The sequence below is a fragment of the Meles meles genome, chromosome 16 (genome assembly GCF_922984935.1).
Source record: "Meles meles chromosome 16, mMelMel3.1 paternal haplotype, whole genome shotgun sequence".
Lineage (NCBI taxonomy): Eukaryota > Metazoa > Chordata > Mammalia > Carnivora > Mustelidae > Meles > Meles meles.
In genome coordinates, this window is record NC_060081.1 from 55414861 (window position 1) to 55485735 (window position 70875).

The window sequence follows — 70875 nt, forward strand, 5'->3', positions numbered from 1 at the left end:
TAGAATGTTCCCTTGCCTCTCCCTGGCTTCTGGTGATTGCCCTAGATTCTTGCAGTTCATTGCCTTGTGGCTGCATCGCTCCGATCTCTGCCTCTGTCCTCACATGGTATCTTGCCCTCACATCTCCACACCATCTTCTTATATGGACAACAGGCCTATTGGATTAAGGGCAAACCTACTCCAGTATGACCTCATCTTAACCAATTACCCTTTTCCCCAAATAAGGTCACAGTCTGGGGGGTTAGGATTTCAACATATATTTGGGGGGAACAGAGTTCAACCCAAAATAGGCAAACGCTGCCATGACAAACAGCACAACACAGGAAAGAATGTTATTCTTTCTCATGCTTCCTGTCCAATGGAGATCATCAGGTGAGCTCATCGAAACCTCACAGGGACCAAGATTTCGGCCATTTGGCGCCGCAGCTGTCTTAACACAAGGCTCCTGGTTCTCTGCAATCGGGGAGGGAAGCACAGAGCATCACGCAATGTTTCTTAAATGTTACCTTGCACATTCAGTGGGCAAAACAAGTCACGTGGCCGTGCCTGACTTTAAGGGAGTACTGGAAATCCAGTACTAGAGATGTCCCTACAAACGTCATTAGTCCACACGGTCATATTTCCATTTATGTATTGGTACCATCCAGAAAACCTGGAGGAATGAGTCCACTTGAGATAAGGAGAAGCGGAGGGAGAACCAAGGGGAAATAAGGCGGGTCACAAGTCCCATCTCAGCCCACCAGGATGTGAAAGGGGATCCCCTTGGATATTGAGTCCTATCCTATGATACTGACAAATGTCATCTCATTCTATCTTTGCACTGGCTTTGAGGGATAGATAGCCCAATGTCCCCAGCAATTAGTTGGGCGAAGTGAAGAGCTGACAGAGCTGTATCACCATGGGGTTCGCCTGACAAACCGTTCTCGAACTTCGGTAGTTTCCAACAGCAAACATGTATTATTCCCCCACGTTTCGGTGGGTCAGTTGGACTATTCTTCTCGTCTGGGCGGGGTGGTCTAGGATGGCCTCACCGCCGATCTGGGGTTGGTCCAATGTCAGCTGGGGTGACAGGATGACACGACCACAGGTGTTTCTTCATCGAGCAGAGGAGCAAAGCTTGTTCCTACCCTGGTCCCCGTGTCCCGGGGGAGCGAGAGAGCAAGCCCCAGCGCACAACCCCTCTGGAGCTTCCAGAGCCTCACATGTGAAACTGTTTCATTGGCCAAAGCAAGTCACATGGGCAAACCCCCATTCACTGGGATGGAGAAATAGACTCCGCCTCTTGGTGGGAGGAGCTGGGAAGTCACCTTGCAAAGGCGCGTGCTCACAGGGATGGGAGGCAGCTGTGGTCAGTTTTGCCATCTACGGAGAAAACAAGCCCAGTGTCCAACAACAGGGAATCAGTTCAGAAAATACTGGCAGGGCCCCAGTGGAGATTTTTGCCGCCATTAAACATGCGCATATAGAAGAAACATCTGCAGAGGACAGGAGTTCATAGCATATTGTTAAGTAGGAAAAGCAGGGGCGCCTGGGTGGCTCAGTGGGTTAAAGCCTCTGCCTTGGGCTCAGGTCATGATCCCAGGATCCTGGATGGGGAGGTTGTTCCCCCTCCCTCTCCCGCCTGCCTCTCTGCCTACTTGTGATCTCTGTCAAATAAATAAATAAAATCTTCAAAAAAAAAAAAAAAAAAAGAAGAAGAAGAAGATAGGAAAAGCAGGCCATGAGATATGTGTACCATTTCACAGCCATCAGATTCCACAGAGTAAAGCCTGTGATACCAAAGGACAGCAAAGAACATGGAGCAAAGAAACCCTGGTGCCCCGGAAGGGAACCAGGCGCAGCAGCCGCTGGAAGCACCATTTGGCAATCTATTCGTGGGCACAAGGGCTCGTGGATAAGATAGCCACAGGAGCCTCGTTAGGAGTGAGGGAAGAACTAGATCAACCCCACTGCCCGTCAGCCCGGGGCTGGATAAATCAAGAGTCATGTAATTACACGGTGCAAAGCTGTACAGCAGTGATGAGAAAGTGACCTAGGCTCTCCATCTGTATGTGTCATTTAGGTAGAGCTGGAAAACAGCATGCACACAGAACATTGTTTACATCTTCATAGCAATATATTTGAATTTTGAAAGCACAAAAACAGGATACATTGTTTATGGATACATGTTTAGGGACCTGTGGGTGGGAAGGGAGAGGAAAATGAGACTGGGAAGCAGGATGGGAGAGAGGCCAACCTAATGTGTAATAATATTTTATTTCTTTAAAAACCCCATGCTAGCATATATCTATTTACAGTGATGGGGATATAGGATCAAATCATATGATCCTGTGGATATCTCTGATTTCTTTTTTCAAAAGGTAAATCCAAAAATAAGTAAAATATAATAAAACACCATTTAGAGAATATTCCAGTGTGTGTGTGTGTGTGTGTGTGTGTGTGTGTGTGTGTGTGTGTGTTAGAAAACCCACCCTCCAAATTCATGCATCTATACATAGAGGGAAATGATTGGGAGGGAGGAGGTCATACTCCAAAAATGTGAGCAACGGTCTTTGCCTCCGGCTGGTGACAATTCAAGCTCCGTTTATTTTTCCCTCTTGCTAACATGCATTTTCTGACTTTTCTCTGAAGGACATGCTGTGCTTCTCTAAGAAAAACAAACAAAATATATAGGGGTATGCTGGTTCCCTGGGTCACAGGCTCTTCTGGACCTCCTCGGGGTCCCAGGTTCAAAAATAGATCTGCCCTCCGACCTGGCAGGCTCATTCTTCACATCCTGGAGTGAGTGCCAGACGCGAGCTCAGAGGCGGGCTCAGAGGCGGCCGAGCTCCCCTGGCCTGGGAAAGGATGGGCAGGCTGGTGACCCAGGCTGAGAGGCACAGCCAAGAGTATCCTCCACACTGGACCCCTCAGCTTCTGGGGTGGCAGAGCCCAGACTCTCCCCCTGTTCAGAGGGGAAACTGAGGCCAGGGTGGTTGCCCCCGGAGAGACAAGTGTTGCTAACCACAGAGGCAGCTGTGAGGGAGCCCATCTTGCTAGGTGCAGATAGGCTCAGTGACTTTGGACAAATCCCGGAACACCTCTAGGTCAATTTCTCTGGCAGCCCTGATGGAAATAAGCCACTTCCTACTGCACCTTTCACTATCAGAGGGTCTAAAGGATATTTTCATGCCAAGAGATGCTGGATCTTTCCAATAATAGCAAGGATAACAACACTGACTCTTGAGCACCCACGTGCTAAATTCTTAAATGACATCTTCTCATCCTAGCCTCTTGTGGCCAGCTGTGTTTTCTAACGCAAGCAATCTCTCCCACCCCACATGCTCTTTTGAAACCTTACCTCTCCCCACCTAGAGGGAGTCTCTTCCTGCTCCCCTTGAATTTGAGTGGGCCTTTGTTACTGCCTCTATGAATAGCATGGAGAAGACTGACCCTGAATGACTGGTGAGGCTAAGCCATAAGATCTGGGCCCTGGGAACCCAGCCCCCTAGGCCGCAAGGAAGCCCCCCGTGTAGCTCTTCTTGCAGATGGCCCCAGTTGGGTCACAGATATGTGAATGGATGAGCTTCCAGATGATTCCAGGCCTTCAAGCTGCTCCAGGTGCTGTCTGATGGAGTCGAGTCAAGCCATCCCCAATGAGCCTGGCCAAAACTGTGCATATATGAGTAACATTGCGTTGCCATTGTTGAAAACCATTAAGTGTTGGAGTGCTTTGCTCCCAAGCACTGGTAACTGGAAGTTACTAGACTTATTTACTAGACTGGAAGTTACTAAACAAGGGGCTGTTATCCCTTCTCAGAGATGAGGAAGCAGCGTTTCGCTGACTAAAGGGGTATCAAGGAATCAAGGTTCAGTGCCCAGAGTGAAGGACTCTTAACTGATAGGCCTGGGTCATAGGAGTGACCTCAAAACCCAGCCTTGGGTGCCTTCTGATCCGTGAACTGTGTGGTGGTTCTGGGTTTGGGGTGGCGAAAAGGGGATACAGAGAGCAACGGACAGACAGGCAGTGGTCCTGAGCAGAAAGTCTGAACAAGACATCGTGATTCTTGCTGCACGAGAGCTGCCCCTCAACCTCCTGGGGACACTGACAGGCCAGCCCCAAGGTGGTCGGCAGCCTCTGAGCCTCATGCAGGACTTGCCATGCTGCCATAGCGGCCCCCTGAGATGCCCTGGGTGATGTTCTCTGGGCCGCGCCCAGTGCATACAAGAAGCTTTGCTCCTCCTCCATGCTCCTCCGCTTGCGACCCTCGGTTATCATCCTGGGTGCTGAAATGCGGGGAGCTGAAGAGGAAGGGGGCTGGGAGAAGTGCTGGGTTGTGGAGATGAGGTCCGGGGTGGGAAACTCAGGCTTGTGGCTTCATCTCCTTCTTCAGATCCAAATACTCAAGGAGCCCCAAATCAGCATGTGGTTCTCCAGGAATGATCTCGATCCCCCTGCCTCTGTTCCCAAGAGCAGGAAGATCAGAGCTTCTGAGAAAATAGATTCCAGGGTGCGAATTTGGGCAAGTGGCCTCCCCCTCTGGGTGTGTTTTCTCACAAGCTAAATGGGAGGTAAAGACCCACGGCATCCCTGGTGATGCCCAGGCTCCGCTTGTCAGAGGTGGCAGTGGCAGCAGGGGAGCCAGTTCACCTGGTGAGTGGCCAGGATGGGGAGGCAAGTGGGCGGATGCTTTGCACCCTCAACACCCATCTCCCTTTGGTCATTCTATCCCAGGTTTCCTTGAGAACCACCCTACCCTTCCCTCAATCCCTCTTGGTCCCATGAGGTTGACCCTACTCCAGCGCTCCAGGGCTGGGCAAATGGCCCAGCCTGACCGACCAGAGTACCCCATCCCTCTGGCTACAGTGTTTGGTTCAGGAATGTCCTTGTGACCCGAGCCAGAACTTTCCCAAGAACTTTCAGGAAAGGGGCACTCTGTTTCGGGACGGGTTGCTAAATGGATAGATTGGAACTGTTGCCACCAGTGGTAGAGGGAACGGTGGTGGGAACTTTTAGAGATTTAAGCCAAAAGGAAAACGGGCCCAGAAGATTCCTGGTATCATTTAAGCATCTGGATCCAGCTATGCCTGAAGACAGAAACCCCTACACTCTCCAGTTACATCGGCCAACAAGTTCTCTTTTTGCCTGAGCCATTTGAGCAAAAGCCAAATTCTCCAGGTGGATATAAGTATTTTCTCCATGTTCTGGCGCCATGGTAACAAGAGGCTAGCAGAGGGAGAATAAACTTGGGAAGGGGGGTTGTTTTACATGTTTGGGCAGGACCCAAATAGAAATACCCTGGACAGAAACTTCCTCCTGCTTCCGCCCTAGAAAGGCTTCCTCAGTCTCCACTTTGGGACTACCACTCCAGCTCCCATCCCAGACTGGTGACTATTCATTCAACAAGCACTGGTGAGAATCTACGTATGAGCCTGACCCTAGGACAGACTACAGACACAGAAATGGAAAGATGGTCAACGCCCTGGAAGGGTTTTCAGATTAGAGGGGAACAAAGGTCTGCAAACAAGCCTTTATAATGCAGGATGATGCTTTGGTGGGAGACACAGAGGCAAGGAGCATTGGGATCCCAGAGGTAGAGGGTCTATTCCCACTACAGTGGGGAGGCAATGAAGGAAGGCTCCTCCTTCCTGGAGGAGGTGATGTCCGAAATAAGACCCAAAGGACAAGTAGTAGGAAGCCAAGGAATACCGGTGGAAAGGATTTATCCACATAGAGGTAACTATAAGAGCAAAGTCCCAGAGGCTGGAGAGAGCAGAGAGGGTGCTGGAAAGGAAAACCAGCTCCTCGTCATGAGGTGCAAAGACTTAGGCAAAGACTTAGGGAAAGAGCGATGAGGCTGGAGGCCAGATTCTGCAGGGATCTGTAAACCACTAAAAAGTTTGGCATTTAAAACTGAAGGGTTTCAGCAAAGAGGTCAGGGGTTGGATTTGTGTCTTGGAAAAATCACTCTGGCTGCAGCAGCAGAGACGGATTAACAAGAGTTAGTTCTGAGGCTCTTATTCTCCCCTCGGCAAGAGATGAATCAGCCTGGCCTCGGAGAGTGACAACAGGGAGGAACGATGACATTATTGGGCTGTCATTTATTGAGCCCTTAGTATGTGCCAGGCTCTATGTTAAGCCTTTTACAGCAATCAGCTTTTTCATCCTTTGAACAACCCTATCAGGTCATCACCAGCATCAACCCCGTTCGACAGAAGTGGACACTCAGCTCCAAGCAGATGGAGCATACGTCTGGAAGCGAGAAAGCCAGAACTCCCCCCATGACAGGCCGGCTCTGGTATGTCCAGAATAGCAAAGAGGGGGGCAGGGGGAGAAAGAATTACAGGAGCTTGCTGGAAGAACAGATCTGATTGGGGTTCGGGAAGGGGCAGGATGGGGGTGGGGGAGGCTCCACACTCCCTGGCAGGAGCGGCTACATAATTCGTGGGGCCCAGTGCAGAAAGAAAGTGTGGGGCCCTTTGTTCAGAATTGACTAAGACTCTCCAGACAGTGACTTACACCTGTATGCAGCCCTTGGAAGTGTGGTCTCTGTATGAATGCAAGGGTTGCACACCCTTGAAGCCAGCCCTGCTCCCTGGTTTCCGTCCCAGGTGCCTGGAGAAGGTTGGGCAGTTACTAGTGATGGAAGAACCCAGAAGTTTGCTTAGAGCAGAGTGGGGGAATAGAAAGTGGGGAGTTCTGTTTGAGACCCTGAGGTTTGTATCCGGGAGGATGGCTCTGGGTTTGGCACTCAGAAGTAAGGTCGGGGCCACAATTATGCACAGAGCACCAGGTTACCAAGTTCAGTGCCGAGTTCAACACCAGCACACGTGCTCCCTGACATTGCCGACTGACCCCCAATGATGCCTCTCAGGTTCCTTTTCTGGGTTCTGCCACCAGCCTGTCCCTGCCACCACCTGGGTTCCTGCTGCTCCTTCTGGGACTGGCTGGTTCCCATTTCCCTGAGGGCAGGGAGGTTTTTTGCAAACCCTCTGCCTCTGGGCTAGATTTTGCCCCCAACTCCCTTGGACCTGGCCTTAAGGACCCATATTTGAAGATCCTCACCAGCCTGAGAGTTTATAAACTATCCCTAGAGCTCACCTCTGAGAGATCTCCTGGAGGCCTGTGTAGAGTCTGTTTGACATTCTCTTTGACTGAGGAGGAGGAATCTGCAGGCCAAAGACTTCAGCCATCTGCCCAAGGCCACTGTCATGTCTGTGGTCAGCCAGTCTTGCTCTTTTGGTGCCACCCCCACCCCCTGCTCCACAGCAGCCCAACTGGGAGAGCCTGGCTCAAGCACTGCATTCACTCACTCACTCATTCATCCATTCATCCACTCATTCATTCATTCATTCACTCGGTCACTCAATCATTCACAGACTCATTCATTCATTCATTCACTCGGTCACTCATTCATTCACAGACTCATTCATTCATTCATTCACTCACTCATTCATTCATTCACTCATTCACTCATTCATTCACAGACTCATTCATTCATTCATCCATTCATTCATTCATTCATTCACTCACTCATTCATTCACTGGCAGATATTGAGAACATACTACATATCAAATGCTGGGGCCAAATAGAGAAAACTGAGTAATTACACAAGTAATTCATCTCTTTATTGTAACAGGGTTACAATAAAGGGTGGGACTATGAGAGGGGATTCTGATCTACAACAGGAACAGGGCTCAAGGCCCAGGCTGAGCATGCGTCAGTTCCCTTGCCTGTAGCATTTTCCAGAGATGGCTACGTCAATGTACCTCCCGTCCTGTGTGCTCTTCTTGGGACAATGACCTCCATCAAAAGGTGTGGTCCGTGTTCCCAGCCTTGAACTGGGCAGACCCTGATGAACAGACAGAGGCAGAAGTTCCAAGCTTAGGTCATGAAGTACTATGTCACTTCCACCTGGCTCTCTGGGGACAAGCACCTTTGTAGCCCTCAGAAACCTTGTAAAAGCTGAAGCTGGCATGCTGGAGACACCATCTGAGGAGACCATGAGGGAGCTAGGGCAGGGGGTGGAAGGCTGAGGTGCTGACAGGTGATGGAAGAAGACTTCACGATGACTGTCACTCAGCCACCATCCAACTGCAACCTCTTGATGGCCCAGCTGAGCTACTTCTAAATTCCTGACCCACAGAAATCCTGAGAGATAAGAAATGGTTATTTTTGTTTTAAGCCACCAAGTGTTGGGGTAACTGGTTGACAGCCACAGTAACAGGAACACTTCTGAAAGGTGGGGATGGGCAGACAGCAGTGCTGTCCAGAGCAAGCAGCATGTGCAAAGGCCCTGAGGTGAGAAAGAGGTGCTGAAATGAAGGTGCAGAGGCTGCCAGGGTCATCATCTTTCAAGCTTTCCAGAATTCCTCTTTTGGTCCTACCCACATTTCTCCCGTGAACAGGTAATCCCATTTCCTCTTCTGTACAGAGAGCCATTCACATAATAATGGGACCTTGGGAAGAAAATTACATTCATTCTTTAGGTCAGTAAGATTAAATGCATGGCCTGGGTGTGTGTGGGTGGGGGAGAAGGGGAGAGCTCCAATGTTCCCAGAGGTGGTATACATGCTCCCTGCTGTGCACAGAGGAGGGGACTGGGGCTGAGGGTGGGCGGGGAGCAGGTAGAGGCCAGGATCCTGCGCTGCCCGGAGGGATAAGTGGGAGGAAGTGAGATGGACTCCAGACCCACCTGGCACCAGAGCTTGCCTTCCTGCCCCAGCTCCAGGTCAAGCGTCTCCAGGCTCTGTGACTTTGGGCAAATCACCCTCCTGCTCTGGGTTTGGGTTTCTCCTCTGTTAATGGGGATGATAATGACACCAGCCTTCTTGGGCTCATACCGTGTGGCTTAACCGTTACAATCCTCATGACAGTCGCCTTACTCTGGGCTCATCTGTGCCAGGCACCAGGACAGATACCTGACTTGCGTAAGCACGCTTCTTCCTCACAAGGTCAGGGATGGTATGACCCCATTTACAGTCGAGACAATTGAGGCAGAGGTGGGCCAGCAGGGTCCTGAGCACACAGGAAGTTCAGCGAATGCCGGTGGCTGATAACCAGCTGTCTTTCCTTTTCCTGCCAAAGGCCCACACACCTGGTTTAAAGTTCTCAATTGGCCGGATGAGCCCCCTGGTTCCTGTTGCCCCCAAGCAGGCTGCCCCATTCAAAACTCCATAGGATTTGGGAAAACAAAGGGAAAAAAAACAATACCAAACAGCTGGATGCGTGCCACCCCCCCCTTCCAGCTCTGGGAAAAGCAGCAGCAGAAGAAGGAAGGCAGCACACCCAGGAGAGGAGCCAGCACTCCTGGGCACCTCCTCCCCAGTGACCGTGTCCCCCCAGAATAAGTCCTGCCCTCGTGGGGTTTACATTCCCCAAGACCTCGGGGAACAGATGCACAGTAACTATGACGCTGATCACAGCTGTACAGAGTATTTATTTGGTGCTCACCCGCTGCCATCCCTGCTCCAACTCACTTAATTTTCACTCTGTGAAGTGGGTGGTATTATTTTCCTCAGTTTGCCAAGAGGAAACAGTGGCACAGAGAGGTTAAGTGACTTGCCCAAGTCACACAGCTGGCATCGCCAGGATTTAGACCAGTAAACAGGTAAGCGAGTTAATCAAACATTCCTCAGTTTCCAGGCAGAGGACTCACATACATTCATCCTGTAAGAGACAGGAGTTACCCTGCTGACAAAGTAGAATATGGGGCACAGAGAAATTCAGCTGCCTACCCAAGGGCCAGAGGCTGGGGAGAAGGATTTAGAGGCAGCCCCCTCTGGCTCCAGGACTGGCAGAGACACTTCTTCACCCCAAGCTATTCTCCTTGCAATCCATTTCCCCACTCTGGCCAAAGGCAGTTCTAGAACAATCTGCCCCAGGACAGGACAGCCTCTCATTAGTGTCACAGCCACTGAACCAGAGCCACCCCAGGGCACGACATCTCCCCAGGCCCCAAGGGAGAAGGGAGGGCCGGAGCCAGCTCCCAGCTAGAGCGCCCACTTCCCTGGCCTAGAAAGGATCTTCTCGGACTCTAGGAACGGTTTGGACTCACTACCTCCTCCCCAGCCTCACCCCTCTGCCCCCCCTTGCTCTCTCTGGGGTCACTTCGCTTGTGTTCCAAGCGCTAACATGGAATCAGAGGGGGGAAGGTAGGGGGGGAGCGGGAAGGGGAAGGGGAGCTGAAACTTGAGATCCCGGCCTTGGTGGGGGGAGTTTGGAGAGAGACAGAGAGAGAGAGAGAGAGAGAGAGACAGAGACAGAGACAGGAAGAGAGGGTTCAGTTGGGCTTGGTTTTCTGAAACAGGCAGCTTTGGGGGTTTGGTGCCTGTGAGTGTGTGTGTGAGTGTGTGTGTGTGTGTGTGTGTGTGTGTGTGTGTGTGTTGTTTTCTTTCTCTCAGGGAGGCCAAGCCTCCACTGGATAATAAAAGAACTCAGGGGCCAGGCCAAGCCGGGGGAGCAGGGCCGGTGTGGGGACAGGGCAGACGTGGGCAGGAGCGAGGAGGAAGGCAGGCAGAGGGGGAAGATTCGAGGTGAGGGGGTGTCTGCGGGCGGGAGCACGGGCGGTGGGAGGAAGCTGAGCAGCTGTGGTATTTGGAGCAAGTATAAATAGCCGCCTGGACAGAGATCTGCCAAGCAGGGGTTTGCCGCTGTGGGGCTCTGGGGGCAGGCCTGTCCGCCCGCGGCTGGCCACGGCAGCACATCCCCGGAGCAGAGCCGGGCGGGGGGCAGGCGGAGTGCCGGGGGGGCTCTGAGCCTGCAGACCTCGCCCTCGCCGTTTCTCCGGATGCTCTCCCGGCTGGCCATGCTGCTGGGCGGCCTCCTCCTCGTCGTGGCCACCGTGACCGTGGCCCAGCGGAGGGGGCAGGAGGCGGCTGGGCGCCGCCGGGCACACCGCGTCCAGCACGGCCAGTGCAGTTACACCTTCGTGCTGCCCGAGCCGGAGCCCTGCCCGCCGGAGCCGGAGCCCTTTGGGGGCTCCAACAGCCTCCAGAGGGACTCGCCAGCTGCTGCCCTGAACCTAGGGGATTGGCCTGCGCAGCGAGTGCGACAGCTAGAGAAGGTGCTGGAGAACAACACTCAGTGGCTGCAGAAGGTAAGGGCTGGGCCTGCAGGGGCGCGGTGCGGGGAGGCACAGGGATCTGTCCGGTGGATAGGTGGGGAGTCCTCCCCAGAAGCCTTCCCCAGTGCAAAGGCCAGGCTGATCGAACCCGTGTCTCCGATTTGTACAGACTGGACAAAGGGGAAACAGAGAGGGACAGGGATGGCCCAGATGCCACACAGCAAAACGAGGCAGGCTCAAAGTTGGAAAACTGGCTCCCTCACAGCCATTCATTCCCTTATCTGAGCAAAATCCACTGAGCTCTGATCCGGGGCCTGACCCATCCTAGGTACCAGGGATATAACCGTACACAGAACAATACAACCCTTGCTGGCCTGGTGGGGGCCATAAAGAGATGAGCAATAAATATATGCTAAGTCAGATGGTGAAGCAAGGTGAAGGCGGGAAGAGGGCAAGCAGTGACTGGGTGGCTATTTGAAGTCAGATAATCTAAGAGGACTTCTCAGAGGAGGTGACGTTTAAACCCAGAGAACAAGTAAGGTAATGCAGCAGCCCATGCGGATACCTGCTGGGAAGGCGTTCGCTACAAGAGGCCTGCAAGTGCAAAGGCTCTGAGGTGGGAATGCAGTCAGGGTGCCTGGGGAAACGCCGGGACAGGCAGGGTGCCTGGGGAACCGCAGGGACCACGGTGGAGCAAAGGAGGGAAGAGAGGGGTGCTCGAGCTGATCTGAGAGGTGAAGGGAGGCAGGCCATGTCATGCCTTGGGGGGACCACTGGGAGGACTCTGGCTCTTGCTCTGAACATCACAGGAGCCAGTGCAGACCTTGGAACAGGGGAGACACAGCTGATTTGTTCTGAACAAAATACCCTGCAGGGAGCAGGGTGCATTCTGGGAGCCCGAGGAGGGGGCTGCTCAGCTGCCAGGCGAGGGGAGATGGAGGCCTGGATGGAGTGGGACGGGGCTGGGGATATCCTGCTTTATTCTGCAGGGTGGCCACTCAGCCCTGTTGATGAGGAGCTGAGGACACCCCCGGCTGCTCTGGCCCAAGGCCAGGACCCCTCCAGAGTCTTCTGTCCTCATTCCTTCAGCAAACAGTGAGCCCCCGCTGTGTGCCAGGCCTGCAACAAGGCACTGAGCACAGAGATGAACAAAGCCGATGTGGCCGCATACAGGCCTGGGGGCAGGAGGGGTGTCCTGTGGGTTCCCAGACGGGGTTACCAGGAAGCCCTAAGTAGGAGCAACCAAGGGAGAGAGTGAGACCCAGGCCGTAGGTGCAGAGGACAGTCTGAGCAGCAACACACACGATGGAGGGTAGTAGCCCAACTCCTAGAGGCTTCGGGTGTATTAAACAGCACAGAGCAACTGACAGGGAGCGTCTCCAAGGAGCAGTGCCTTCTCACCCCTTGCTTTCCAAACTGTTCAGATCATGCACCCAATCAGCAAACAGGGTCCATGCACATTTATTTAATATTTTTTGCACATGTACCCATATTAATGCAAGTACAGGGAATAAAATGAAAAGGAACCCTCCATTTTCAAAAAGGTGACCTACGAAATCATCATGTCAGTTGAAGTTCTGAGGGTTTCCTCTGTTTTCCAAAGAATTGCCTTGAGCACACCTGGATTTATCTGTCCCCAAGGTGGGGAGACTGCCCTACGTGAGACTAACCAATCGGCTTTCCACACATTTGCATATCACTTACAGCGCGCACACTTAACCGTCTGTCTTACTCCTGCCCTGATCTCAGCATCTCCCCATAGGCCCTTGCCTACCTGGCTCCCACCCCCCTGCCCTGCCACACTGCCAGCCTGCCCCTATCCCACCCCAAGGTCCCCTCGAGAAGGTTCTTGCCCTCCCAAGCTGGAGTGGGGGCTCCATGCAGCCTTGAAGTCTGTGTGTTTCCTGGTCCGTGAGGATCATTCCAAACCTTGCCTCCTCCTCAAGCCTCCATCTTTACTGTCTCCCATCCTCTCACCAGACCAACGACCCCCTGCTTCAGTGAAAAATGGGGACAAAGGGAGAGCCACCCTTCAGCTGCCTCTCCCACACCTGCAGGTTCACCCACGCATCCACTAGTCCCCAAGAGTTTTCTTCGGCTCAGAAGGAAAAGGTTCCTTCAGGGGCCAAGGCTGCTGTTCCTTCCTAGGATACAGATCCCATCCCCAACCCCTACAGCCCCTGAACTTCCCCAAGCCGACTATCCCCTCCTGTGCTCCCTCTCTGCTGATTCTTCCCTTCAGGGTTTGAGCCCATCTAAGTATCTCCCATTAAAAAAAAAAAAAAAAGAAAGAAAAAGAAAAAGAAAAGAATGAAAAAAAAAGAAGTAGAGGTAGAAGAAGAAGGAGTAGAGGAAACAAGCCTCCTCTCCAGGCCACACCCTCTCGGACTTCTGGCCTGGCTCTCAGAAATCCACACAACCCGCCTCCATTTCCTCACCTCCCACGTACTCCTTCCCCCAAAAGTCACCTCCCACATGCCACCTCCCACATCCCAAGGCCACGACTCAGTCTTCATCATACTTGATCTCATGACAAATTTAATGTTGCTGGCCAGTACTATCCTTCCAGAAACGGTCTCCATCAGCAAGTCCTCAGCCACAAAACACACCTCCCCTGACCTACCTCCCAACCGCTTTCCCTCCCTCTGCAGCCGCCTTGGGCTCCCTATTTCCACCCTGGCCCCCACAGTCCATTCCCTTAGCAGACAGAGGGATCCTAAGTTAGATCCTGTCCGTCCTCTGCATAAAACCCTCCTGGGGCTCCCATCTCTTTGGAATAAAAGCAAAAATTCTTAGTCCCTAGAACACCCCTTCTCCCAGATGCTCACAAGGCTCACCCAGCCCCCTTCGGGTCTCTGCTTAAATGTCACCCCCATAGGGTGGCTCTCCCTGTCCGCTCCATTTAAAACAGCTACCCTCCCTCCATTTCTGACTTTGGTTTTCTCTCTTTGCACGTCCCACTACCCATTCTTAAAGCACTTTTGTGGGTCTCTGTGCTCCAGGAGAGCAAGGATCATAGCTGCTTTGTTCATGAGTGAGTGCCCAGAGCCTGGCACAGCGCCTGGCAGAGCAGGTGCCCCTTACATGTCTGCGGAGTGAACGAGCGCACGGATGCGTGAACATCCCTGAGTCCCTCCAGTCGCTCCGGGCCTCCTCCTCCCCCACCCCCCGAAATGCTAGTGTTGCCCAGGACTCTGTCCCCGCTCTTCCTTTCCTCTCACACTTCATGACACCATCCCCAGGGCTGCCCCCAGCGCTCCTGTGGCAGTCTCCCACCTGCCCCCTGATGACACCAAATCGGCATCTGACAGTCTCCTGAGCCCCAAATCCATGACCCGTGACCCCGCAGGCGTCTCCCTGAGGTCAGGGTGCCTCAACCCCGAAGCTGCCTGGCTCTCAGCTCTTCCCTCCCTGCCTACCTGTCTCTCTTAAGGCCTTCTGCAGCCCTGGGCTGTCCTCCGTGCCCACCTGTCCCGAGACAGCAGGTCCCACCTGCCTTGTGGCCTTAGCCTCTCTCCTTGTGGTTCATCGTCCTGTCTCCCCAGCTGCCACCCCACGCAGGCCTTGTCATCTCCCCACTGGCTTCTCTACTCCAACATCACCCACTCATCCCTCTTTGATTCCCCTGGGTGCCCAGTCCTCAGGCAACATGGACTGAGCCAAAGGATGAATTTAGACCAGAGGCTCTCAGGTCGGGTCCCCCCAGGCCACCTCTTCTGCCTGAAGTGCAATGTCCTCTCCAGATGTCCATGGGGCAGAGAATGCCAGTGTTGGAGTCAGGCCGACCTGAGTTCACATCCTGGTCTGACACTTGCCACGTGGTTGTGGATGAGTAAGTCTCAGTTGCCCCATCTGCAAAATGGAGCAAATGGCAACATGCTGGGGGATGGCCGGGAGGACCACTGAGATGGCTCCCACGCCACCCTCAGCCTGCTGCCCTGGGCAGAGCGTGTGCTCCGTGAAGACCCAGCCAGATGGGGAGGATCAATGGGCTCTTACTTCATTCAGCCGCATCACTAGTTTGAGCCCGGCACTGCTGGGTGAGGGCGGCTCAGCCCGGGACAAGTCAGTCCAAGGTTCCCCAGCACAGTCACCTGGGGGCTGGCAATGTTGCTCATCCCTGCTGGTGTCCTCTAGGGCTTCCCGGTCCCGCCTGATCTCTGCTGGGGTCCAAGCAGGTGTTTGCTCTTGGTTGAATGCCCCTTTCATGCCCTTTGGGCTGGGCCTATCTCAGAGTCTTTGAAACCCCAAGGCCTCTTCTTGGTTTCTGCGGTAACATCCCAAAGGAGAAAAAAAAATGAGATTCAGAATATGCTGATGGAGAAGCGTCATCATCACCACCATCACCATTAGGGATTACTGGGAATGAGCTGAGAGATCTGGCCTCCCCAGATCGAGCTCTTGGCAAGATTCCAATCATCAGGGTGCCTGGGTGGCTCAGTGGGTTAAGCCTCTGCCTTCGGCTCAGGTCATGATCTCAGGGTCCTGAGATCGAGTCCTGCATCGGGCTCTCTGCTTAGCGGGGAGCCTGCTTCCTCCTCTCCCTCTCTCTCTCTGCCTGCCTCTCTGCCTACTTGTGATCTCTGTCTGTCAAATAAATAAATAAAATCTTAAAAAAAAAATTCCAGTCATCAGGGTAGACGTAGAAGAGACCCTCCCTGCTGCCAGCCACCCGTGGGCAGCACCTGCTCGGCCTATGCCCCGGACTCCAGCCCCTGTCCCCTGCCCCACCCCACCCCCCACCCGCCCAGTACATAGGTGAGGAAACAGGGGAAGGGGACTTTCAGGAGTCACCTGCAGTGACAGCAAGCCTGGAATCTCACTCCAAACTCCAGGTCCTTTCTCCTGAGTCTGGAGGGTGCCAGGGAGGTGGGTGAGGCAAGATCCGAAAGATGGTGGGGGGTATTCCCTAGTGCCTCAGAATTCCCGAATCCCTGACACTCACTCCCTTGTCCAAGCATGGAGCCGGCCTGCTGGCTGGTGTCCTCCTGCCTGTGCTCGGGATGGGGTTGGGGGGCTACTCCCTCTCCCTCTCCGCTTTCCTCCGTCCCCTCCCCTTCTTCCTTCTACTTCCTTCTACTCTTCTCCTCCTCCTCCGCCCTCCCCCTGGACCGCCTCTGCCCTAATGACTCACGTCTGGAGTCTTCTCTCGGTGGTCTGGGTCGGTTGCGCATCAGCTCCTGGCCCTGCTCCACCTTCTCATCTGGGTGGAAAGCTGCAGCCAGGAATGTTGAGGGGGTGAGCAGACAGAGCCAGAGGGGGTGGGGGTGGGCAGGCTTCCCCAGCAGACTGTGCAGCACGGTGGGGCCTCCTGGGTCCACTGCCTGGGCAACCTTGCGCTGGCCCTGCATTCAGTGCCTCGCCCGTGTGATAAGAGAGTTTGACATGGGCCAAAGAGAAGCAGAACTGGAAAAGCATCTGCCTGCAACAGGTGCTCAGGGAAGGGTCCCTCCTGTTACTGTCATTCCCTGAGTTGACCCAAGTCTCTGTCAGAAAGTGCACTACTCTGCCTTCTCCCGTTGCAGGATCCATTCTACAGATGAGGAGGGTGGGGCAACCCAGGCCAGACACAAGGGCAGCCCAACTTCCTCTGAGCTGCTGGAGTCCCAGGGGCAGGGCAGATGTCAGACCCTAAAACCATGGGGCCTTCTGCTCTCTCTGCGGTCCCAGTGACAGTGGGCCCTCTCTGCTCAGCTCTTCACGTATCTCTGCCTCTCCCTTTTTATCTCTGTGTCTCTTTGCCTCTCGTGGGTCTCTCTCCTGGGACCTTCACCTTGGCCCTGACATTGCCTCTATCTCTGCGTGTGTCTCTGCTACTGGTCTCTCCCTGTCTCTCAGACCCTCCTTCCTTCCCCCATGGATGGGCCAGCCCTCCCATCTCTACCTTCCTGGGTGTCCACAGGCTCTGTCCACCCCAGAACACCCAGGACCCACAAGCCAATGACCAGTGCCCACCCCTCAGCCAGGGTGCTCATCTGGGGCCTCTTTCTCTTCCCTCTCTGCACACCAAAGCCAAGTGGGGAGGGAAGAGGGGCTGGATAACAGCCTCCCAACCTGGCACTGCCCCCAGCCTCTGCTACTCACTCCAGATCCCTGACGCCAAACCTCAGAAGAGCTCCAGACCTCAGCTCGGCGCTTGCAAGGCCCTGCCCGGCTGGATGTGGGTCAAAAGCACATCCAACAGAGCGCAGCGTGGGTTCCTGGCCCAGCCCAAGACCCTCCCAAACTGGCCCGGGACTCCCAGCTGCCCCAGCCTCCCCAGGCTGCCCGTAAATTCTTGGCATTTTCGGCCTTCGGTTATCCAAACAAGAAATGAATCTCAGTTGCCGAACAGAATGTCTTGGGGTTTGGTTTCCTAACCTCACCGCTGGCTGCTTTCTAAGCAGTTTGGGGCTGGGGGGCGGGGAGAGAGAACAGCATCTGCTTCTTGGAGAAATGGGGTTATTTTTCCAAGAAGGGAACCTAGAAATGGCTGGCACAGATGCCCGTGGCCTAGGGATGACCGAGGGCACCACAGGGGCAGCGGCCCCCCAAGCAGCTTCCCCCAGCGAGGGATAGGTTTATTTGTTCAAGCTCCTGGGCCAGGCCATCCCATGGGGGCAGGGCCTTGCATTTCTGGCTCTCTCCTCTGGGGCTCAACAGCTCAGCTGGGCTGGGACGCACCCGGACCCTCTTCCCCATTGTCAACTAGGGCAGGAAATGTGAGAAAACAGACCCCAGGTCAGCCCCCTACGTCTGCACCTCTGGCCTTGGAGCGTTTGCTTAACCTCAGAGTCAGCTCTGAAATGTCTGGAATGGACCCAGAGCCGGGGGTGGGGATAGGGGTGGTCATGTCCCAGTGGGGTCACTGGCCAGCTGTGGGACCCTGGGGAAGCCACCAGCATCACTTGGTCCCTGTAAAGTGGAAATCAAAACACTCACTGCCTCCTGGAGAGCGCACAGGACAAATGAAAGAGAACAGAATTCAAGCCCAGGGTTCACTGAGCATTTACCGTGCGCCACACACCGTCCTACGTGCCTCATGATAATTCCTGCATTGGAGTTTCACAGTGAGCCTCTGAAACAAGACTGTTTGCCCCTTCGCAGATGAGGAAACTGAGGCACCCAGAGGTTCAGGGGCTTGCCCCAGGTCACATGGCCCGAAAGGGGGAGGTCAGATCTAACCCGTGGGCTGTCTGCTGCCTAAACTCACACTCTGGGCCCTAAGACCAGTTTCCTGGCTAATAAATCGGACGGTCCGTTGCGGCCTGGTCCCCGGATACCCAGCTGGGGCCTGCAGAATGGAGAGAACCCTGGCCACCCGAGAGAAACTCACCGATGCTAGATTTTTCCCTTCCCCATGAGCCCCTTAACCACCGAGGGCTTCTGGAAGGTTCTGTGCCAGAGAAGATTTGGTAAGCATCTCAGCAAGCCTCAGCAGCTCTTGAAAGCCAAGGGGACCCAGAACACCGTGGTATCCCCCATCCTTGACCGGAGCCCAGACTAAATCCCACAGAGGCAGACTGTGTGTGGACCTTGGAGCCTCCTCCCCTTCCACCGACGCAGTTTGAACCCCAGCTGCTCCACTGCTTGTTGGCTGTGTGTTCTCAATCACTTTGCCCCTTCTGTGCTTCAGTTTCCTGACCTGTGAATTGGGGGAGCTAATAGAAGCCACTTTGCAGGGTATCGTGATGACATGAGTTAACACACGTGCAGGGCCGGGTAGGACACAGAGGGAAAAAAATCACCTGTCATCCCAATTCCCTGGTCACCTCCCAGTTAATTCCCTTTCAGTGTATTCTCTACTTGTTAAAAGTCCATGGAAAGGGGCGCCTGGGTGGCTCAGTGGGTTAGAGCCTCTGCCTTTGGCTCAGGTTGTGATCCCAGGGTCCTGGGATAGAGCCCCGCATCGGGCTCTCTGCTCAGCAGGGAGCCTGTTTCCTCCTCTCTCTCTCTGCCTGCCTCTCTGCCTACTTGTGATCTCTGTCAAATAAATAAAACTAATCTTTAAAAAAAAAAAGTCCACGGAAATGTTTTAGAAGTACGAAAGGATAGAAAAATCAGATAAAACTCTCGTTCCCACAACCCAACTTAAGAAGCAAAAGCTTCCCGATGCCTCTCAGTTCCTGCCCCTGTCCCTCTTCCTTCCTGATCAGAGAGAGCCACTGTGAATTCAGTGTCAATCACCTCTTACCCCATGGCTTGCCCTCCCTAACCAATGTATAATATTTGTTTCCTCTATAAACAGTGTCGCACGATCTAGATCTTTCTACAACTCACTTTTGTCCACTCAACCTCACAGCTGTGAGATGTGTAACTCTGCAAATGTAGGAAAGATCTGAGCTTCAGTCTCTCCAGCTGTAAACTGGGAGCGGTGGTACGCTCCTGTCTGGGTTTACCACGAGGCCCAGATGCCTAGCGCATGCCAAGGTCCGGGCACGAACCTGATGCAGCTTCAGCTGTCAGGGAAGTTTCTCCTCCTTTCCGGGGTGTGTGATGGCCACAGACTTCCTCTGTGCCAGGCACTGCCTGCCTATCATGTGACATAAACATCAATCCATTAACATCACAACATCCTCAACGCTGAGGATGGTTACGATCCCCTTTGATTTTTTTTTTATATTTTTTATTTAAAAAAACAATTTTTTTTTTTTTATTTGACAGAGAGAGACACAGCGAGAGAGGGAACACAAGCAGGGGGATTGGGAAAAGGAGAGCAAGCTTCCTGCTGAGCAGGGAACCCGACTTGGGGCTTGATCTTAGGACCCTGGGATCATGACCTGAGCCAAAGGCAGACGCTTAATGACTGAGCCACCCAGGCACCCACGATCCACTTTAATTAAGGGGACACTGAGGCCCAGGGAGTTCACATAGCTAGGAAGGGAAAGAGGTGGATTTGAACCCAAGCAGGGACTGGGTCCAGACCTCACACGCAAACACCATGTGGATGGCCTCTCTAGGCCTCCCATCTTACAGATGGGGACACTGCCCCTGGGCATGGCGAGTGACTCAACTATCCTCACCCCAAGGTCAGTGGCAGGGGTTAGATCACAACTCAGGGCTCCTGACACCCAGCTGAGGGCACCTTGTCCCTCCTTCCCTGTAGCAACATGACACACTGCATGTCACGAACCTCATGAAAACTTAATGCGTCCTTACAGTTACTAAGTTCTGGGCTTGTGTGCAGGCATGCACGCACACAGGTGAGAATGTTCTTTCTCCATCCACTCAACTGCCCCTTCCACGGAGGTTTATTAAGAGCTTGCATTGTTAGGCACTGTGCCAGGGATGCAGACCCCGCAGTAAGCAAGGGAGACTCAATCCCTCCCCTCTGGGGGCAGCAGGAGAGACACCAACCTAGTAATTTCTCGTGTGTAATGATCAACCATGATACACGCTGTGAGGAAGACCTCACCTGTTCTAGGAGTAGATAATGGGGGACCCGACCTTGATGGAGGAAGGGCTCAAGGAGGAAGGACAGGGCTGAGCTCTAAAAGGAAGAGAAAGGAAAAGCATTCCAGGCACAGGGAATAGCCAGTGCAAAGGCCTTAGGGTGGAATGAACAAGTGATTTGGAGGAAATGAAAAGCATTCCTTGTGGCTAAAGCATAGAGAGCCAGGAGACATGTGGTCAAGCTGAGACTGGAGTGCTCATCAGGGGCCAGACCATACCTCCCTGGGCCCGATCCTGCTTTCAGGGATCTTGGGTGCTGGGCACTTTTCTGCCCTGTGCCTAGTGAGGGTTGCTCTGCAAAGTTGCTTTGTATGGGCTATGGACTTCTGGACCTGCTCCTCCCTTTCTTGCCTAACCCTGATCCCTCCTCCATCACCCTTTTTTCAGGGTCAGCCTCAGACACCAAAGATGCAAGACGGGTGAGTGGTAAGAGCTCAGCCACTGGATTCAGATCTGAACCTACCAGCTGTGGGTACTGCTCGGTCTCTCCAGGCCTCTGCTTATTCCTTTGTCGAGTGCGGAGCAATCCCTCTTTTCCTCCAGGCTGCTGGGAATCAGATAAGAACAGTCACACACCAGAATTTTGCTGCAGGAAAGCCTGGGGCCACATGGCAAGGCACCCCAGCAAGGCCTCCCTCTTTCTAGAACCTGTTTGTCTCAATTCCCCAAGGTAGAGCTGGGTTGGGAGGCAGGTGGGGCGGGGGGTGCTGTCAAATGATCACTTTAGTCAAGGAGACTTTGCAGAAGTATGGCCTGGTCGATCTGCTCCCAGACAGCCTGGGTTTGCCCATGACAAGCTGCCTGACCTTGGCCAAGTTGCTTAACCATGCTAGGGCTCATCCGTAAAATGGGCTGATAACAGAGAGAGTGGGAACAAAGATCTAATAAGCACAGTGGCTAGAAAAGTGCCCAGCACGTACTATGTGCTGAGCACACATTTGCCAAGCAAAATGGACACACTACCCCGTCCTATGTAGAGGCTGGCCCCCAGGTAGCAGCGAGGTGAGCAATTAGGAGAAATGTGCTTCTTTACTTTCTTCCCATTAAATTCTCAATCTCTGCACAAGGGAAAATAAGAAGGACTCATCTAATGAGTCCCCTTTTAGACAAACCTTCCAAGATCGAGGTTAAGGCCCAGACAACTACGAAAGGAGAGTGGAGTGTAGGGAGGCCAATGGCCCCGGCAGCCTGTTCCCATATTCTGAGAAGCACCCCAGCTTCAGACAGCAAATGTAGGCCTAGCTTCCCCTCCCCCTGCTCTCCCTTCCCCACTCCCCTTCTCTTCTCCCTGTGGCTTCTTTGACTTGAACCGACACTGGGCAGCCCAAAGACACACACACACACACACACCGAGACACACAGACACACACCTCATATGACGTGAGGCTCCGAGAGCGGGACAGCTACGAATATTCGACAGATATTGGTAAACCCCTCCATGTGCCAGGCTCTGCACTAGGCCCCGGGCTACACCAGTGAACAAGATGAAAGAAACCCGGCCCCTGCTGGGTGCAGATTCCAGCACTGCCTGCCTTTATTCCAAGGGCCCCTCTGCCAAGTGGAAACAATGAGCCTCATTTTCTGACAAGGACACTGAGGCCCGGAGAAGCTCCATCACTGGCACGGAAAGGAAATGGCAAAACTGAGACTGGACCAGTGCCCGACTCGGTACTCCGGGTCCCCGCTAGACTCAGGGCTGTAGCACGAAGTTTGAAGAAGGCCGGCCTGTGCCGGGAATCGTGAGCCGGGCTGAACAGCGCCTCCCTCCACAACAGCCCTCTGGTCCCTGACATACTCCACCTCTGGCCCCCTGCCCACTTGCTCTGCACTCTCTGAGCCCTGGCCCAGAAGAAGAGCAAGGGAGGGGAAAGCAGCCAGGAGGGCTGGTCCTGGCGGCTCAGAACCACAGGGTCAGGGCCTGTGTGGGCCCGGAGGGGAAAGGGAGGGGGGCTGGACAAAGGCAGAAGAAGAAGGGCCAACCCTTGGCCATCAGGCTCAGAGCCATGAAGTCAGCCTTGTTGCAAAAATGAGGAAACTGAGTCATAGGGACAATGGGGCAGGGGTGTGACGCACCCAGCCTGGTAGGGGCAGCACCTAGGAACAAGAGGGTCCGGACACTGGCAACCACAGCAAACGTAGCGCGTTCCTTCACTACTGTGGCACAACACATTCCCCTCAAACATGTCGCAACTTAAAAGAACCACACACAGTTACCATCCCTCGGTCTCTGAGAGTCTGGAATTCAGGCACAGCTTGACAAGGTAGCTCTGACACGGGTTTTCTTCACGGCTCTGTACTCATGCCAGCCGGGGCTGGAGTCCTCTGGAGGCACCCCTGGGGCTGGAGGACCAGGCTCCGGGTGGCCCACTCCCAGGGCTTGTAGGTGGGTGCCGGCCCACGGCATGGGGGTGGGAAGGCTCCACTCTTGCAGACAGGCTGCTGGCGGGTCCTCAGGACAAGGCAGCCAGTATCCCCCCAAACCAGAAGCCCAAGAGGGCGCAAAGCAGAAAGCCTCACTCGGACATTTCTATAAGGTGCCATGGTCGTCGTGGCCAGTCCTGGCCCAGTGAGGGACGCACAGCGCCTGGCACACATACCAGGAGGTGGGACTCTTGGAGCCCGGAGTCTTGGAGTCTGGCTGCCTCCAGGTGCCCCTGAGCGGTGAAGGTTGTGCTCTCCACAGCTGCAGGCCGGCGTTCTGAGTCGTCTCTGCCGCTCAGAGGCTGTGTGACATGGGCGATGGGCTCATCTTCTCGAGCTTCTTTTCCTCACCTGTAAAATGGGGATGATGAGAGAGCCAAGGACAAGAGGGGCTCTATGTGTCGGGCCTTCGAGGCCAGGCCCACACACACCTAGTGCTTTGGAGACCTGACGGCCTTCCGCGGTGCCTGGCTGCAGGGCAGAGCCCGGCCCACCCCTCAAGCGGGAACAAGGCCTGCTCCGGTCTCTGTGCTCTCCCCAGCATCCATGCACCGGTCCCGGCACATCTGAGCAAATCTGTTGAACAGATGAATGAGTGTCACATCATTTCTAGAACGTGTCTCCTGAAGGCAACCCCGGCTGGCTCCCTGCCTTGCTGTGGACCTCCCCGAGCTCCAGCTGTTGAGGAGCCCCCAGCAGCCGCGCCAGCGTTTCTGCCCCTGTCCGTCCGCCTCTCTCCAGGTGTCTCCAGACTGCTTTCCAGCAGCCAGTTATTCTGTGGAAATCTGCCACTCCTGACATAACACCGACTATTCGTCCTTTCAACAAATATTTACTAAGTGCCTCTCGGGGGCCTGGGACCGGTTGAGCCCAGAGGATGTGGCCGTGACCATGGCAGCCCTATGTGCCTGGGACTGATATTCCTGGGGAGAAAATGGACAGCTAGGAGATCCCGGCCGTGATTTCAGATGTGTGGAGTGTCGTGAAGAAACCAGGTGGCTGCAGTGAGAGGAGGAGGGAGAGGGGGCTCCGTGTTTACCTTTGATGGGGTAGCCAGGGAACACGTCTCGGGAGTGGTGACATTTGGGGGGAGAGCCGAGAGTCAGAAGGAGCCTGACACGGTGCTCCTGAGCTGGGGGCTGTGGATGTGTGTCCGGAGGACTCTGTTGGGCAACACTCCAGCTCCTGTGGCCCCTGCTGCAACCCCAGGGCCCCTCCTCCTCCGATACGAGTGTGGAAACGACAGACAGGACCTCTGCCAAGGACCGTTTGTTCACATCACAAGCATCCATGCCCTTGAACTTGGCGGTTCTGCGTCAAAGGCTTCATGCCTGACACAGTGATGCAGGAGAGCTAGGTGACCTGTGGGCAAGGATGCTCCCAGAAGCCCTGGTGTGGTGGCAAAAGCCTGGAGATGACCGCAGCTGTCAGGGACTGGTTGCACAAATAGCGGTGGCCGCGGACAGAGGGCCGTGAAGCTGTTAAAGCCATGAGGCAGGGCTGTCTGGATGGCTCTGGATGCAGGCTCCACACCGTGTTCTCAGAGAGAAGTGGCAGGTGCAGAGGAGGGTGCAGAAGATTTACGAGCCCGAAGTGCAGGAGATTTGAGCGCGCTCGCTGGGGGCACCGGCATGGACATGGAGTCTCCCTGGAAGTGAGCCCCCGCACGTCCTTCAGCGGCCTGTGGGAGGGGAAGCAGGGCAGGGCTGCGAGAGGCGTTAGCCTTCCACGTCCTTTGAGTTCTTGGGTTTCTGACAATGTGCTCATTTCACCCATTCCCGCCCCCAAAAAAGAAAAAAATTAAAATGATAAAAATACACATATAAATTGAAATACACACACACACACACACACAGATATCAAAGTTCCGTTCTTCCAGATTTTCATGGGTCTGGCTACCTTGGGCTGTTAGTCTCTGTGTGCAGCCTCCTATAAAGTACTTTCCTGATCAGGGCTTCGGTTTCCCCATATGGGAAATAGAGCTGGCTGTGTGGTCCCTGCAAGTCTTTCAAATTCCCATATCCCTCCTGCCTAGGCTCGGATCCCCGGTTGGTGGTGGGGGTGTGGGATGTGCTGCTTTCCTCTTTATCATCAGGCCAGACTCTCATCTCCCCCACCCTGTACCTTGGGCCTGGGTTCAGCCTGGCTGGCTTGACCCTAATTCCCCCCACCCTCACCTCCAATGCAGCCCAGTTCGGATCCTGCTCTTCGGCAGTTTTGCCCGTTTCCAAAGCACAGACATTTTCTTTTTTCCTCCTGGAAAGGAATTTGCAAAGAAGCATGGTTTCCTTTATTAACGTGGGACACCCCTCCTCCCCCCACCGCCGGCAGGCTTTTGAGCAGAAGGTGCTGTGACCTGGCTTAGGTGTGCTGTGCTCTCTCTGGCTGCTGGGTGGGGCATAGACTGGAGGCTGGGGGGCACGAACAGCAGTTTGGGGCGGCGAGGCTGGGAAGCCGCATAGGAGGTGATGGAGGCCTGGTGCAGGTAGAGGTGGTGGGGCTGGGGAAAGTGGTCAGTTTCTGCACATGATTGCAGAGTAGGGACCACAGATCGGATGTGGGCTTGGGGGAGGAGGAGTGAAGACGGGCTCAAAGAGTTTGGGCCTGAGCCATGGGAAGGATGGCATTTGCTCAGAGATGAAATCATTTGACCAAAGTCACGTAGCTCAGAGCGGGGGGAGCTGAGATGAAAAACTGTGCTCCCTACTGCCTCCCTAAAGTTTCACGGGGGTTGTTTTGGGGCGAATCCCTGGCCTTTCTGTACCGTAACAGACACCCCAGCTCTTGGAAGCTCCTGGTTCTCTTTTGATCTGATTCAGGCATAAGCCTGAGCAGGGGACCGAGAAACTCGGGCGACATGCAGAAGCCAACATCAGGGCTCGCCTGGCTCACTTGTCCTTTGTGTTCCCTGGCAGGAGGTCTACACCCCACTCCTGCACCAGGTGAGGGGACACGGCTTCCACCTGCTTAACTCCTGTCCCAAACCTCCTGTGCCCACTGGACCTGACCTCCTGGCTTTCAGAATCAGCAGATCTGGGTATGACTCTAGGATCTGCTAGCTTGACAGGTGACCTCAGGGAAGTGAGCCTTCATTTGTTCATCCATAAAATGGGGTCAATAGCAGAGGCCCCACGCAGGGGGACAAGAGGCAATTTCTAAGTTGCCCAAGCACAACCAGTAATGATGGGGTTCCATAATGAGTTACTGGGACAACTATCATCCCCCAAGGGCCCCCAAATCCTGTCCCCACTATCACTCCTGGCAAAGTCCCACCAGCAAAGGACAGAAGGACCAGAGGCTGAGACATATGTTCTCCATAAGGACAGAGGCCCCAGCCTTCCTGGGGTGCTGCAGGTGGAGGGGTGCCAAGCCCCCATAATGACAACAACAGTAACAGCTAAAGTCACTGTGCACCCGGCATGCGCCAGGCACGGGTTTGCTGAACACCCCCTCCCCCCAGTCTCATGTGATAGGTAGGCCCCACTACGGTGTCCATTTTACAGCTGGGGAAACTGAGACTCTGAGAGACCACACAGCCAGAAGGCCTCAAAGCTAGATATAAACAAAGGCTTTCTCCAGGCCTGTGGAAAAGAAGTCCAGTTAATGGAAGTTGAAGGTTCCAGAGTCTCCTAAGAGGAGATGCAGGGAGCATTTGCTATGGGCCAGACACCCTTGGGTTCTTTGTCCAGGGGTCTCATTTAGCCTTCACGCTAATCCCAAAAGGGGGTTACTTGGTTCCCCCGTTTCCCATCTGACAGATAAGGAAGTCGAGACCCAGAGGGAAGACACTCCTCTCAGTTCCTATCGCCAGTGTGTGGAGCAGTTAGGATTCACACCAGAGCCTAGAGTTCTGATGCTAGAAGCTTCACCAGCCTCTGGAGGGGTTGCTACGAGGCCTCGTTCTCCTCCTGTGTCCTTCCCACCCCAGGGGGCCAGTCCCACACCCTCCTAGGAGATCCCGCCGGCAGTGACTCAGAGCTAGACACCGTACAGAGATGGCCTTGACTTCCAAAGTGTCCCACAAAGGTTGTGAGGGACCCCAGCCACCCATTCCAGAGCAGCTCTGGCCAGTGGGGGTCATGATGGTGGTCTCTCCCCTACTGGCTTCCGGGCACAAAGGCCAGAAGGGACAAGCCATGAGGCAGCTCGGGCAGGGACTTAATTTAATTTTAATTTTTAAATTTTTTTTTAAGTGCGATTCCGTCCTTACCCATTTTTCTGTTTCCCAGCGGCTGCCCCACAGAGCCACTTTCTTTCAAAGGCAATTCTTCCAGGAGGGGAGGTGTCCAATCCATTCATTCATTCAACTAAACGAGCATCCATGGAGTTACCAATTGCCAGACACCCCCTGAGGCTCCAGAAGCCAAGGGGGGGCCCAGCTCCACCCGCACTCTGGGGAACCAGTGAGGACATGTGCGTTCACCTTTCCCATGCCCTGGGCCTCTCTGGAATCTGGAAAAGCTCTGGACCCTCTCTCTGAAGCAGATTTTTTCAAATGTAAAATTAAATGCATAGATTGACAGAGGAAACACATTGCCTTGAGAGACAGGTATCCCAATACTTTTTAAACAGATTTGCAATACCGACCCCTATGGCTCCTGTGTTAATTCAGTAAATAACAAAATCTGACAATCTAGTACTTTCCATCATTTTGCGGTCATGATGCGTGTAAACGGGATGTCCTGTATGTCCGCAGTCACTGTGGTAAGACACGGGGATGTCTGGGATGTCTCCCGGTGACAAAGTCATGGGCATTGGTACCACCACAGTAGCAATCTGTGGTCCATAGTCCTCACCATGGGTAGAGCTAGGTTCAGTTAGAGATTAGCGGGCCCACTGTGGGGAATGTTCTGCATCTTGCTCATTTCACTCAAGAGTATAACTGGGACCTCTTTTTGGACCATCCTCCGGTGAAGGTCAGACTCCTTCTTTTTAACAGCTGGCTGGTCATCCATGACACAGCCATACTGGAATTTGTCCTGTGCTGGTTATATAACCACACCGCCAGGCCCTTTAGGTAGGTCGTGTCAGGAATCCTCCTCCTCCCCACAACCCAGAGATAGAGCCATGATTACCCTCATTCTAGAGAAGAGGCCGGGCCAGGTAGAGACACCTGCCCAAGGTCAAGCCATCTCTAAGTTGAGAGCTTTGATTCGAACCCAGAGTCATCAGATACAAAGAACTAACTACTCTTTCCTCATTGGATTTTATCTGTCATCAACAAAACGCTTTCCCCAAATAGGAACCTTGGGTATAGTTTTCCAAGGAAGAGACAGGCAGGGCAGGTCACCGTCATTGACCTTCTTTCTGATTCTCAAACGCGCGAGACGCACTCACACCTCAGGGTTTGTGCCTTTGCCTTTCCTTCTGTCTAGAACTCCCTTCCTCCTGAATCTGGCAAGTGGGCAAACCCCTCAGCTCTGGTGAGGGGTTTCCTGCCATTCCGGCCAAGCTCTACCCTGACCTCACTCACTGCCCTGTCTCATCTCCTTCAGCGCACTGGTCACTATTGGAATTTAACCGATGACTTAGGGACCGTGGGCTGGAATCAGAATTTTGTTGCCAATTTTGTTCATTCCTGATTTCCTAGTCCCTAGCACAGGGCCGAGCACACAATAGGTGCTCAAGAAATTCCTGAGTGAATACATAAATAGCACTCAGAGGGATTCGTTTGAAAAACTGTATTTAGTGTTGTAATACGTACTTTCATATGGGACATTTTCTAGAATCTTGTTTCAGTGGGTTTGTTTTTTACCAAGTTGTAGTCACAAGGTGAGGCACACCCGTCTAACATATGGTTTCATGAGTATGACGAATGTATACAGACATGCAACCACAACCACAATCATGACACAGAACACTGCCAACACCTCAGAAATTTCTATGACCTTTTGCAGTCAATTCCCAACCCCAGACTCCCGTTCCTGGCAACACCATGGATTCCATCTTTTCCAGAAGTCACATCAGTGGAGTCCTACAGTATGTAGGCTTTTGAGTCTGGCTTACTTCACTCTGTGTAGTTCATCCTTTTTGTTTGCGCACATCGCTAGCTCCCTGGATGGAGTCAAGGATGGTTACTTATCCGTAGACGGTTGCTTCTCCATTCTCTAGTTGTAGACTTTTTTTGTACAAATGACGTGGGAGAAAAGCAGGCTTGAGGGGATGCCCATCTGTGATCTGTCCAGAATACCTTCCTTCCTTACCCAGCCCCTGGAGTCTAAACTCCTTTCCTTTCCTTCAAGGCCGTTTTCAGCTGCCCCCTACCCAACAAGGAGCAAGGGCTCCTGTCCCCGTGTCATAGATCAATAAAGTGAGGCTCAGAGAATTGTAGTCCTCAATTACTAGAGGCCCACAGTTGGAATGTCATAGAGCCAAACTAAAACCCATGGCGAAGGGGGAGGGTTGGTAGCCCCAAGGCCAGAGATCAGCCTCTTTGTAGGCTGGAGAGATGGAGGACAGAGACCTGTCATCATCACAGGTCAAGGCCCCTGTCCTCCATCTCAACCCTGAGAATCTGCCAGCATGACGGTGACAGGAAAGAGGCAGGTCCAATTCTAAGGTTGGGGGTGGGGGTGGGGAGGGGACTTTGGCCGATCTCATCCTGGGCTGGCTCCTTCATTAGGACCCTTCCCCCATCCTTCCAGCCTGTGCCTGAATCCTGGACCAGACCCAATCCCCAACACACAGGCCAGCATTACTCGCCAGAGCTCAGCATGGCCAAAATGGGCCCATCTGGCCCAAATTACCCATCCGAGGACCCATGCTGGTGGGTGGGTGTGGCAAATTGGGTGATGGGCCCCAGCTGCGGGTGGCCTGGGTCCCACCCAGCCACTCACAGCCACAGGACAAGTGGGGGACCAATGAGGGTACTTAGGGAACTCCTGTCATTTGAGATGACCCCTAAGCTACCCCGAGTCCCCAACCTGGCTCTGCAGACCTGAAAAAAAAACCCTGGGCAAGGAGTTGGGGAACCTAGCCCACAAGGCAGTGACCTTGGGCAAGTCTTCTGGGCCTCAGTTTGTCCATCTGCAAATGAGAGGCTTGGGGGAGATGCGTGAGAGTCTCATCTCCCGAACACACTTGCTATTTGTCTGCTTAGGGCCTGGGAGTCTGCATTTTTAAGCCAGGCTCCAGGATGTCTGTGACTCCTGGGGTGAGCGAGAGCAGCCTCCTTATAGCTCTGCCTCCCCTATCCCCCCTGTGCACATTAGCAATCCCAGGGAGCTAACAGAGGCATGGTAGCAAGCACACCTGAAGCCAACCCCGGGGGACAGCAGTAGCCTGGCCCAGGGCCCAGGGAAGAGAGCAGATTCAACACTGGCATTGGGATCGTAGTGGTCGGAACTCCCCAGGAGATGGAGCGCAGCAGATGAGAAAAAGAAAAGCATTAAGGATAAGGTCTCGGTTTGGGGCCAGTTGCCGAGATGGGATAAATAAGGGGAGTGAGGGAGAGTCGGTGGGGATGCAGAGACAGGGCAGTGGGAGCTGATGAACCAAGGGGTCCACGTTGGATATTTTTGCCTGAGATGCTTGTTGGAAGCCCACGTGAGGATGTCAGGTTGGCGGCATGTGGAGGGGAGAAGGGTGGTGGGAGGCAGAGTGGCACCATCAGCACTTGACAGTCGTAGGACCAACAGGAGCACCTGCAGTGCGGGCCTGATGCATTTGGGGCCCCGAACACTTTGACATCTGGTCCTGGGTGAAGCTGGTAGATTAGTTTTCAGAGCAACGCTTTTAAATGCGTAAAATAAAAACCCAAGACCACCCAGCGATGTTGTCACTGTCATCAAAACAGCAAATAGCAAGTCTGTGCTCTCGTGGGAAAGTTGTCCAGGGGTGGGTTTGAGAAGGTCCATCGTTCTCAGGTCACGATGAGTAAAACCAGTATTTAAGATGCTGTAACAGGGGCGCCTGGGTGGCTCTGTCGGTTAAGCATCTGCCTTCAGCTCTGGTCATGATCTCAGAGGGAGTCCTGCATTGGGCTCCCTGCTTAGCGGAGAGCCTGCTTCTTTCTCTCCCTCTGGCCTCCCCTGCCACCGCTCATGCTCGCTCACTCTCTCTCTCAAATAAATAAATAAAAGATTTTTTTTTAAAGGTTCTATGCACTTTGCACTTGCACTATGGTGTGGAAATATTGGTGATTTCTATTGGTAATGAAGTTGCAGGATCCGCTAATAGTGCTATGTGTGGCCTACACTCATAATGGAAGGCAATGCCAAACTTTCCTTACAGGTTAGCAAACAAAAGAGTTTTATCTCACCCAAGGTCATGGACACCCTAAATTCTCTCTGAAGACCCTGTGGTCCCCACTAAGGACCTCTGACCTAGGGAGAGAATGTACAGAGAGACAAGGGCACAGAACTGGGCCAAGAGCCCCCTGATATGTAGGATCCTGGTAAAGGAGGAAGCAGAAAGGGGGTGACCATGGGTAGGAGGACAAATAGAGAAGGAGCATCTGGGAAGTGCTTCCAGAACTCGGGAGTGGCCATCTGCCCTGAGTGCTGCTGAGGGGACGAGTAAGAGGACATGGAAGGGTCCCTGGGCCTCCCTTGTTCAGGAGAAGACAATGAGGCAAGTTAAGGAGAGTAGGGGCTCCCAGGGCTGGGGAGGTGGGCTGGACATAGGATTCAACAGTATGGGATATATATATATATATATATTACATACATATATATATATATATTAATTGATTTGAGAGAGTGAGCAGGGAAAGGGAAAGAAGCAGACTTCCTGCTGAGTGCAGAGCCTGATGCAGGGGTTGGGGTGTCTCACTACCCAAGACCACACCCTGAGCTGAAACCAAAAGTCAGGTCAGATGCTCAGCCCACTGAGCCACCCAAGCGCTCCAGTATGGGTTATACTTTTTTTCTTGAATGGGGTAAATACACGGACCTCATTATATGGTTCCTTATGCTTCTTTGTATGCGTGCTCTACACCAAATAATACTGTTAATGTTTTTAGAGGCAAAGGTGGGGATACAGGTGAGAAACTGGAGGCAACTTGAAGAAGTTTTGCTCTTGAGGGGACCAAGGAAATTGCAGCACAGCTGGAGGGACTGTGGGGTCAAGAATTTGTTCTTAGATGGGAGTGGCTGGGACAGCGGGGCGGGGAGCTGATGATGCAGGGGAGGACTGAAGGGGCCCACATGACAAAGCCTTGAGACGCTCCAATGGGCCAGTCTCCCTAGTCCTCGGTCCCTTTTGTGACTGCCTCCCTGGGAGTTCTCACCCTTGAGTGAGCATCAGATTCACCTGCAAGGCTGGGCACCACCCCAGAATTTCTGTTTCAGGAGGTCTACTGCGGGAGGTAGAAATCCGCATTTTTAACAAGCTCCCGGGACACTGCGGCAGGGTATGCACTTCGAGAACCACTGCTGTAGTCAATGTGGCACGACCCACATGCACCCCATCCAGGATCTGACATTGCACTACAAGGGAATGCCCTCCTTCAAAAGCAGGGGTGGGAGGAAGGGACAGGAACAGACTGTTAAGACAGAAGAAGGGAGGGGTGCCCAGGTAGCGCAATCCATTAAACTCTGACTACCGGTTTCAGCTCAGATCGTGATGTCAGGGTCCTGAGATGGAACCCCACTTTAAGCCCCATGTCAGGCTCTGCAGTGAGCACAGAATCTCTTGAGATGCTCTCTCCCTCTGCCTCTGCCCCACCGGCTCGTGTTCTCTCTCTCTCTAAAATAAATAAATCTTTTAAAAAGGAAGGAAAAAAAAAAAGGATGGCAAAGGGGAGAAGAGACCAAGGAGGAAACAGCCAGAGCCTATCCCATCGCCCCCCCCCCCCCCCGCCAAGGTCACCACCTCTCCCTGGGGAGCGCCGGTCTTCCCAGGGACCCTGGGAGTTGCCTTGTCTGTCAGATCTCCTGGAAGACTGAGCAAGAGGGCAAGGGAAGGAGCCAGGGCTGGGCGGGGTGGGGGGGGGGGAGTGCGGGAAGGGGGGTTGTGATGGCTGGAGGCCAGTGTATTTGCAGAATGGAGAGGGAGTGGAGGAGGGGCACCAGCTCTCTGCCTGTGGGCGCAGATCCCTGAGAACACTCTGTTCACCTTTGCAACTTGATCCTGGTCTCATGCCAGACAAGTTTCAACTGCCTTGGGAAAGAGAGCAGCCCTGTCAAAGATATGAATGTTAGCTCGTGGGATCCCAGAACATCCGAGCTGAGAGAACCCTTGGAGTCCAGTTCAGTCTGTTTGGCAGATGGAGGGGGTCGGAAAATAGAAAGTCCAGCTGGGTGGACAGACCAACAAACTCTTGTAATGGACGTGACACTGGGGGCTATTCTCTGACCCTTGCTGCTCCCTCTTTTCCATCGACTCATTGAACACGTATGTATTGAGTATCCACTGAGCACTAAGCATTGTGCTAGATACAGAGATAAAGGGGTAAGACCCAGTCTCTGTCTTCATGGAATTGACATTCCAATGGTAAAATGGACAGTAAACATGTAATATAAACTCAAGGAGTGAAAAGTGGTAGGAAGAGACCTGAAATGACATGAGGGAGTGAGCCATTTAGATGGAGGTGGAAAGGAGGGAGTTTCCAGGCAGAGGGAAGAGCATGTGCAAAGGCCCTGAGGTAGGTGTCTGCTTGCTGTGTTGGAGGGATATGGCAGATGCCAGTGCATCTGGAGCAGAGTGTGGGAGAGGACTGGGAGAAGAAATCAGAGTGGGAGCAGAAGGCTAGGTCATGGAGGGAAGAGTTTGGCTTTTCCTCTAAGATAGGAATCCTGGGAGGGTTTCTTTCTAGCAGAAGAGGAATTTGATTTGATTTAAGTTTAACAAGTTCCTTCTGGCTGCTGAGTAAAGGATGGATTGTACATGGGACAAGGATGGAGGCAGAGAAGCCAGGGAGGAAGCTACTGGAATAGTCCAGGTGAGAGGTAATGTTGGCCTGGCCTGACAGGAAGGCCTGTGCTCGTTGCTCTATGTCCTTCATGAAGACACAGGAAGGGACAGGAGCCTTCCTCCAGCTTCTACAAATGACCCCAGCCCATGATCTCCCCACAGCTAGAAAGGTACATCCAGATGAACTTGAGGTCAGAGCTGGCCCAGGTCCAACAACACATGGTCCAGAACCAGACGGCCACCATGCTGGAGCTAGGCACCAGCCTCTTGAACCAGACCACCGCCCAGACCCGCAAGCTGACCGACGTGGAGGCTCAGGTACAGAGGCCAAGTCTGTGGCATTGAGGGGTGGGGGGAAGGGCTGTGGCCAGCCTGGCTAACTTACAGCCTGGACCATCTGGCCTTGACCTCTGTCCCTGGATAAAGTCTAGGCCTCCTCTGGGCCTGTCGCACCCTGGGGCCCTTCCCCGATGACCCCCATCACAAACCACTCTGACCACCAGGCAGTGCCCCTGGGGGCGGGCCCTGGGCTTGGGTCTTCTGCCTCTGTGACTCCAGTGACTCAGCGTCTGTGCTAGGCACTGGCGTGAGAGGGGGTAGAAGCACTCAGGAGGCTCTGAGAGCTCCAGGGAAAGACAGATCATGAAGAATTCATTCAACCTCATGGGGCCAGCAGCTCTGAGATGGGAGGTAGCAGGAGTGACAGAAGGGGAGGGAGGGAACAAATGTATAAAGAGAAAGGCAAGTAAAGGAATGGATGAAAAGACTGAATGACAAATAGGTACATGTCTGTTGAAACCCTACTGTGTGCCAGGCACAGTGGGAGGTGCCTGGTTCTAGTTCAGAGCAGTAAATGAAACAGGCATGCATCCCTACCCTCAAGCATCTTCCTTTCTAATGACCCCCAGGAGAATGAACATGATAAACCCCCTGTATATGGGAGAGGGTGAGAGTCTCAGGAGAAACCGGCATGGACAGAAGGGAAGGAGTGTGTGCTAGGAGTGGTAAAGGGAGGGCCTGCAAGTTTAGGCAGGGAGGCCAGGAAGGCACTGCCGAGGAGGCAGGATCAGAGCCAGGCTCACCAGGAGGGCCTTCCCGGAACAGGGAGAACAGCATGTGCAAATGTCCAGCAGCAGGACCGTGCTAGCAAGCTCCAGGAACATCGAGGAGGTCAGTGTAGCTGGAGCAACCAGGGGGAGAGGGTGGGCAAGGGTTCACAGAGCCACTGGGGCAGAGGACATCGCAGGATGTTGCAGGCCATGGCGAGGACTGGGACTTTTCCACTGTGTGCTGTGGGAGCCACAGGAAGATTCTGAGCAGACGGGTCACATTTTAAAACGATCCCTGGGGCTGCTCAGCAGAGGAAGGAGTGTAGGGGACAAGGGCGGGGACAGGGAGCCCTTGAGGAGGGTGGCACAGGACACAGGGCAAGAGATGACAGAGGCCAAGAGCAGGGTATGGGCCATGGGAGGGGAGTGGAAGCTGGATCTGACAAGATCAGATGGGGCAGGAGGGGGGTGGTCAAGGGGGACTCCTCCTGGGGCCCGAGCAGCAGGAAAAATGAAACTGCTGTCAAGAAACAGACCATAAACTCAGCAAGGGCCTGTGAGTGAGTGAAGAAAGGAAGGGATAAATGAATGAACGACTATAGGATCTAACTGCTGGGAGGAGGGAAATAGATCAGCACCTTGCTGGAATGGCAGAGCCCCCAGAGAGGGGGGCGGCTGCCAATCGGGGCTCCTGCAGGGTCTGTGTCGTCGCCCCCTTCCCCTTCCTGTTTGCTGGGACAGGTCCTGAACCAGACATCCCGAATGGAGATCCAGCTACTGGAGACCTCACTGTCCACCAACAAGCTGGAGAAACAGCTACTCTTGCAGGGCCATGAGCTCCACAGGCTGCATGGCCGCAACAGGTGGGCGCTAGTGCCCTGGCACCAGGCCAGGCCTAGGGGCAAGGGCCAGCCTGGGACCCAAGTCGGCTGGGACTTGGGATGGGGTGGGGGGGCACCAGAGCCAGGGCTGGGCTGAGGCCGGGGCCAGGGTTGGAAACTGGACTGGAGGTTAGTGCCTAGGCCCAGGGCTGGGGTCAGAGTTGGGGGCCCGGGTTAGGACTGAAGTGAAGGACCATTTACAGGGGGGTCTCAGGGTGAAGCCAGAGCTGGGGTAAGGACTGAAACCAGGGCTAGAGTCCAGACTCAAGCTGGGAGTGAAGGCGGGCCCTGGGGCAGGGCTGGGGGCCCCCTGGGTGGAGACAGAAGACAGACATTTCCCCCAGGGGTTTAGGACACCCTGATTCTTTCTCCATTCTTTCTTTTTTTTTCCTCCTTTCCTTCGTTGTTCATTTATTTTATAAATTTTTAACAATTTTATTGAGCTACAGTTTATATGCTGTGCAATTCACCCTGTAAATTTTTACTTGATTTACTTGCTTGTAAATAAGTAAATCTGATCTTTTCCACTGGTTGCCTTTCCCAGAAGCAACCACATTGCCGGCCTCTCGCCTACACAGGCAGAGAAGAGAGTCTCAGCATTTGTAAGCAAATACACTTGAGGGGAACACCCTGCAAATTACAAAGAATAAAAAAGTGATGGGGTACAGATAAGGCAGAGAAATGGACTCCTGAGGCTGATTTCATCTTGGTTTCGAGCCGAGTGGAGAAAAACTGTCAAGGTCAAGGTGTTAGGGGAGGCAAAACCCACGCTCTGAAGCAGCCACCAGCCGTGTGCAAGGGCAGATTTCATTGTCGCTCACGTGCTGGGTCAAGATAAGGCCATCAGGCCCGCCCAGCTCCCCTGCAGCTAATGATAGTTTGTCCACTTCCTTATTCTTGTGCCCCCACCCCGAGGTGGAAGAGAACAGGGACTGGGACAGTCTGAATTGTCACCAGGTGCCTGGAACTCACAGAAGACAGACAATGTCATCAATAAGCAATTGGCCCATGGAGAGAGCTAAAATTCTAGAGCCCGAGTGTGCCCCCAACTTTTTCTCTTCCTGCCGCAGAATTCAGGGCTCAGGGGAAATTCCTTGTGCCCTGGCTAGACTCGTTGTTCTTGTCTGGAGAATGGGTCAGCATAACCTCATAAATAGGAGGATGTCTCCCTCCCATCCTATCCCTCGGCCACACACCTGCCCACAGCAGAGGTAACCCCTCTTCCTAGTGTCTTGTCCTCTTCCATTCATTCAACCAACAATCACTTTTTTGAGCTCTTACCGCATGTGAGACATTGTTCTAGACAAAGTGAACACATAGACAAAAATCCCTGCCCCACAGCAGACATTCTCCAAGCTGACATTTGAGGGTTTCCTATGAATATATAAACAAATACGTGCGCATAGTCCTTTTGTTGCCCTTCTTGAACCCAAATGGAGCGTACCACTCTGCACCTCTTTTTTCCAAGTATCCTGAAAACTGTTCCATAATTGCCGACACACTTGTCCATTCTTCTCTCCAATTGTATCATGTTGCCCCCTATGGCTGCGCCCATGCTTATATCCCCAGGCCCCAATTTGGGGGATTAAGGTTGTTTCCTGTCTCTTACTCCTGTTCAACACCAAGCCCCTAATTATGTCCCCATATCTGCTCACACACACGCAGGAACAAACCAAGATAAAATGCCAAAAGTGGAATTGTTAAGTCAAAAGCTTTTTTTTTTTTTGCTTTTTCTAAAACTTTTTTAAAAAACTCATGACAAATATGCTCCATGTTTACTATATCACCAGACCATAAGGACCTATAAAACGAAAGGGAAAGTGGGTTCCCTCCAGCTGCCTCCATCCTCCTCCCTCTCCATCGCTCTCCTCCAGAACCACCTCATCAGGAGGAACGGCCCTTAATGAATTGTCCTTCACTTTCTCTATGTGCTCAGGCACCGCTGTGTCCTTCCACATGTCTTTCCATGCCTTTTCCTATCAGTTCCCCGGTTTCCTCTCCATTTCCATGTAGACCTTTTTTCTTTCTCTTGTTTTGTCTTCCCGCACGTGGGACTGCGCTAGAGGCACTGATGTGCGGGCGCAGTTCCCTCCGCGTCCTGGGCGTCTTTCCAGTTCCGTGCAGATGCGCTCTGCCTCCTTCCTCTTCGCGGCTCCAGAACATTTCCAGGGACACGGAAAGCAAACAGACTCAGCCAGCTCTGGCTGTTGGACATCTAGGCTGTTTCGTTTTTCTCTAGTATAACTAATCCCCCAAGGGGCACTCTCGCGCCTGCTCCCTGGAGCTTATCTCCTGAGAGCGGACTGCTGGCTCCAAGGGCAGGCATACTGGGAATCTGGTAACCACTGCCCAGATTACTGGCATGTCCCCCCACCCGCACCTCTTTCTTCTGTGGACCCCAATCTATCTTCTTCCAGGGCGGGGTCTGTCTTTCCTCCCCTCCTCACTCTCTGCCACCGGTGCACTTCTTCCCCCGCCATCCCCTCCGCTGCGTAACCCGGGGCACGCTCTGCCTCTCTGGGCCTCCGTGCGGATCTGTTCCGCGGAGTGCCCCCCCAAGCCCCAGAGGCAAGCGCGCGAATGTGGCCGTGTGTGGGGGCCTGCGGGATGACCCGCGTGCACCCCCGCCCCGCAGCGCGCTGGAGACGCGGGTGCAGGCCCTGGAGACGCAGCAGCAGGCGGAGCTGGCTTCCCTCCGTGGCGAGAAGGAGCGGCTGCGGCGTCTGCTGGGCCGCCAGAGCGGCGCCCTCGCGGGCCTGGAGCGCAGCCTGCGCGCCGCCAGCGGCAACTCCAGTCTCCTACAGCGGCAGCAGCGCCAGCTGCTGGAGTCGGTGCAGCGCCTGGTGCGCGTCGTGGCCCAGGGCCCGGGTGAGCGAGCGGGGCGCCTGCGCGGTGTGGGAGGAGGGCAGGAGAGGAGAGGGAGACCCTGCTTACCCTGCCGGCTCGCTTGCGAGGTGGAGATAGGGGGCGCCCAGAAGCCACTGTGGGGCGGGGAAAGGCCTGGCCCCTCTCCCAGCACCTGTGAAACAGAAATAACAACCAGTAATGATAGTGGTGAGGATGAGAGTGCCAGGAGGAACCAATCCAGACTCTACCTCTTAACCCCGTGAGTGACCTTGGGCAGGCCCCCGTCCCTCTCTTGGCCTCAGTTTCCCCATCTGTTTAAAGGCAGTGAAACTAATAAGGATACCACCAGCCCAGACTGACAAGTTTGGGTTCCAGGATCCACAAGCTCCATCCTCGCTTGCTCAGACTTGCCCCACCCCTCCCCTGTCCTCAGTTTCCCTCTCTATAGAATGGAGAGGTTAGACTCACTGTTCCCCCAAAGACTTCTGTCACCCTATTGCCCTTGTCCCTAAGCCCAGGAGAGCCAAACAGAAGTGAGGAAGTGACTCTGGCCCTAGCTTCTGAGAAGGGAGAACAATGCCTGGTCCCCCCTCCCCAACCCCCCAACACACACACCACCACCAACTCTCATTGACTCCTTCTGATGGGGCCCATTTAGGGTGGCCAAGGCATTGCTGGCTTCAGCTTCACTCAGTCAGCAAAGCCCTTACTGAGCACCCACTGTGTGCCAGGCCCAATGCTGGGTGCTGATGCAGCAGTGACCAACCTAGTCTTGCAAAAATACCCACCTGTCCATCTCTGGGTCTCTAAGTGAAGAAGCAGGAAATGAATCTTTTTCCGTACCTAGTGTGTGCCACTATGTGCTACCTGTGTGTTTGAAATTTCCAAGCCACTGGAGGCCTAAAAGGGTGTGCTGAGGAGAGAGAGCATGAATTGAGGATAGCCAAAAGCCCCATGAGGGTTTTGCATCAAGTGAGACTATATTTTGGGAAGCCTAATTGGAACTGGGCAGTGGAGAATGACTGGGTGAGGAAAGACATAGGAAGAGGTTTCTAGGATTGCCATAGCAAAGGCTGGGAAGCCTTTAAGGCACAAGGAATCAAGCAATAGTGATGGATTCCAGGTATGATGGCTGGCAGGGATTTGGGGCCAGAGGATGGCACCAGGGGCCTGTCTAAGTCGGGCAGAGCCTGCTGGGTTAAGGGATTTGAGGTCCCAAGGAAGCCACAGGCAGGAGAAGTGGATACCTTCCAAACCATGCAATATGGAGTGACCCGAACTCATCACAGGCTTGTGCGTAGCCCTGGTAGGGAAGCCACCTAAATGAGTCCCATGTGTGGGGTATTGTAGCTCAGTCCCCAATGCAGGCCCCAGCCCAAGACCTCTCCCCAAGGCCTCTCCCTACAGGCTCACCGCTAGCCCAGTCTCCAGCTGTGACCCAGTGTCTGCTCGCCAGTCTGGAGAGCAGGTTGCTTTGGGCACCTCGCCTCAGGCACACTTTGCCCAAATACCCTGTCCCCCTGCCCCACTGTCACCACAGAAGGGCATTGTCGATTTGTGCCTCCAGCCCAAGGCTCTAAGGACTCTTTCGTATGACCTAGAGAGAGGGGAGGCTTTGCCTGTGCCCCCAGCTGTGTGCCCTTGAGTCAGTGACCTTACTCTTGGGCCTTGGCTTCCTGGTCTATGAAAGGGGGAAGGATCTCCTTGGAGTTCAGACCCCAGTTACCTCTCCTGGAAGTCCTGGAAGACTCTAGAAGACTGATCCGTGGCCTTCCTGCGTTGAGTCTCATCCCCTCCAGTCCCTGTTCCACACTTGAGCCAGAGCGCTCCTCCTTGGCACAGCCCAGGCTCCTCATCCTGGCTCACAAGGCTGACTGGGCCCCTTGCTGAAACTCAGCCTCATCTCTCCTTCTTTGGTGACCATGCCTGTGCCAAGTTTGCCCTGCTCCTGTCAAGTTCATCGGACAGCCAGAGTTCTCTCTGGCCTCAGCTCTGCTCTCATGGGTGGTGGATCTTTTCCTTCCTTGGCCTCCACCACTTCCCATCACTGCACACACCAGGACTGTTCCCAACTTAGAGCCCTTGAACTTGCTGTTCCCTCTGCTTGGAACATTATCCCTTTCTCCTAAGTCACTCCTGTCTTATATCCACATCCCAGCTCATGGTCACCTCCCCTAGGAAATTTTCCCAGGTCTGATACCTCTCCCTGTCCCTGGCACCTCCCAACCCAGAAGCCGGCGGGAAGTAGTGCCCACCTGGCCCCTTCCCTCTCTCCTTAGCTTACCTCCAATTGCTTCTGCTTTGTCCCATTGCAGCCTCTGTGAGGGCCGCTGAGCACATGTTCCAGGACTGTGCAGAGATCCAGCGCTTTGGGGCCAATGCCAGCGGCATCTACACCATCCATGTGGCCAATATGACGGAGCCCAGGAAGGTTAGGGGACTCCCTGGGGGCTGAGACTATCCGAGGGTGTTGAGTCAAGGGCGTCCCTGGCAGGCCATCCCCCATCAGCTTCAGGTTTTCTACAACATCTGACATGTCAGAGAAGGTGGGCTAACCCTACCTTCTGGAGCCCCCATCCAATCAGAAGTCAGAATGTGGGGGTAGAGAAGTTCCCAGAGATGCTTTCAGTGGGAAGGGCAGAAAATAGTCCTGTGTTGCTTAAAGTAGTATTAGATGATTCAGTAAATCAACCCTGAAAATCCAGAAGCTTCTTTCTTTCTTCCTCTCTTTCTTTCTTTCAGGTTTTATTTATTTGTCAGAGAGAGAGAGAGAGCACAAGCAGGGGGAGCAGCAGGCAAAGGGAGAAGCAGGCTTCCCCCTGAGCAGGGATCCCAATGCGGGACTCCACCCCAGGACCTAGGATCAAGACCTGAGCCAAAGGCAGACACCTAACCAACTACACCACCCAGGCATCTCAAAAGAAATTTATTTCTAATTTACATATAGTCCAATAGAATGCAGGTGTGGGGGCTCTGCTCCACGTGGGAAATTAGGAACCAGGACCAACAGAGACCCCAGTGAATGTTTCCAAATTTGCCCTGGGCTTTGAGCTCCAGTTACCAGGTGGATGAGGGGTCAAGGGAAAGGGAGGCTATCAGGAGAGAGGGTTTGGGGACCAGGCCCAGAAATGAAAGACTATGGGGAACAACTAACCAGTCTTTGCTCTTCCTAATTCTGTTTGAGTTCCTTTGAATTCCATATCAGTTTGTCTCCAGACTGTCTTTAACACTTCACGCACACCTGTTCAACTCTTCTTTTGACATAGAGATCAAGCCCTTGATTTCTAGCTAGAATTTCAGTTTTGTTTAATTTATTTTTATAATTATCTGAATAAAAACAAGGGTTACTAGTTCTCAATTTATGGTACTGTAAGATTTCCTTTTAAAATACAGTTAATCTAAGTATTTAAGTTTTGTTTTCTTTTAAGGGACATGACTTTTTAAGTAAATATTCTACATGAAACTAAGTAATTTCAGCTATCGTAGAATTCTGGGAGACCCAAGTTCTGGGCTCACTCCTCAGCTTTTCTTCTTTTTCTTTTTTTTTTTTTAAGATTTTATTTATTTATTTGACAGAGAGAGAGATCACAAGTAGGCAGAGAGGCAGGCAGAAAGAGAGGAGGAAGCAGACTCCCCACTGAGCAGATTGCCCAATGTGGGGCTCCATCCCAGGACCCTGAGACCATGACCTGAGCTGAAGGCAGAGGCTTAACCCACTGAGCCCCTCAGCTTTTCTTGTCTTGCTTGCCTTGAGCAAGTCCCTTCTCCTCTCTGGACCTCAATTTCCCTTCTTGCACCTTCTGCTACTTCCACACCAGAAGCCACTGTCTTCTCTCCCTGAGCTGGCCTCTACCTTGTCAGAGCTGCTCCCTCCCCTAGAGGGGCCATTCCCCTTGTCTGCCTGTCAGGCACATGCCAAGGCCCTGTTCTAATGCTACCTCCTCTGAGAAGACTTCCAGGGTTGCCCAGTGACTCCTTAGAAGCTCTCCTTATAGCTGCCCAAATGTTCATAATCCATAGTCTGCCTACCCTATCATGGCCTCCTCCAGGCCAAGCCAGCCCTGAGGGTTGATTTGTCTCTCACTGATCACCTAACTTATACTGAACTGGCTGGAAAAGGAATATGTGAACAAAGATTAGGCTGAAAGAGGAGATTATGATATGACAGATGGTGAGCCCTTTGAGAGAAAGACTTTTTCTGTCTTATCCATACTGGCAACCCTCCTTTTCCTGAATAGAGGTTGGTATGTAGCAGTGCTCAGAAAACATTTATCTGCTGAACGTAAGAGCAATTCCTGAATCTGCACTGTGGGCCAAGCGCTCTACACCTCTTGGCATTTAATCCTTACAACAACCTCACAATAACAAGGGAAAAGCCTCCACTTACTGAGTGCCCAGTATGCCAGGCTCTGTTCTTTAGATGGCTCAGCTTACATAGTTCTCCCATCAAGCCCATTTGCAGATGAGAAACCGAGGCATAAAGAGGTTAAGGTCTTAACACTTGCATTTTATGAATGAGGAAAGGAAGGCTCTGAGGGGGGCATCACTTGCCCACGACTTTAGAAAAATGATGACGATAAGTGGGAAATGTGAACCTGGATATTTATGATGTCCTCAAGCACCAGGCTCACTTGTTGTTCTGTGAGAATGTCAGCCAAATCGAAATCGGGCTGGCCCAGACCTGTCTCTGACACTCCCAGGGGCTTCCGAATCCCTCCCCGAGCACTACCCAACTCCTTCCAGGTGTTCTGTGACATGGAGGCCAATGGAGGAGGGTGGACTCTCATCCAGCGCCGGGAGAACGGCAGCGTGAATTTCCAGCGGAACTGGAGAGATTACAAACAGGTAACACTACCGCCCTGGGAAGGGGCTTCTCCACCCTGAAGCCTGGTGGAGGTGGATCCGAGGCAGGACACTGGTTTACCCTCAGCCCTTCCCAGGAAAAACAAACAAACAAACAAACAAACTCATCTAAGACCAACTACCCTCAAACAGATTTTCCCAGTACACATTCGCTGTCAGGGACTCCGTCATCGAAAATCAAACCTTCTTTTTGCAAGTTCTAAGACAGACCCTAAGAATAAAAGTTTAACTTTATTTCTTTATTTGTGGAAAGATCATATATACATGTTGCTTAAAATTTTTTTTTAAGAATACAAAAAAATGGAACAGAAGAAAATAATCTCCCCTACCCACCCCTGGCTGCATTGCTTAAGTCAACGTCCTTGTCTTCGCACACACTAATATCATCACATCTGCAAGAGAGATTCTTAACATGGAATTGTTGGCTCAAAAAGACCCCATGCATTTTACAAGATGAGACATAGTGCTAGATTGTCTTCCAATTTTTTAATTAAATTTTGAATAAAGGACCTTTGGCAAGCTGACTTAAAAGCTCTTAAAGTTTCCGCAAGCAAAAGAAATAGAAAAGGATACGTGGAACTGCAACAGTATCATTAGTTGTGTCTGCTTACTGTTCATTGATAAATACTTAAAAAAGAAATACCAAATTAAGATAGGAGTGTTCTTGAGCCAGTTGGGTTTTAAAGAATTATTGAAATGACAAAAAGGAATGGGTACTCAGACGCAGAAACACACAAGGGCCGGTATTATTGATCTTTAGGCTGATCAGCAGCGCTGCGTGGCTAAAATGGGGAGTGGGGCTTAGGTGTGTCCCTGTCCTTGGTGCTGAATTGTGGCTCTGCCCAGGGCATTAGTTTCTCCTCGCCCAGGAATACTGGTAACTTCTAACATGCTTAGCTTTGCATTTCTATGTTGCTGAAATTTTGCAGCAGCTGCCATGTCACTGAACAAAGTTTTCTCTACAATGTATGCAGCTGATTAAAATCTTTATTTTTTTGCTGCTAAAGGCACAGATCTTAGGCATAAGATATTTAGTGGATTTTTACATACGTATTCACCCATGTGACCACCATTCAAATTAGGTATACAACACTCCTGGCACCACGGAAGCCCTCCCTGTGCTCCCCTCTGCCTCCGCGTGTCCCGGTCAAGAAGCTATTCTGACTCCTATCACCACAGATTCATTTTGTTTGTTCTCAAACTCCGTAGAAATGTGATTTCAATTATTTTGAACAGAAATTTACATTTACAAAAATTTTAGTCTTTTTGCTCCAGGAGGTGGGGAACTCCCATCCCTAGGCCTGCCCACACTGTACTTTATGGACTTGATCATCAGGCAAAGTTGTTTTGGATTAAGTGGCCCTAGAGCCTGGCCCAGCCCAGCTCCTTAGCCAGCGGGGCAGCCTCCCATCACAGCATGAAACCCACCACTACCCTTCTCTCTCCACAGGGCTTCGGTGACCTGGCGGGGGAGCACTGGCTGGGCAATGAGGTGGTGCACCAGCTCACCAGCAGGGCGGCCTACTCTCTGCGTGTGGAGCTGCAAGACTGGGAGGGCAACGAGGCCTATGCCCAGTATGAGCATTTCCAGCTGGGCAGTGAGGGGCAGCTGTACAGGTGGGCTCAGGGCCCAGGCTGGTGGGCGGGCCAGGGTCCCGGGCTAGTGGCTATAGAGTCTGCATCACGGGTCAGTCCCCGGGCGTCTCCTGTTCCTACCATCTGTCCCCCATTTGGGCACACGTCACGGGTTCTGGAGGCGGCTGGTTAACACTCAACACGTCCTAGCCACTGGGCGGGGTGGAGAGCATGTCGCTGACGTTGCCGGCCTAGGAGCAGGAAAGGGCCTTCTAAGGTCAGTCACCCCGAGTCAGCCGTATTACTGAGGCCCAGAGCAGGGAGTCCAGGCTGTCCATGCTGTGGGGTGAGCTGGAAAGGTCCCTGGGCAGGGAATCAGGGGACCTGAGCTCATTCTGGCTCTGTTTCAGCTCACTTTGTGAACTTGGGCAAGTCAACGTTCTGGCTTCTCTGTACCTCTGCTTATTAACTGCAGGATGGGCTTAAATAGAAGTATAATATAAAATCTGTTGGCTTGGTTCTTAGCTCTGTTTAGGAAAAGAAAAGAGCATTTATTGAACACCTACTATGTTCCCAAAGCATATTATTCCATTTAGTCTTCCTACAACACTCTGAGGTAAGCATTGCTATACCTGCTCTAAGGATGTGGGAGCAGGCACAGAGCTTAAGTCCCCTACCCAAAGTTACAAGTTAGGTAGAGCTTGGACTTGAACTCAGATCTCACTGCTACCAAAACTCGGGGTGTTTCCACTACGTGATGTTGCCTCTCTGAGAAACTCAAGGTTCTCTTTGAACAGGACAGGATTGAAATCATAGACTCACGCTCACGGGTCTGCAAAGGACCTCACGGTGTCATCTGGGTCTTCCCATGATGCTAGAATCTCCTCCACAGCTGTAGTTCAGCCAGCCAGGAATCCCTCCACTGATAGGTCACTTCCTCCAAAGGAATCTCTGGAGGCTCTCTGTCCTCCTACACTTTATGTCTAATTCCAGCTTGGGGAGATTTTCAATCAGTGCCCTGCCCTTCTCTGGTCTTTTTAAATGCTCCTGGATCCTCCAGCTGCATTGTCCTGACATCCTCTTTATGGGGACCCACCCCAATCTGATAATAGTCCTCCTTAAACTGCAAGCTTCAGAGCTGAATGGACCATGCCCTGGGTTCGGTCTAGGCAGGGCAAAGCTGGATGCCCCTCTCCTCACGGTGACCAGTGAGTCACCACAACACCCTGCTGACTCCCCTTTAAGCCACCAAAGCCAAGGCTTAAGTCCTGACTCCCTGAGCGACCGTAGTGACCTCCCTGAGCAACCAAAAAGGACTACCTCCACTTTCTCATCTGTAAAATGGGTTCTCTGCATACTCCTGCCTCATTCAACATGTTATGAAGCTCAAAGGAGGTACTGCCCATAGAGCATTAACACAGTGCCCGGCACTTAGTAAGTGCTCAGCAAACAATGTAATTGCTGTCCCCGAGGCAGGATTAACACACTCAGCAGGCCTGCTCTGTGTGGGTTCACTGCTGTTCTTATCCCAGTGCATGGTTCACAGTCCAGTGTGTCCTGTGTGTCTGGGGGTGAGCAGGTCCACAGGCAGTTCCACACTCCCAGGAAGACAGTAGCTGCCTATGGGGATAGTGCAGGGGCACAGAGATGCTCATGCAAACAGGGAGGACTCCCTGGAGGAGGTAAGGCCTATAAATGGTAGGTATCGTCCAGACAAAGAGAGACTAGGAAGGGCATCCCAGGCAGAGGGGATAAGTTACGTCCAGCTGGTGACAGATACCCCAAACCTGAGCAAGTCTGTATCAAGATCATAAAGAAGAATCCCCACTCATTCAGAAAAAGCTTGGGAGCCGGGGCGGGGGGCGGGGGGGTAGAGATCCTAGAAGACACAGACCTGGAAACTGCCAGAGAAGAGCCAAGGAGATGGTGACAGAACAGAGGCCGGCCTCCGTGCCCCACCATAGAGTCAACTGGCCAGTGAGATGGGGAGCATCCCCGCAGGGAAGCCGAGTCAGCCCTTGGGTGTCAGGGGCAGGAGGGGTGCCTCTAGGTATCAGACACAATAATGGGGGCCTTCTGGAGCCGACTGAGGCACACGCATTAGCCCGCAAGAGGAAGTGGCCCACGGAGCGGGGGAGAAGAGGCATGGACAGGCACGCACACACACAGATACCAGGTGTGTGCCCCCCAGAGGTGCCCACACAGCCCGATTTGCTTACAAGGGCAGGATCCACACAGAGACCCACGCAGAGACATACATGCCCATGTGGAGGGTGATGGGAGGGGGCGCTGGGCCTACAGAGTGCCCGGGCTACAAGCACACGGCTACGCAAACAGACACACACACACCATCAAACATAGAGACAGATTCCAGGGCACATACCGAGACCCACCATAGCTCTTGCTGCACAAACTTCAAACACACACACCCACACACACACATATGCAGGCATGAAGAACTGTACCCAAATGCTCACACCAGTAGACACACAGACCCCACCCACAGATCCACAGACACATGGAAACATACCTTGTGTGTCTAATAACTTGGGAATACCCAGAGACTTGTGTGTTTGAGGTCCCTGGGCTTGAGCTGTGAACATGTTCAAAGTGCCTCTGAACAATGGGTCACGTGGGGCTTCCTGGTCCCCGAATTGAGAATTTTCCAGAGGTCATAAGATTCCCCATGCTGGTTCCCACAGGAGAGGGGAAGAGAGACAGAGCCCAAGCTGAGGACTTGGAGACATTTAGGGAGGCCAGTGCTGCTGGAATGACCTCGTGAGACCATCGGCTTTGTCCAGCTCTGATTCCACACACCTCAGACTGAAAGGAACCCCCAAACCTCAGCCTAAGCCCCAAGCCTGACCTTGAACTGACATCACTGAAACATCAAGGGGAGCCTCTAATGGCCATGGAGAGAAGCCAGGCCAACCTGCCATCCCCACCCGTGGGAGCTCCTGGCCAGATGGGCCCCTTTACAGGGAGGTTGCGACACCCATCCCATAAGTCCTGGGCTGCACGTTTAAGGGCACAGTTAGGGTTTCCCAGTTGGGGCACCTGGACCCTGACAGCCATGCCACTGCCTCACTACAGACAGGCAGAGCCCATGGTGGGAGGCGCAGGGACTGAGCCAGTCCCCACGCCCATGTCCCACATTCCCTCTTGATCCCACCAGTGGCATCTCCTAGGGCCTTCCCTGGGGGAACCAGAGCTGCCCCGAGCTGCTTTGGCTGCATCTGGTGTCCATTTTTCTCAACCCCTAGAGCTGCAAGAACCCAATACCCTCTCCCATCAGGCTGAGCAAGAGCCCGTGGTGGCTGTGTGTCCTGGGCGGGACCGCAGGGACAATGGCTAACAAGCACTAATGTGCTGCTCTGCCCTCCTCAACCCCAGGGGCCTCGGATCACAATAATGCAATGATGTCGTCACGGGTAACAGGACTGTCGTTACCATTTCACAGAAGGAGAAACTGAAGCTGACAGGCGACGCAGTCTGCCCACGGTCATACCGCTGGCGAGTGGCAGAGCCGGGATTTGAATCCAGGCATTCTATCCCCAGAGTTCATGGTTGTAATTGCCACACAGCCTTGGCCATGCCCACCAGGGTCTCATAGCCTGGCAGAGAAAGAGAAACCCCCAGCTGGCAGCAGATGTGCAAGTCACAGGGCTGGAGGTGCCGCAGATCCATGTGGGCTGGTGTGGTCAGGGAAGGCTTCCTGGAGGTGGCAGGCTGGGTCGCAGGGTGGTCAGCTGGGGAGCAAAATGCACACAGCTCCCCAGACAGGCCACCCTAGGCTGGGACCTGGCTCTCACTGTCTTTCATTCCGAGGCCTAGGGCAGTCTCCCTTGGTTCTTGGGATCTCTGTTTCTTCATCTGTAAGATGGAAATAAGAGGGTGTTGTGAGGATGCCAGGAGCAGGAGCTAAGCCACAGAATGCCTAGCACTTAGAAGGTGTTCAAAAAAGTGTTGGGCATTGTTCTCATTATTAGTTATTATAATGAGTTACATTATTATTACTAGTTACATTGTATTAGTTACATTATTAGTATTATTATTTTGATCCTTTTCACTCCTGTCCAAGACTCAGGTTCAGTGAGATGGGGGAGGCCTGTCACACAGCGAGTGCTGTGTCCCTGGGAGGCAGCAGGCAGGGAGGGCAATCGGGGGCCCGGACAGCCGAGGCAGCCTAGACTGGGGCTCCCCTCCCAGAACAACTGGAGGGGGAGCCCCAGTCTCAGCAAAGCCTCTTGGGCGGGGGGAGACCTTCTTTAACCAGTCCTGACCTAACTCTGGACCCATCTCCCATCACCACCTCCGGGTGGCCTCCAGGCTTTCTCTGAGCGGTTACAGCGGGTCAGCAGGGCGCCAGAGCAGCCTGGTCCTGCAGGGCACCAACTTCAGCACCCGTGACGCAGACAATGACAACTGCCTCTGCAAGTGTGCCCAGATGCTATCTGGAGGTGGGTGTGGGGGGCTGAAGCCCCATGTGTCCCCAGGCTCACCTGGAGGGACACCCCCATTACCTCCCCATCCAGGTCCCGGGTGGTCAGATGTTGTTGGGAAAAGTGTGCAGATGGGGTCTCACCCACCTGCATGCTGGCCTGGCCACACTCCTCCATCCCTTCCCCTACCAAGTCCTTGAGGTTCCCTCCGGGTTTCCCCTCATCCTAACACAGGCACCACAGATCTTCCTCTGAGACTGGGCTAGGGGAACACTGAGGGTGGGGTGCGATGCCTGATCAGTCCCAGCCCCAAGCCTAAGAATCTGCTTCCCAGGCAGAGCGGGACCAGGATGGGGAGACCTGGGCAGGGGAACAAGGGGCAGCTCTCCACCAACCCTGGTTCCAGCGGTGTTCCTTGGGAAGGACAGAAGTCAGAGAGAGGAACGGCAGGATATAGAGACATGGAGCAGTGGACACAGAGAGCTCTGTGGGGATAGAAGTCCAGAAGGGAAGATAGATAAAGACAGATGGACACAGTATGTGAGAGACAGACCAGGAAAGGCAAGGAAACACAGACCAAAGAGAGAGAGACAGAGACATCAGATGGAGCCCCAAAGAGACACTGTCACAAGCTGGGGGCTTTTGAGGTGCTGCCTTCAGTGGCTGCAGGCTTGAGCAGAGGGTCTGGGAGTCTCCCTGCTGCCCCCATGCCCTTGACACTGGGCCCCATCCCCTGAGAACTGGCTTCCCAGAGGAGGCAGCAGCCCTGATGAATCCCTCGGGTGGGGGACTGCCCTCTGCCCACTGGCTGGCCCCCACCATCCAAGCATATCCCTCTCCCTCCCCCAGGATGGTGGTTTGACGCCTGCGGCCTCTCGAATCTCAACGGCATCTACTACCCAGCTCGCCACCACGTGCGCAAGCTCAATGGCATCCGCTGGCACTACTTCCAGGGCCCCAGCTACTCGCTGCGGGCCACTCGCATGATGCTGCGCCCCGTGGGCATCTGAGAAGCAGACGCGCCTGGAGGTTGGACCCAGAGGAAGAGCCGGGACCGGGCTGGAAAAGCTGGACTCCAAACATGTCCCATGTCCAAACATGGGACAGAGTGCTGGGCATTGTCCTGGGTCCCCTGGGTCCCCTGAGCCCAGCCCTCCTTGCCCAAAGTCAGAGGGTCGAGTGCCTCCCTGTTCCCCTCCAGTTGTGAAATGGTGGGTCATGGGGAGATCCTGCCTCTATAGTGCCCCTCTGTCCTCTTCCTTTCTGTCTCCTACACAGGTCCCCTGCCAGCTTGAGGGACACAACACACTGAATGAGCTGAGAACAGAATTCTTTTAGGTGTTTGAAGAAATACATGACTAACAGTCCACCCCTCCTAGGCCCCAGCATCTGGAGCTCTGACCTGGTCTCTTAGGGGCGTCAGAAGATCTAACAAGGATTTCTTTACCCCCAGCATGTCCTAAAATATGTTCTGGAGAGAATAACTCAGGCTCCCCTCAAAAAGTACCTATGGTGAAGTGACGGAGGGAAACACCTGGTTAAATCAATATGAACAGGCATTCTTAGCTGCAGGACTTGTCAGAGACTTTAGAGAAGTCATATGCCTTTGTTTAAAGTGGGCAGCTTTCTCCAAGTGTCCTTATTTGAATACAGGTCCTCTTTACCCCAGAACATCTAAGATGCCCTTGGAAAAAGTTGGTCAAGTGTGACAAGAAGGAGCCCCTTCTCCCCACCCCCATCTGCACTCACCCTTTCTAACTACAAGAGACACAGTGACGATCTCAAACAGCCTCTAAAAACAACTGGAAGAAGCTTTGGTTTAAAGAAGACACATGCCACCCCTGAAGGAGGGTCTAGAACTAAGTTTCCAGTCTGTGCTTGGGGCTGGGGTCCTGCTAGGTTCCTTCTGGCCCTAAGAAGCCAGATCTCTGCCTGGAGGCTACCCTCTCAGCACTCCCTGTGATCCTAGCTCACCTCAGCTCAAGTTCAGGAACTGTTAGGGACAGTCCACTCTGCCTTGGGCAGGATGCCAATCTTCAAGTCCAGAACCTTCCAGCCTCCAAGCCAGGACACTAGCCCTCTCCTCCCACCTGATCCAACAGTGATGCTACAGCTGGGGGTTCGAGAGAGGTGGGAGTGGGGGGAAGAGCCGGCTTTGGCCTTGGTCTGGAAGACCAAGGGCTCCCCATGAGCTTCCATCAGAGGACAGGGTCAAAGAGGGGCCACAGCCACTCTGCCACCCACCCCCATCACGGTCACCCTCCTCGGACCTGATGAGACCAACACTGCCCTGCTGTCTTCAGCCAACACCTAGACCAGCCGAGACCAGCCTGCTCTCCCACTAGGGTATGCCTCTGTCTTTGGGAGGTTTTCTCCTGGATAAGGCTGGAGTGATGGAAATGGGCCACCTTTTCCCACCTGTCCTTGAGTCTCACCTCAGACAGCCCCCCAAGCAAAGCCAGCACAGATTAATGCTCATCTCTTTGAAAGAAAAACAAAGAGGTGGTCGCCCGTGGTGGCCTTGCGGGCGTGAGGGGGAAAATACCGAGGGACAGGGTGTTGCCCAGAAGGCCCACGTGGCCTCGCACACCATTTGCTAACCAGGCCTTTATTTAGCATCTACTGTGTGCCCGGTCGTGCTGTGGGTGGGGCTCTGGAATTGGACAGACCTGCTCCAGCTCCTGGACTTGAGGCCCGTGGCTCAGTCTCTCAAGGCCTCGGTTGCCTTGTCTGTGAAATGGAAATGACGCTCCTTCCTGGCTGGGCCATGGCAGGAGGCGATGAAACTGTGTATGTCAGCTTTGTAACAGGGCTCGGCACGAGCAGGTGCCTAATAAAGTTTAGTTCCCAAAGAGGAAAGTGGGGTGAGGAAATTCACCCCTAAGTGCATGCCCCCTTTCTTCCAAACCCAAGTAAGGTGAGCATTTGTTTTTGAATCCGTGGCATTTATGTTTGCACTGTGGAGTGTATGGGCCAGGTGTGTGCTGGAGAGGAGGTGAAGGCAGAGCTGGGAGCCCCAGAGACAGACCCCTCTGGGTGGGCTGAGTCCCAAATCCTGGTCTGTGCTCATTTTCTACAAAAGGCTGAGAAGTTGATTTGGGTTATCCTCAGATGCCTGTTGTTAAATATTCATCCTTCCTTCCTACCTCCCTTCCTCCTCCATGCCAGGACTCTCCAGCACAGGAGATAGAAGAGAACTGGTCCTAAGGAACGGATTGACTCACATACCAGGAAGTCTAGGGGTGGGTTCAGGCATGGTTAGATCCAGGGGCTCAACTCATACCTGTCTTCACCTCTCAGCCCTGCATCCACCATGTTGACTTTACCCTCAATCAGGTTTTTTCCTGACAGGTAGCTCCAGCAGCCTTAGGCTCACATCCTCCCAGGTGAGCATCCCTAAGGCAGAGAGTTGCCCTGTCCTAGTGATTCTGGCAAAGGCATGATTTTCTCCAGCTGGAACTGGTCCTCCTGTGCCCATCCCTGCATTTATCACTGGGCATCTGATTGACCAGACCTGGGCCACCTGATCATGCCTGGAACAGGGCTGGGGTCTGTCCCACCCAAGTCACATGGACTAGCAGTTCGCAGGCACTATTTCCAGGCTGACAATCACTTTTCCTCCTTCCATCTCTCTGACTCCCATTTCCCTTCTTTCCATCTCTGCACCCTCTCCCATCCTCCTCACCCCCAAGCTTCAGCTCATCCCAGGGTTGCCCCAAACTATCAAGGACACAGTTGTGGCCTGTCTAGGGATGTCAGACCCTGATTTGCTGTCCTGACTGTGTCCCTGAAACAGAGTCCCTCTCCCTCTCTGAGCCTATGTTTCCCGTCCGTGCAATTAGGACAGAGCAGCTCCTGACCTCTGTAAGCCCCTGACAGTGATGCTTACCCACAGCAGCTGTGGACAAGACCAGTGGAAGGACTCCGGGCAGCACAATGTCCCTGTGGGGACATGGCTGGTGTGGCCTTGGCCCTGGCTGGATCTCCTCTGGGCCCCTACACATAGGACCTGGCTTCTGGGATACGTGACTTCGCAGGTTCCTATGCAGAATCCTTTTCACCTCTCCCTACACCAGCCCAACAGACTCCCCATTGTAGTGATGAAGAAATTAGAGCTCAGAGAGGGAAAGGTTTCAGCCAAGGTGGCACAGCCAATCACCACCTCCAGTGCACTTGTATCTATGAGCTGCCTTGCTTTTCCAGGCCTCTCTGGGACATCTTGGCACCAACCACAGAAGTTCTGGAGTAGGGTCCCCTCTCCTTATCTCAGGGACTGAAGGAAATTTCTGGAAATCTCTCCAAGACCAGTCTGCCTTTACCACTGGCACTCGATCACATTGTCCCTAAGGTCTCAGCATGTCCCCAGCAAAAACAGCTTCCACACTGAGGGAGAGAGTCACTGTGCACACTCCAGAGCCATGGCCAAGGTCAAAGGTGGCCCTTTGCAAGGAGTAGGAGAACAGCCAGCATCAGGATGATCTGTCGTGCTGGCTGGGGGGATTTGAGTCCATTTTTGAGATTTCCCTCCACCTTGATGTCTGTGGGAGCCTTCACGGCTTCCATTTAAGGATGCTTCTGAAAACTAACAGCATTGCCTTGGCAATAGCAGCAGCAGCATTTTCCGCAGGGGCAGCGCTTCGGAGAAGGGAGGCTGGTCCAGGCAGCACCCAGCATAAATGTGTTACTTTCCTGTGTTAGATGAATGTGAGGTTGCACAACAGAGGTTCCCGTGTGTCCTGAGGTCAGGGAAGTCCAATGGACTTTAACACCCAACACATTCCTGCCCTACCCCGTAGGGACACTCAAAGCCTCCCTTTCCCTCTCTGCACACTGGGGAGCCTGGGGGCTGGTTCACAGGGAAATCATGTGGATTCCAGGTGATGGTGGACATCCAGGCCTGGAACATTCTCTCGTGCAGTCATTCATGCATGCATGCATTCATTCACATATGCTGAGGATCTGTCTGGGTCAAGGCCAAGCTAAGTGATGGGGACAGAGCCAACAAGACAGTCCTGTGCTCACAGAACTTAACAGGCTAGAGAGAGGCTTGCCCAATCCAATTTTTTTTTAATTTGTAAAACTAAATTGACAATATATTGCAAATAAAGAGAACACACAGGAAGTAGAGACCGATTACAGAAAGTCCAGCTTCAGGTGATCAGGGGAAGTCCTCTCTGAAGAGGTAGTACCTAACTGGAGGACTATATAGTGAGGAAGCCAGGGAAGGGTGGGTTCACTAGGAGGAACAGCAGGTGCAAAGGCCCTGAGGTGATCACAGGGAACTACAAGGGGCCCAGTGTGACTGCAGTCACAGTGAGCAAGGGGGAAGGGGTGGGACAGTGTGCCTGCCCAGCACCTACATCAGAGATCACTCCCCATTCCAATGCCTGCCAGGGACTGAATCCGGTCACCACTCTGCCTGAGTCATTATGGACTGAAAGCAAATTCCTGCCCCTCACTAAACCTCAGTTTCTCTGTAAAATACAGGAGAGGGAGCATCTGTGTCTGAAAGTCATCCAGATCCTGTTATTGTATAAAGCTGAGTCAAAGGCCTTATTGTGTGCACTGCCCTGTGCTGGGTGCCAGTGGGGGAGTCAGAAGGAGGAAAAGAAAGTAAGGGACTTACCCTTGCGCTGAATGGGAGGTTGGAAGTGCCTCCTCCACGTGGTCAACCGTGGGGCTTGGGTGGGAACATGGGGCACTGTCTGCCTCCTCTGTGCTAGTTTACATGCACCATCTCTGAATCCTAATGGGTTCTAGTATTACCCCATTTTATAGATGTGGAAACAGAGGCTCAGAGAAATACAGTGCCTTGCACAGTGACTTAGGGTCTAAGCTAAGCTGCTGTAGCAAGAGGACCCCCAAACTCAGTAGGTTAAGTATTTTTCTTCTCTGTAAAGTCTGGAGCGAAGCAGTCCATGGCTGGTGGGCAGCTCTGCTGTCCTCAACATGAGCTTCCCTCTCCAGCCAGGGCAGCTGCAGCCGAAGTTGCCATTTCATACCTGGCAGGAAGGGAAACAGGCCGTCCAGCACATCTTCCCCCCCAGCACTGACCCTCTTTACTCCAGACTCATCTTTGGCTCAGAATATCCCAGCAGTCTCCCTACAGGGCTCCCTCTCCAGGTTTGCTCCCTCCTGGCCTACAGCCATGTCACTTACCCTGCCTGAAACCTTCAGCGGCTCCCGAGTGCCCGGTGTTCAGCCTGCGATCAGGGCTCCTCACCGCCCAGCTCGAGTCTTTCTCCAGCTCCATCTCTGCTCTGTTCTTACACTGGAATTCAGAGACTTTGGGCCTGAAGAATTCCTTCTGGATGCCAGGCGGCCATCAGTTGTCCTGGAGGATGGTCCATTTCCACTGGACCTTCACGTACCCGTGGCACAGAATTCCGAGCCTGGCATGCGGTGGCTACTGTCTGTAGGTAACACAGTATATCGGTTCAGCCCTCTGGCTCTACCAAGAGATGGGCCCAAGTCCACTTCTGCTCCTTACAAGGATAACTTGAGAGCCTCCAAAACCCCTGTGAGGGCTTAGTAAATTGCCAGGCACCCAGCAGAGAGCCTGTACATAGTAAACCCTCTGCGAATTGTCTCCAATCATTTCTCTGTGCCAGCCGCCTCATGAACAGATTCCCTTAGACTCTCCATTAAGGAAGCCCCTTATTGACCTTACGGAATAGGTACTATTATCATCTCTCCCCTTTCCCAATGGGGAAACTGAGACCCAGAGAGGTGAAGTCACTTTGCCAAAGTCACACAGGAAGAATTTACCAAGGTGGGTCGGGACCCAAATCCCCGGCTCTAGGGGTTGCTTCACCTGGGTCTCATGTTCCCAGTGACCAGGGTTCAAGGAAAATAAATAAATGCATAAGCAGTTGCCAAGCTGCCAGTGCTTGAAGCTCACACAGGAAAATAAAGTCCTGCTGTCCCTGCCTGACATCCACCCCACCCCCACCCGCAGGGCAGGGACAGGACCTTCCTTCCTGCTTCTGACTTCCTGATTTCCCTGTCCCGGCTTCAGAACACATGGCCACAGGCTCACTGCCCCCAAATCTTTTCCGAGTAGGACTTAGCTTTCTTCCTTGTCGACCTCCTTGACCTGGACCCTGTGGCCTGGGCAGAGGAGGGACAGGGACAGGCCACTTTAATCTGGGGAGACTGGAAACCTCCTGGCTGCCCGAGGTCCTTCCCTTCCCTCCTTCCCATCTCCACCGGCTCATTGGTGTCTGGGAGAGGCATCAGGACCACAGCTGCCCAGGTCTGCCCAGGACCACAAATGAGAAGACTGGACCAACCCCTTCTCTCTCTGGACCCCACTCTCCTCATCTGTAAAAAGGGAGTGAGCAGCCCAGCTCTGCTTGCTTCATGGGATTGTCATGAGATTTAGAAAAGATGGTCCCTTCCCTCATCAGTATTTACTACTGTGTGCCGGCAGCTGTGCCAGGCAATGGGGACATGGCCAGGGACAGGACAGACCGAAACTTGTCCTCAGGTGCTTATAGTCTGGGGTGGGTAGAAAGAGACAGAATTCAATACGAATTAACCAAACCACCTAAAGTACAATGAATGAGAGAGGGCACTATATGGTACTATTGGAGCAAAGGCAGCAACTAGCTGGGGGAGGCATCCTTATAGGATGTAGAAGAGTTAGGTGAAGAGGAAAAAAAGGGTTCAGGCAGAGGTGACAGCACATGCAAAGGCCCTGGGATCATGACCTGAGTGAGCCAAAGGCAGACACTTAATGACTGTGCCACCCAGGCACCCCAATAAATAAATCTTAAAAAAAAAAAATCTCAGACGAATGAGAGCTTCCAGAGCCGCTGCTCTGAGACAACACTTTCCTCTAAGTTACTCATGTGGAAACATTTATGGGGGATGCACAGGCTCATCACCTTGACCGTGGGCGTGGCTTCACAGGTGCACATATATGTTAAAACTTCTCAAATGATTCACTTTAAATATGGGCAGTTTATCACATGTCAATTTTACTTCAATAAAGCAAGAAAAGTTACTGAATTAAACACTAGATAAGAGGCAAGCTACTGTTTTCTCTTCCTGTCCAAAGTTCCTCAGACACAGCGTCCACCAGACAGGGAGGCTACCATTTAGAATTGAGAAAATGCAATAGTTCATTTAGTCCTCACAGCTTAGCACGTAATTGTCCCTGTCCCATAAATAAAGAATTTATTTATGTATTTGCCGGAGAGGGGGGCGGAGGGAGGCGGAACAGAGGGAAAAGGACAAGCGGATTCCTCACTGAGTACAGAGCCCGATGTGGGGCTCGATCTCGGGACCCTGAGATCATGACCAGAGCTGACACCATGAGTAGGACGCTTCACCAACTGAGCCACACAGGCGCCCCGTCCCTGTTCTTTAAATGAGAAAATGAAGTAAAGTGACTCGCTGTGATTTTTCCATGCTGCCCCCGCTCCTTGTAAAGCATCTCACAAAACTGTAATAATTGATCCAATGTGACACAGGTATGAGGATTAGCAAATAATCACCACAAGTAATCCATGGGACATACATGTGTTATGTTTACTGCTGTCACTTCACCTTGGGGGGGAACACAACCGACCAGAGTTGCGATCAAAGGGACTCTTCTTTGTGACCCCCGTCCCAGGGTAGGAGGAGCCCTCCGCTCTGTGACTCAGTCGGCCCACATCCAAAGGCCTTTCTGGGGACTCATTGCCTTCAGGCTGGGGACCCCAGGGCCCCCATGTGGGCGGCAGGCTTTCCTAGGTTCTTGGGACATTATGATCTGTCATAAGAAACATCTCCATTCCTGGCACACAGTTCCTAAATGCTTGGAATTCCCTGAGCGATAAGATCCAGGAAAGTAGCCTTCATCATGTTTGGTCGTTTGTCATTGGTTCCTGAAAACACTCCCAGCCCTGAAGGTGAAAGGAATTTCCTTTTCCTCACCTGAGTGTTTGTTCATCAGGTGAGTCTCTCAGAAAGCCGCACGGCTGGGGACTGGTTGTCAGGGGACCCAACCAGCCTCAGACTTTTGGGCCCTACCCCACCCGCACCCCCAGGGCCGTGGGCAGCAGCGAGGAACTGAAGGTAGAATCTATGGCCAATGATTTCATCGATTGTGCTTATGTAAAAAAGCCTCCATTCAAACCCCAGAGGCCAGGCTTCGAGGGCTGTGGGGTTGGTGAGCACGTGGGGCAGCAGGCTGAGGAACACCCCGCAGGGGACACAGAAGCTCTGGGCCCTTCCCACCTACCTTGCCCCACACATCTCTTCCACATTCCTGAGTCGGATCCCTTTATGACAAACAGGTGATCTAGGAAGTAAACCGTTTCCCTGAGTTCTGGGAGCTGCTTCAGCGATTTGTCAAATCTGATGACAACTTGAACTTGAAACTGAAGGGAGGGAGGGTGTCAGAATGGATTTAAGTGGTGGGACACCCAGCTGGTGTCACACAACTGCTTGACCCCAGGAAAACCCGCACATCTGGGCTCTGAAGGAGGGAAGGGGTGCTGCTGTGGAGTGCTGAGAGCCCAGGGGCTTTACCTGAAAGTGGCTTTCCCTTCCAGCTGCCCACGGCACCCCCACCCAGGCAGCCTGGCACAAGAACCATGGTCTCAGGTGTTCTCGACTCACATGTCCCTGGGCAGAATGTCTCACTCTGGGACCTGCATCCTCTTTCCTCCAGATTCCCCGTCCCCAAGCTGTCCCAGGTCACAAGAGTAGGTTCAGGCCAGAGACCAAAGCCTGAAGCGATGCCGGCCCTCCTACCCTCCCCTTCACCTGCTGCCCACCTCCCCGCCAGCCTGGCCCCTGAGCTCTCCCCAGCCCAGCCCTTCAGCCAGATATGAGGATGAAGTTATGGTATGAGGATGTGGTTACTCGAAGGGATCCCAGGAGTCAGAAGGCCCAGAATGATTCCCTTTTCTACACATACGCATTACACACACCCACATGCAGAAATGGAGATCCACTGGCCCATGTGCCTGACACCTGCCTCGGGATAATCACACACACATGCATAATACAGAGAATAACCCCACAGCAGCCCATAGGCTGTGACAAGAGCTGGCAGATTTAATAAGCACAACCACTCAATATCTGTGTGATCTTGGGCACACTACACACCTCTGTACCGCATGTTTCCTCCATTAACGAGCTGATGATAAGACCTGTCTGTGGGGTCACTGGAGGAGTGAATCAATGCACAGGGTTCTTCTTGTGTGTCCTGCCGTGGATCCCTTTGATGTCAAGTAAAACCATGGAGCCCTTCTCAGAAAGCTGCTTTCAACTGCTTGAAATAAAATACACTGAATTCTGAAGGAAACAAATTATATTCATTAAAAACATGGTACTCAAAATAGTTTTAAAGAACATAGTTGGGATATGGTATGTGATATGTGATATGGTATTATACATGCTTTTTAGTGAAAACTTAAATAACAAGCTCTCATTGTCTAAGATCTCATAAGTATTATAATGGCAAAGTAATGATGAGTGCCAACAATATTTGGAGATACCCTTAACCACTGTGGCGGGATATGCAAGTAGCTATGATTTCTAATGGTGGCCAAGTTCCAGGCACTGCTGACACTCTGTGGCTTGTGTCCTGTGTTCGTATTGAAGGAAATGCTGAATCTAATTACAGGTGAATGAAGATAAATGGCATTCATGGACACCAGAAGGACCGCAAGTTAAGAATCCTTGAGTTAAGACATATAAAAATGCTTAGATCAGCACCTGGTACATGCAAATGCTTGATAAATATTAGTATCACCGTATCGTGTTACTAATAGAATCCATTTACGTATAATTAATACCGAAAGTAAGATTAAGATATTGTTACTAGAATACATAAATGAGAAGGAAAGACTTTTGGCACAAGAAAAGTACCTAAAGATGCCTGCCGGATTTGAGCAGGAATCAGCCTGTGGCTCGAACGTGAGTAATAGCTGGAGATCTTTAGGGAGAAGGAATCTTCCCAGACCTGCCAGCATTGATTTCAAGCAGTGCCAGCATCCGGGAGCTGGCTTGGATGTGACCGGCGGAGCCCGATACTCACAGGTAACAGATGATGACCTACTGAACCGAACCAAGACAAGGTGTTCTGTGCCTGATGAGCCAAAACAAAAGCAAGTGTAATCCTGGCTGAACAAAGACAAAACTCAACAACTTCCAAGCCACCAAAATGACGGCACAGGCCGCCCCCCTGGCTGGTCCAGTGCCCCGGCCCTTGCAGGACTCACTCGGAACCTTAGCCCTGCTCCAGTCTGCCTTCCGCGCAGAGCAGGCTTATCAACAGCCTAGCCGTGGAACTACTCCCACTTCCTGACAGCACACAACCTAGAGGAAAACCAACTTCCTTAAACTCTCCTCCAGATCATCCAACACAAGCCCAGATCCTATAATAAGTCTTTTTCAACAGCATCTCACTGAGATGCCACAGAGTTCCCCTCGGGTGTGCGTTCTCTCCCACTGCAATGAGTCATCAGCCCAGCTTGCCCGACTCCCAGCGCTCCCGGTGGTCTGAGGCTGGAGGGCATGGACAGAAAACACTGTTTGTGTATATGCATAAAGATGGGCTCTCAGCTTCTTGAGGTTCCCAAACAACTAGAGGCGCCTGGCTGGCTCAGTCAGTAGAGCGCGTGACTCTTGATCTCAGGGTCGTGAGTTCAAGCCCCACACTGGGCGTGGAGCCTACTTAAAGAAAAGAAGAGGGGAACCTGGATGGCTCAGTTGTTAGGCATTTGCCTTTAGCTCAGGTCATGATCCCAGGGTCCTGGGATCAAGCCCCGCATCGGGCTCTCTGCTTGGCAGGAAGCCTGCTTCTCCCTCTCCAACTTACCCGGCTTGTGGTCCCTCTCTTGCTGTGTCTCTCTCTGTCAAATGAATAAATAAAATCTTTAAAAAATTTTTAAAAAGGAAGAAGAAATCTGAACACAGTTCTTAAAAAACTAAAATTTGGGGGTTAAACTACAAATTAAATAGTAACACACTATAAAATTAGTTATATTATTATTATTATTATTAATCAACCCAAGCAGTTCTATGTACTGACCTGTCTCATTCATTCAAATTTCACCTCCTCCCATGAAATCAATTCTGTGTCCCTGTAGGATTAGGTTCAACATCACATAACAGAAAACTCAAACAACATAGACTTAGAAAGAAAAGTGGCTTGTGTGGGTGCCCCCCCCAACCATGTGCAGGCTTAAACTAACCTGGGCTTTGTTCCTAACTGCTCGGCCTGGCAGTTTGGCCGGGGCTCGGTGGGAACAGCTTGTGTCTGAGTTCATTTCCCGTCTGCTATCAGCTGTGGTGAAAGGCCTCCCTCCCATTGCTGCAGGCGGGCTGTGGGCAAGGGCAGTGGAGGTAAGTGGGCCACACACCCTCTATCTCCCCAGTCTGGAGGGTTGCCCCCATGGTGGTCTCAGAGCCCCTGGGGCAGCAAGCCCCAGGCACAAGGCCTTTCCAAGCCTTGGCTTTTCCCCATTGACCAAAACAAGTCATGCAACTCAGCCCAGATTCCAGGGACTCGGGTCTTGATGAGGAAAACAGCAAAATCACATTGCAAAGGGTGAGCATACAGGAATGGGAGGAACTTGAGATCATGACTACAAAAGACCCACCTCAGTTTGTTTTTCTCTCATGTCAAAAAGTCTGGGGATGGGCGCCGGGGTGGCTCAGTGGGTTAAACTTCTGCCTTCGGTTCAGGTCATGATCTCAGGGTCCTGGGATCGAGCCCCCACATTGGGCTCTCTGCTCAGCAGGGACCCTGTTTCCCCACCCAACCCCCCCACCGCCTGCCTCTCTGCCTACTTGTGATCTCTCTCTCTCGGTCAAATAAATAAATAAAATCTTAAAAAAAAAAAAAGAAAGAAACGAAAAAAGTCTGGGGAGCCAACCAGGAAAAACTCGATGACCAAAGTTGGAACAATTTGAATGAAAATATACAGTTGTATTGAGTTATAACTTAAAGAATAAAATAAATATCCATGAGTCCTTTCTGGAATATGGATATATTCAAATATGATATTTATCAAATCAAATATATCAAATAAATGATTGAGTAAATCAGTAGATGGATGTATGGGTAGACAGACAGATAAGACAGGAGAAATAAATCTCTTGTGCTGAAGAGCTCCAAGTAATTTACGTAAGATGGTCCACCCTTCAGGACGGGGAAAATAAGTCCCCACGCGTTAAGTGTGGGTGGTATATAGTGACCTGATTCCAAATAGCACAGCCGGGGAAGAAAGAAAAAAGAGTAACTTGACAGCAGAGAATCTGACAGCGATCAAAGTTCGGATCTATATGGATAAGTCACGTTGCCAGTATCTACCCTGGAGAGAATGTGAGAAGAGCCGTTTTATCTCTGTGGTCTTCCTCGAAAAACATATTCCCCTGGTCTAATCATAAAATCTTCAGACAAATCAGGCACAACATACCTGACCAGTCCTCCACAAAACTGTTTAGGTCATGAAAAACAAAACAAAAAAATCTGAGAAACTGTCACAGCCATGAGAAGCTGAAGAAAACATGACAACTAAATGTGATGCGGGATCTTAAATGGGATCCTAAAATGGGAAAAGGACATTTAGGAAAACCTGAGGAAATCTGAATGAAGTATAGATTATTTTTAGTTAATAATAATGTAACAGTATTGGTTTGTTAATTGTGACACATGTACCATACCAGTATGTTAATATTATAATAATATTATAATATATATGATAATATATAATATACAATATAATAATAACCAAGATGTTAATAATGTAGGCAACTGGATGTGGGTTATATAAAAACATTGCACTATCTTTGCGACAATTCTGTGAATCAAAAGTTCTGTGTTGTAAAAAAATTAAAAGCATATTTTAAAAAAATAAGTCTGGAAGATCAAACCAGGCCATGGCTGGTACAGTCTGTATGGTATCATCAACATTTCATCTTCCTGCTAGTTTTGTGTTGCTTCATTCTTACCTTGTGGCTTCACCCTCAAGATCATTTATTGACCCAAAATGGCTACTGGGGCTCCAGCCATAACACCCGAGTCCCATGTAGGAAGAAGCAGAAAGAAGGGCAAATCGGCTTTCATCCCAGCTGCATCTGTGTCTTCCAAGGATATTTCCCAGAAATCCCACCTAACAACTTCTACACACTGGCCACCAGTAGCTGCAAGAGAGGTTGAGAATGGAGTCTTCTAACTGCGTACATTGCAAACGCAATAAAATCAGGGTTTGGGCAACAAAGATTAAGGAGAGAAGGGAATTCCATAGGCAACTGGCAGCCTTTCAGGTGCTATTAGAATTCCATTGAGAGATGAGAAAAAATGAACTTGAGAAAAATCAATGACTTGCCAGTGATCTGAGGACCAAGTAAGGAGGAAGATGGATCTGACCTCAAAAGCCATAACTCTGAAGCCTGTGGCCCTAACTACTGAGGCATGGATGCTGCCATGGCATCAATGTAACAACATTAATTTGGTGATAGGGATGATGTTGTTTTGCTAAACAGGAATTGCCACTAGCAGTGAGAATGTGGGACACTTGATCCAGCTGCCATTTGTGTCGGTTGCTCACACGCTTCTGCCCAATTCCATGTGCTAATGACATTATTCTCCCACCACTGGTCTCTATTTCACCCACGGCGAAAATTCCTCCCACCCTCTACGTCTGCATCACCTGTCCTTCACTTGGCAGGAACTCGTCCTAGCATATCAAAGCCACCCCTGCCGTCTTCTCATCCCTCAGAGCTGGTGACAGTGGGAGAGCACAGGGGTCAAGATCACAGGCTCTGGAGTCAGCCTGGGTTCAAATTTTGGCTGCACATCCTGCTCGCTGTTGACTTTGTTGCAAGTTACTTCACCTTTCTGTGCGTCAACGTCCTGATCTGTGAAATGGGGATGTTAATAGTTGTTGCGAGGATTAAATGAATACTCTGTGAAAAGTGCCAAGCACAGTGCCTGGCCCCTAGTTAGTGCTCAGGAAACATAGTTGAGTGGTGCCAGTGTGATTCCAAGCACAGTCTCCAGCAGGACTCACCTGGGGTCATGCAGGAGATGCATGAGCTGCTTGAGTTCATCTTCTAGGGTTATCACCAAAATGAAATCAAACCACTTAAAAATCCTTCTGAAGAACTCATTAACCAACATCCCCATACATCCCCATTCATCAGCTTGGAAAACACTGATCTAGAGCAAAAAGCATGGGTGTTTCATATCTGACTCAGACTCGTTCTGCTATGAACTTGTGCTGTGACCTTGGACAAGCCCCTCTCTGGAATCAGTTTGCTCAGTGCCCAAATGGGATGTTGATGCTATTGCGGAGCCAAATGGAACCATTAATTGGGAAAGGAATCTGATCTGTGACTTGCTGCTGGACCTGAGGTTCGTCTGGGGGAAACAGGTTCTGCTGGTAATTATAGACTACTCCTGCCCACTCCAGGAACTGCTCCCCCACAGGGCCAGGACCTAGGGGACTCAGGAGCTCTCCAGAGTCTGTCTCAAACCTGCTGTGTGGCTTTAAATAAAGCCCTCCCTCTCTCTGGTCCTCAGTTTCCCCATCTGCTGATGGAGATTCTCCCCCCTCCCCGGTACCATCCCACTGGACCACATGGGGAGGCTGAGCGATTGGCCTAAAGTCACATGTGCAGAAAGACTCTGATTCCAGTGCTCTTTCTGCACAAAAGCACCCCCAAACTGCTTTCATAGACCAGAAGGGTAACTGCTCCATCACAGTCTGCCCTCAACCCCCAACAAGGCTCTGTCCCCACCATCCCCCAATACCACATTGGCAAAGGGGAGTTGGGTGACAAACACCAGGCCATGACTAAGCAAGAAGACCAGCCACAGATTTATGGGAAGGGGTCCCCCAGATGGGGAAAGAACAAAGCCCAAGCATGAGGACTCAGACATGCACAGAGGGCTCGGTGGCAGAGCCTGTGGCTGTCCTCTCTAGGGTCCTGGCCAGGGACAACACGTCTCCAACCACCCTCTGCCTGTGTGCCCTCCTTCAAGTATCAACTTCCCAGGAGAGACAATGGCTGTCCAGCCTGCAGGCAGGTGTCTGTTCCCACCAGCAAGTCTGCTGTGCGCAGAGGACAGCAGGCATAATTCAAACGTGACCAGTGGGGACATCGCTGTCATGTCCTCCCGTTTGTGCCTAAGACACACATTCCCACCTCCAGGCATTTGCACAAAGCTATTGCCATCCCTCTAGAGAAAACCAGGAGGTTGTTTCCAGAACTGCAAACAGAAATGAATGCACATTTTTGTTTCCCAAAACCTGCCTACGGGTTTAGTGTTTAGAAGCATCGTGATACCTGGGGCCTGGTTTTAGATGGTGCAGGGCCAGAGAGTTGGGTGGAAAAAACTAGCTTTGACCAGAAATATATGTAGGCCTGGCCCAGCCCACAAACGTTTGTCTCCAAGGAAACCAAACTTCCTTCGTCCTGGGGTGTCTAGCCTGCCGCCCCTTCCAGCAGGTGCTTGAAACAACGATGAGGATGGTAAAACCAGCTGAGGCACTCGACTAGGTCTCTGACCCGCATCTCGTGTAATGGGAGGAATGACTCATAGCTCCACTTTACAGGTGAGAAGACTGGGGCTCAGAGGGCTTAAAGTGACTTATCCATGGTCACAGCTAGTTAGAGGCAGAGCCGAAATTTGAACCCCCAAGTGGCCAACTGTTAGAGCTACCAGGGCCCCCCAAAACCATCTAGGGAACGAGATCATTTCGCAGATGGGGAAACCAAGGCCCATAAGAAGGTAGAGTTTTGGGCCTTGAACTTGCACGTTAACGGGGCTCCTGCCAAGAGTTTCACGCACCTTAGCTAACTGACTCTCTGGAGGAGGGCATTCTTGCTCCCAGTTTACCAACTGGGCACTGCAGCTCAGCAAAAGGGTGCCCCGTGACCGGAGTCCTGCAGCTGGTGAGTTGTAGGGCTGGGATCCTAACCACAGGTCTAAGCCTGTGCTTTGTCCTTCTCACCTGGGGTCCCAGATTTGGACCTGGCTCCTATGCCCTCGGGACCTGTTCTGCTGTGGGGGTGAGAACTCTACTTCCTGGCCACCTGGCTTGGCCCAGCAGGGAGCATGCCCGAGCTTGATGCCCTAGGAGCTCTGGGCATTCAGTGGGTGGCCGGAAGCCGGCTCTCTGGGGGGCCAGGGCCCTGATGGAGGAGGTGTTGGCAGAGGGGCTCAGACCACAGCCTCCTAGGAGACAAGAGGCTGGGCCTAGCGGGGCCTCCGCAGCTGGGGCAGCTTCTGCCTGATGGTGTCTCCCTGCAAGAACGGGTGTTCGAGTCCCAGCCACTCGCTGGGCCTGTTTCCCCACCTGTACATGAAGGGCTTGGACTCAATGGTGACTAAGACCCCTCTTAGCTCTGACATCATAGGATTCTAGGCTGCTTGTATCAGTCATCTATTGCTGAGTAAACATTATCACAAACGTAGTGACTGAAAACCACAATCTTACAGTTTCTGTAGGTCACAAGTCCAGGCATGGCCTGGGTCTCCACTCAGGGTCTCTCTGGGCTGCAATCTAGCTGTCAGCTGGGCTTTGTTTCTTTGTGGAGGCTCGGAGTCATTCAGGTGGTCAGCCAAGTTCAGGTCCTGGGGGTTGCCATCTGAAGTGTACGTTTCCTTGTTGGCTATTGGCCAGGGGGAGGGTCACTCTCGGCCCCTATCTGAGGCCACCTCAGAGTCTATCACCCTTCGTGTCCTCTTTCCCTCACCTCTACATCCAATTCTTGCCCTGTCGGCTCCACTTTCAGAGCAGATCCAGAATCTGAGCATCCACATCCTCTGGCCCCGCCACCCCCGTCCCACTCCTTCGTCTCCCGCCAGGACTGCTGCAGTACCCTCCTCACTGGCCTCCTCGCTGCGTCCCTGGCTGCCCTGCAGCCCATTTCCACTGGGCAGCCTGGCGCGCGGGAGGATGTTCCAATTCAAGTCTGATCCTGTCCCACCTCTGCTCGGAAACGGCCTGTGGGTTCTCAGAGCAAAAGCCAACATCCTCACCATGACCTACAGGCCCTACCCTGTGAAGCCCTGTTACACACTGACCCCACCTCCAAGGCCTGACCCCCTCACTCTCTCCATTCCCACCAGCCTGGCCTCCATGCTGTTCCTCAAACACAGCAGTGACACCACCCGCCCCTTTCCTCTGCCTACAACAGTCTTGCCGCCCACGTCCATGAAGCTTCCCGTGCCCCCTTCCAGTCTCCACTAAAATGTTACCTGCTTGTGGAATCCTGCCCTGACCACACTATTTTATTTATTTTTTTAAGATTTTATTTACTTATTTGACCGAGAGAGAGAAAGAGCACACAAGCAGGGGGAGCGGCAGAGGGAGAGGGAGAAGCAGCCTCTCCACTGAGCAGGGAGCCCAGTGTGGGGCTTGACCCCCGGACCCCAAGATCATGACTTGAACCAAAGTCAGACCCTTAACCAGCTGAGCCATGCAGGCGCCCCTGACCACGATATTTAAAAGCACAATCCGGGAAGCCTGGGTGGCTCAGTTGGTTAAGGGTCTGACTTCTGCTCAGGTCATGATCTCAAGGTCCTGGGATTGAACCCTGCATCGATCGGGCTCCCTGGTCAGCAGGGAGCCTGCTTCTCCCTCTCCCTCTGCCCTTCCTCCTGCTCGTATGCTCCTTTCCCTCTCAAATAAATAAAATCTTTAAAAATTAAAAAAAATTAAAATTAAAAGCACAATGCCTGGTTCTAATAAAGTTAAACATACACTTGCCAGGAGGCCCAGCAGCCCTACCCAAGAGACATGAAATCGTATGTGCACACGAGAGCTGTGCGGGGATGTTCACAGCCGCTTTATTTGGAATAGCCAAAACATGGAGACAACCCAGACGCCCAGTCATACGCCGGATGAACAGACAAAACATGGCACATCTGTACCCCGGACTACTCAGCAGTAAAAAGAGACAGGCGCACAACAAGATGGGTGGATCACAAATGTATCACACAGAGCAGAAGAAGCCAGACGCCATGTACGTGACCTGCACAAAAGATAAATGCAATCCTTCCTAGAGAAGGAAAACTGACCAGCTGTGACCCAGATGGGAAGTGAGGTAGGAGTCAGGACTGACTGCAAAGAGGCAGGAGGGAACTTTCTGGGCTGATAGAAATCTTCTAGAACTTGTCTGTAGTGGTGGATACACAGATGTATACAATCGCCAGAACTCACCAAACCATATACCTAAAACGGGTCAGTGTTGTTGTATGTCAATTATATACTTCAGGAGAGTCCTCCCACTTCCCTTCCTGGCTACATTTTCTCCAGGACATTTCCCCTGTGGCATGTATTGCCTGTCTCCCCACTAGAATGTCCACTCCACAGGAGCGGGAACTTTTGTTTTGTTCTCTGCTCTGTCTTCAGTGCCTTGAAGAGCATGTTGTAGGTACTTCATAAATATTGGATGGATGGATGGGAGGATGGATGGATGGATGGATGGATGGATGGATGGATGGATCTATGGATGGATGGATGGATAGATGGATGGATGGATGGATGGATCTATGGATGGATGGATGGATAGATGGATGGATGGATCGATGGATGGATGGATGGATGGATCGATGGATGGATGGATGGATGGATGGGTTAAGTCCCTGAAGACTCAGAGCTGGTAGATGGGGATGGCTGTTGAAAGTGTCCACGCACCCAAAGTTGCCAGACACACACCAGACCAGTAGGGCCTGTGAGACTGTGGGAAGTGTCATCATTCCATCCAGGGCTGCATCATCAGTCGGGCATTTGGACAACGCCATCCCGAGGCTGTGTCATACCCACCACGAACCCTGGCAGGCGGCCCAGCCCGGAACCTGATGCCCTATTGGCTGGTGTTTCCCGTGGGTGCTGTGCGTTTGGAAACCAAAATATTACCGTAGAGGGTGGAGCCACAAAACGAAGCTGGGCAAAACCCAGAATGTGGCCTGTGGTTGCTCTAGGGGAAGGGATAGTGACTGGACCTGCATGTCTCATGTCTATCTGTCTGTCTGTTCCAGATTTCTTGTTTCTGCTTTATTTCCCTGGGTTTAAAGTTTCTTTTTTTTTCCTTTCTTTTTTTCCTTCCTTCCCTCCTTTCCTTCCTCCCTCTTTCTTCCTTTCTTCCTTTTTTCTTTTCTTTCTTTCTTTCTTTTTCTTTCCTTCCTTTTTTTTTTTTTGCATAGGCAATACATTCTCATGGTTCAAAATTCAAAAGTTATAAAAATTAAGATGTGAGTCTCTCTCCCACAACTGGCTCCAGCCAGCCCGTTCTCCCACAGGCAGCCAACATGCAGGGCTCACAGTGCAACTCCACAGGGAGATTCTATGCCAGCAGGAGTGTGGGGACATATATTACAGTTTCCAAAAACAGGAGCACACTGTGCATGCCGTTCCACACCTTGCTTGCTCACCAGCCCAGGCACCCAGCCGTTGCACACCAAGTACACACACGGCGTCTTTCCTATGGCTGCATGGGATGCCACTGGGTGGCTGGGCCCAAGTCGTTCACCCACTAATCACTGATGGCTGTTTCCAATTGTCTGCTATTACAGATAATGGTGAAATAAGCAACGTTATCTACACTTTGTATGGGGGCATTTTCACATTAAAATAGTGACTTATCCGCATCTAAACAATGAGAGAATAACCTACTCACTGATTTTTGAGATCTGGATTCTCATGAGAACTCGGAAGCGTCGGTCCCCCTGAGCCCACATTCCAGGGGGCGGTGATCGTGGGCTGGGACAGGCCTGCTCCATACACACTGCCCCGCCCCATTTTGCCAAGAGGAACACCAAGGCCCAGACAGGGAGTGATATGCCAGCCTGAATAGACCCCACTAGGTCTCAAGAAGCCCTGAGGGGAGAGTGCTGGGTTTTGGCAACCCCCAACTCACCTCCCTCCCCGCCTCTGCCCTCCCTGGCCATGAGACGCTGGGCACAGGGCTTAATTTTTCTGAGGCTCCTTTGGAGAAAATGGAGAAAACACCACTTCAACACGGCACTCCGAGGAATGAGCTCCCCAGAACTCTGATCTGTGCCGGGCACACGCTAGGTGCTTGGGGCCCCATGGATGTACCTTGCTTGGTGTGTTTCTTTGATTCTTCCAATGGTTTATATACCAAAAGCTGGAAACTAACTAAATTGTTTAAACCTGGTCAATGCATAAGTTAGGCCTAATAATGTCTGGGGTTAAGGGATTTATCCTAATGACAGACACTGAGGTGGCAGGATGGGGGGACCCCAGAGTCTAGTTACAAAGTAGCAAAGGTGGGATTTGAACCCTGGCAGCCTGGCTTTAGGTGCCCCTAACAACTGCTGCTACCCTCTATCAGCGACCGAGACCCAGGGGCCAGCAGTGAAGGGAGGGGACTGCCATTGGGCAGTCATGCATCTCCAGCACACACACACACACACACACACACACATTGGCAGGACAGGACTGGGTCAGACCTGGGTTCCAGTAGTAACTGTCCTACGTGCTA

The 70875-nt window shown here is 52.5% G+C and overlaps 1 protein-coding gene across 1 annotated transcript; it reads left to right on the forward strand.

The window, feature by feature from the left end:
• The first annotated feature begins 10190 nt into the window (after positions 1-10190).
• ANGPT4 (angiopoietin 4) lies at positions 10191-52318 on the forward strand. The gene is made up of 9 exons (XM_045981521.1): positions 10191-11079; positions 33916-34071; positions 35544-35665; positions 38319-38551; positions 40846-40961; positions 43274-43375; positions 44844-45010; positions 49298-49428; positions 50260-52318. Exons 1-9 carry the CDS (start codon positions 10771-10773, stop codon positions 50418-50420), a joined length of 1497 nt encoding a protein of 498 aa, XP_045837477.1. The 5' UTR covers positions 10191-10770; the 3' UTR covers positions 50421-52318.
• Positions 52319-70875: the final 18557 nt, after the last annotated feature.

What these genes read in the sequence shown, in the direction of transcription:
- ANGPT4 (XM_045981521.1), top strand. Translation starts at nt 10,771, where the DNA reads ATGCTCTCCCGGCTGGCCATGCTGCTGGGCGGCCTCCTCCTCGTCGTG. An exon ending in ACACTCAGTGGCTGCAGAAG is followed by an intron (nt 11,080 to 33,915) that starts GTAAGGGCTGGG and finishes ATCTCCCCACAG; the next exon opens with CTAGAAAGGTACATCCAGAT. An exon ending in TGCCCAGATGCTATCTGGAG is followed by an intron (nt 49,429 to 50,259) that starts GTGGGTGTGGGG and finishes TCCCTCCCCCAG; the next exon opens with GATGGTGGTTTGACGCCTGC.